At 51.8% G+C, this 70,522-nt stretch overlaps 3 protein-coding genes across 3 annotated transcripts; all 3 read left to right on the forward strand.

Moving 5' to 3' along the window:
• The first annotated feature begins 27,398 nt into the window (after positions 1 to 27,398).
• Positions 27,399 to 28,313, forward strand: LOC136116142 (olfactory receptor 14J1-like). Its single transcript, XM_065862352.2, has one exon. It carries the CDS (start codon positions 27,399 to 27,401, stop codon positions 28,311 to 28,313), a length of 915 nt encoding a protein of 304 aa, XP_065718424.2.
• A 7,781-nt stretch (positions 28,314 to 36,094) lies between these two features.
• LOC136116222 (olfactory receptor 14J1-like) lies at positions 36,095 to 37,045 on the forward strand. Its single transcript, XM_065862424.2, has one exon. The coding sequence runs from the start codon at positions 36,095 to 36,097 to the stop codon at positions 37,043 to 37,045; it is 951 nt and encodes a 316-aa protein (XP_065718496.2).
• Positions 37,046 to 62,302: 25,257 nt separating this feature from the next.
• LOC136116118 (olfactory receptor 14J1-like) lies at positions 62,303 to 65,669 on the forward strand. Its single transcript, XM_065862328.2, has 2 exons — positions 62,303 to 62,330; positions 64,786 to 65,669. The coding sequence occupies exons 1-2, from the start codon at positions 62,303 to 62,305 to the stop codon at positions 65,667 to 65,669; spliced, it is 912 nt and encodes a 303-aa protein (XP_065718400.2).
• Positions 65,670 to 70,522: the final 4,853 nt, after the last annotated feature.

A 70,522-nucleotide genomic window follows, 5' to 3' on the forward strand; every position in this document is an offset into this window, starting at 1 on the left:
CTCCTGGGAATCTCAGGTGCTGTGCACAGCGATACTTCTGTTCATGGAGCTGGTCAAGTGTCCAATCTCCTGTTCTCTAATGGTGTCTGAGTTTGCTCAGGTCACCCCTGACTTGAGCCCCATCCACTGCTGGGTGTTCTCCAGACTCCTGCCTTCAGGAACAAAGTCCCAGGAGACCTTGCTGGTGAAGATGGAGGCAAAGAAGCCATGAAGAACCTCAGTCCTGTCTGATTCTCCTTTTATGAAGTTCAGCAGCAGGCCCATGTTCCCCCTGTCTGTTCTTCTGCTGTAAGGAAGATGTATCAGTTCATCTTGCTGCCCTTGCACTCCCCTGCAGGTATCAAGTCCAGGGCAGCTTTGGCATCATCCCCACACATGTGGAACAGGTTTCTAAATTCCTCATTTGCAGCTTCCGCTGTTTCCACATCCTGTGTGCTGCCTTTGTGCCCTGGAGCTCCATCAGTTCAGACGGGTAGCCTCATTACATAAATGCTTCTTTTAGTGGGTACTTGGAGAAATCATTGTTGTGCTTGGAGCAGGCTTTTCTGTAAGGATTATCAGATATCCTGAGCTCCATCAACCTTCAGACCGACTTCCATTTCACCACCTCACCCACCATTCCCCAGTATGTGAAAGTCTTCTCCTCTGGAGCCCACCAGCCTGCGCTCTGCTGCTGTCCTTCCTCCCTCCCCTCTGCTGCCTGGGACCCCACTGTTACCAGGTCAAAACAGCCAAGGTGAACACTGATGTTCACATCCCTCATCAGCTCTTCCTTCTTGATCAGTACCAGATGGAGGTGAGTATCACCCCCTATTGGCCCACCAGGCAGACATGTTAGGAAGTTGGCCCAAGATCCTTTGGACTGTCGGCACCTGCAGCTTTGCCTGGCCAGTGACTGTCAGGGCACTTACAGTTCTCCATAGGAACCTGCTCATTGATTGGTGACTTCCTTGAATTGTTGACAGAAGATCATTTCCATTTCTCCTCCATGATCAAGTAGTTTGTAACATCTAACTGGGTTTCCATGGCAAAGGCTTGAAACTGGGGAGAGTGTGTGGGTGTGCTACAGTTGTCACCTCTCTGAGAAGACAACTGGAGTTTGACCAACGTCAGACAGAGACAATTTCAGCTGCTCCAAGATGGACCCACGCCTTGCCAAATCTGAGCCACTCAGTGATGCTGGCAGCACCTCTGGGATATTATATTTGAGAAAGGGTAAAAAACGCTGCACAACAGCAGGTGGGAGAGAGGAGGGAGGAAATGTGAGAGAAAAGCACTGCAGACACCAAGGTCATATCCCATAGGACCCAAGCAGGTCCCTCAGCAGGCCAAAGCTTGCTCTCCTGAAATCCTGCTCTTTGCCTTGTGATCATCTCCCAGGAGCCTCAGCTCCACTTTCCCATCCCTGACTGTTCCATCCTGACCAACTCTTTGTGGTTTGTAAGTGTGAAGTCCCACAGGGCACCTCACCCCACTGACTCCTCAGTCACCCATGTCAGGAAGATGTTGTCAATGAGCTCCAGCCCCTCCTGGATGGCTGGTACCTTGCAGATATTGGGATATCTCAGGTCTGCCGTGAGGACACTGCCCTGAAAACACGAGGTTTCTTTAATTTGTCTGAAGGAGGCCTCATCTAATTCCTCTTCCTCATCAGTGAGTCTGTAGCTGATGTCCAGTGACCACAACACTGCCCATGTTGTTCTGCCCTCTCATGGTGACTCCTCAACCTTCAGCTGACATGGTCTGTCCCCAGGCAGAGCTCCACACATTCCTGCTGCTCTCCAACATGAAGGGGATCTATCACTTTGACTCCAGAGTTCTGGCATTATGAGTACTGGACCCTCAAGCCCCCACTGTTTCTCCATGAGATGATATTTGTAATGTTCTGTAACTCCTCATGCTGTTATCTTGAGAGAGAAAACCTCATTAGGATAAACCACCTGACTGCAAACACTAACAGATGAGCAAATGGAGCTTCAGTCAAGGGACAATCCAGACCTTGAGAAAATCTGGTGTTCACCCATTCAGAAAGCTCGGAATTTTGACAAGATGAAGTGAACTGTTCTGTATTGCGGCAGGAGAACAACACGATCTGTCACGACAGACGAGGACCTGACATACTGAGCAGTGACCCTGAGGAGAAGGGCCTGGGCACTCCAAGGTCCCCACACCAGCCCGTGGTGCACGCTCACCATGAACAAGGCAGCTGCACACGGGGCTGCATGAGGAGGAGCGTGGGGACCCAGACACCTGGAGTTCTCATCCCATTCGGTTCAGCACTGGTGTGACCCCACACACACGGGGGTGTGCCAGTGTGCGGCTTCCCAGTTTGGAGAAGCAGGGGGGAACTGGAGAGTGCAGGGCTCTGCCAAGGCAAGTTCAGCACCTTGTGCACATGGTGTGGGATGCTGAGGGACCTGGGCTGCTTTGGCCCAGCAGCACTGGGGAGGCTGCAGCAGTGCAGGAGTAGCCTGAGAGTGCTTGAAGGGTGGTTTCAGAGATGGTGGAGGTTTCTTCCTAGTGGGAAAGAGCATGAGAAAGAAATAATGGCACAAAGAGCAGCTGGGGAGGTCCAGGTTGGACATGAGCAGGAAGGAATGTGACTGGAAGGGCAGTGCTGTGGTGGAGCAGGTCGGCAGAGGGAACCTGCATCAGCCCAAGGCTTTGTGCTTCAAGGAACAGCTGGGGAGGATGCAGAGATCTCAGCAAAGGAAGGAAGATGCTCAGACAAGAGCAAGGTGGGGCAGCAGGGGGGATGTCTGCAGCCTGCAGGGAAAGAGGTGCAGGGGATGCCACAGCACAGGACAGGCTGTGGTGGAGATGATCAAGGGATGTAAAGAGGCTGAAAGCCCCACCAGACATGAGCTCCTTCTCCCCTTGGCTATGGCTGTTGTCTGCACCTCTGATGCCTGTGAGGAGACACCTTGTCCTTCCAGCACAGGGGCCTCATGGCCTCCTTGTCCCCAGCCAAGAACCTGGGAGCTGTGGGACCATAGTCCTGCCCTTGGCCTTGCACAACCCCACATCACACTGTCCAGGAAGGGCCCTGGGCAACGTGGGAGGGACAGGATCAGACTTCCCAGGGCTGGGGGTCAGGGCTTGGCCCTTTGGTTAATGAAACACATCCAGGTTTACTCAGCATCTAAGAGAACTTCACCTTGCTTTTCTTGATCTGTTGTCACTGCATCTCGTTTTCTTCTCCAACCAGACCCTGGGGTCAGTTCCTCAGTAGTGTCCCTCAGTGGGACTCATTAACACTGCAAGAAACTTTGGAGTTTGAATCTGACTTCTTGAGAGGTTTCATCAGCTTCCCCTCAGTGTTTGAGGTCCATGGACTCAGCACCAAAGCCACCAGAGGGGTCATTAAAGTGCCTTGGGCTGCTCCTGTGCTGCTGAGCTGGGCTGGGCTCCTGGGACAGAGGGAGCTCCTGGCAAGCGGCAGCGCTGCAGAGAGACAGCTCTGCCCAGGAGCAGCTCCTCTGCACAGCGCAGCAGGGCTGAGGGCTCTGCCTGGGGATCTCAGGGAGACGAGCAAGGCAGAGAGAGATTAAAGGTGGTCAGGATTGGGAGGATGGCTGAGAGCTCACTGGAGGAGAAACCTTTGCAGCCCTTGCCATGGTAAGTCTCTGGGTGCAGGGCAATGCAGCTGTAGCTCCTGGAGGCATCTCCTAAAACTGGCACAGGCACAGCTGGTGGGATCTGTAAGGAGGGGGCTCTTGTCAGGCAATGTTGAACAGCTGTGAAGCCGGGTGAGCACCCAGGGGTGCCCAGGGCTGTCCTGCAGAGCAGGGTCCCTGCACCCCAGGGCTGTGCCGGGGCAGGGACTCTGCCGCCTGCCTGGGTCAGCGCTCAGCCTGCCCAGGGAGATCCCCTGGCAGAAGCTGTGGGGGAAGGAGCGACCCCCGGCAGGGCAGGCAGGGAGCTTGTGGGGTTGAAGGGTGCTGTGTGGGTCAGGGCTGCTCAGAGCTCCAGATCAACCCCACAGACATTGCAAAGGGTCCTTCCTAACAATAACATCAGGACAGGAATAGCTGCAAGGGAAGGAGTCTGTGCTTTCAGTTTTTCACTCCTGGTTGTCTGGGTGTGCAGTGGGAGATGGGGATTTATTTCTCTCTTTGGAGAAGACACTGAGACCCCAGTTCTCGTTAGGACTTGTCTGAGCTGCTCCTGAGCCCCTGCACACACAGAGCTGCCCCTGGGCAGTGCCAGGTGTGAGCAGGACAGAGCTGAGCACACAGCGGGTGGGACGGGGTCTGTGACACTGACAGGGAGCAGACCCAGGGACAGAGACACAGCTGCAGGCAGCACAGGCATGGACAGGGAAAGGGAGATGGAGCAGAAATGCTGGGGAGGCGGGATTCAGGACCCCACCTGCCATCCCCTGTAGTGCAGAGACGTTGCCCAGTGCAACCCCTGGTCTCCTCTCCTCCCCAGCAGAGCCTCTGCCCCAAAGCCATGGGGTCCAGGTCATGAGTCTCCACCTCAGCAGCTGGACCTCCAGGTGGAGGGTTCCTGGAACGTGGTACACAAAAAAGGTGCTAAAAATACTTGCTCTACAGTGTCATTATGTGAGTGGCAGCAGCACAGCCGGGTAAGGAGAAGGTTCCACGGCATGCCCATCAGCCTTTCTGTCCTTGCTTTATTTTCTGGTAGCACTGCAGTGTCCTTCCCTGTTTCTCCACCTGTTCCTGGAGCTCTTGCTCTCTGGGGTTGGGGTGGGAGTGTGGGTCAGTTTTTGTTCTGACACCAATTCAGTGAATTTTGCCTTACAGCTGTGTCCATGGAAACTGCATGCCCAACTGCATTTTAAACTGTGATGAACTGTTTTTCTCAGCTGGTAGAAAGAGAGAATGAGCTGAAACATCCCTCCATCGGTCACGGGGTTTTCCATGAGAAACAGCATGTTTATTTTCCTTAGAGAAGTCTCCTTTAGCTTGTCACTGTCCTTTCCTCCTTGCACAGGTCCTCATGCCCACAGGCAGCAAATGTCCAACAGCAGCTCCATCACCCAGTTCCTCCTCCTGCCGTTCACAGACACACGGGAGCTGCAGCTCTTGCACTTCTGGCTCTTCCTGGGCATCTACCTGGCTGCCCTCCTGGGCAATGGCCTCATCATCACCACCATAGCCTGGGACCAGCACCTCCACACCCCCATGTACTTCTTCCTGCTCAACCTCTCCCTCCTCGACCTGGACTCCATCTCTACCATTGTCCCCAAATCCATGGTCAACTCTCTGTGGGATACCAAGGTCATTTCCTATGCAGGATGTGCTGCACAGGTCTTCTTTTTTTGTTTCTTGTTTGGTGCAGAGTATTCTCTACTCACCGTCATGTCCTATGACCGCTACGTTGCCATCTGCAAACCCCTGCACTACGGGACCCTCCTGGGCAGCAGAGCTTGTGTCCACATGGCAGCAGCTGCCTGGGCCACTGGGTTTCTCTATTCCCTGCTGCACACGGCCAATACATTTTCATTGCCCCTGTGCAAGGGCAATGCCCTGGGCCAGTTCTTCTGTGAAATCCCTCAGATCCTCAAGCTCTCCTGCTCACACTCCTACCTCAGGGAACTTGGGCTTCTTATGGTTAGTCTTTTAGTAGCATTTGGGTGTTTTGTGTTCATTGTGGTGTCCTATGTGCAGATCTTCAGGGCCGTGCTGAGGATCCCCTCTGAGCAGGGACGGCACAAAGCCTTTTCCACCTGCCTCCCTCACCTGGCCGTGGTCTCCCTGTTTATCAGCACTGCCATGTTTGCCTACCTGAAGCCCCCCTCATTCTCCTCCCCATCCCTGGGTCTGGTGGTGTCTGTTCTGTACTCGGTGGTGCCTCCAGCAGTGAACCCCCCCATCTACAGCATGAGGAACCAGGAGCTCAAGGATGCCCTGTGGAAACTGATGACTGGATTATTTTGTGAAACAACAAATTGCCCATCTCCTTCTGCATAGTAGTTTTAATGTAACTAATTTTAGGCCTGGCCTGTCATCTCTATTTTTTGTTGTTGGTGGTGTTTCTGTTGTGATAATGTTGTCATCCCCTTGTAAATTCACTCTCTGCTGTTCTTATAACCACTGACTGTGCCCTTTGTGTATTTAAAGAAAGTAAAGAGCCCTGTAGTGACTTTTCTTCATGAGATCCTTTCACCAAGACCTGTTTGGAGCTGCAGGGACAGTTCCTGTGCATGGCAGGAGGGGAAAAGAGTCCAGCCTGGCAGCCCTGCCAGGGAGCACCAGCGCTTGTTCTTCCAGAGCTGTTCTGGTTCCACTCCCACACTCTCCTTCTTATCCCTTGTGTTGGTGCAAGGCCTGAGTGCTCTGGCAGCTTGGTCCCCGTCCTGCTGTGTGTCAGTGCTGTGAGTGCAGGCAGGGACAGGCAATGGGCACTGCTGTGACAGAGCTGGCCTCACAACAGCCTTTCCAGATAGAAAGGTGATCTCCTATGGGTAGGGCATGATGGTTTAGGTCTTCTTCCAAAGATTCTCTAAAGAATATGCATATGAAAGTGGCCATGGATGCAAACCCCAGTGTTCAGCTGATCAGTGTGTGTGTGCAGGGCTGGCACACAGCAGTGTCCTCTCACAGCCAGGCCTCCTGCCAGAGACCGCAGGACCAGCAGAGCAGGGGCTGCGCTGTGCCTCTGTGCACTGGACACCCCTCAGAAGGAGCCACAGGGCATCATCATGGACTGGCCCCTCACAACCACCATTTCCAGCCCTGCGCTCTCACCAAAGAGGCTGTTCTTCCCTCCATGGATGGACACTCAATGAGTGGTTCAGCAGTCCATGTTTGCTTTGGACAGATGACATGTGAGTATGCACATCATGTACGTGAGGTGACATGAACGTGAGTGAGCACAAACACCATCAACTACTCCTTTCCATTCTGTGAAGGCCTGTGGAACACACGAGGTCTTGAGCTCACTTCATATTGGGAGGAACAACCTATGGGAAATCACCTGAATGCAGCACTGGGTTGTGCTTCCTTTGACTGAGGTCCCCGTGTCCATTCCTCATGATGCGGGACATCTCAGATGAGTCCAGAGCAGGTGACACAGCACAGGGGTGAGGTGTCTCCCATCCTTTGGGAGTGGCAACAGGAAGCCAGAAGGACACTCTGACTCCTGCCTCTGTGTGTAAAAGGGACAGACTCTGACTCTGAGCATCCCTGGGTGCATAAGGAGCCCATGAAACCAGTGGACAGCTGACAGAACCCTGATATTTATGTCAAAAGTGCCATAGAAACCAGAATGGTTTTCAGGTCCTTAGAAAACACAGACCTCAAACCCATCTTCAAGAAGAGTAGGAGTAGGAACTGGGAGAATAACAGGCTGGTCACCCTATCTCCCTCCCTGGGAAGGGGATGGGACACGTCCTCCTGCAGCCGTTTCCAGGAATGTGAAGGACAAGGAAGGGACTGCTGAACCCAAATGGACAGGGGAAAGAAAGGCATGTTGTGTACAGGGTGTTTACAAGGCTCAGCCATGGTCTCCTTCTGGCCAGAGTGGTGCTGATGGGGCTCAAGAAGTGGATGCTGGGTGGGAAGTTGGCTGAACCATCAAGCCCAAATATCGTCAGTGGTACAAAGTCCTCCATGCAGCCAGTTACTGGTGTCATCTCTCAGTGACCAGCACTTGGGGAACACTGTTGAACATCTTTATTCTCCCCTCCTATGATGTAACGGAGTGAACTTTCAGTGCCTTTGAGGATGATGGAGTCCTTGAGCAACCTCACCTGGTTCACTCTGCCCTGGGCAGGAGAGTGAGACAAGATGAGTGAGACAAGGGTTCTCTGTAAACCTGAGTTATTCTGTGATTTGACAGAATTTTTGCCTTGGAGAGGTTTCTGGAGAGGGAATAAGTAGAATAATAATAATAAAAATAAATAAATAAATGAAAAATAAGGCTGTAGAGGAGATCTAGAAGGTGTTAACATAAAAACAGCAGTTCCAGTGAGGAGTGCTTTTCACTCACAGTGTTAGTGGGAAATATATTTGACAATTTTGAACAAGGTGAGGAAGCGAGATGGGTGTCTGCAGCCAGTGGGAAAGAGGGGCAGGTATAGGACTGAGTAGAACACGCTTCAGTCTTGGGAGGTCCTGGGTGCTAAGGAGGAGGATGGATGAGTGTGCTATCATGAGTTCAGTTGTGTTTCAGACACTCATAATCCAATCAGAATCCTGTGGCTGTGAAGGGGACAGTGAGGTCAGTTCTGTCTCTGGAGGTGACAGCCCAGCAGCAGGGACATGGCTGGAAAAGAACCTCTGCCTAGGTGCCCACAGGCCCTACCCAGGTGATGGGTAGGAGATGCCTCAGAGATGTGTTATCATGTCCATCCCACCTGAGAACATGACGGGACAGCAGCAGGAACACGGTCGTGTCTGTCAGAGAAGCTGAGCGGCCCGTAGCAGTCATGGGATTTAGAAAATCATGGTGAGGTCAGGTAAAAGACCACAAGAAGCCTAATGGGTTGGGTTCCCTGCATGAAGGGCAGTTTCTGAAGCGGCTGAGCTTTCCATGGTAGTTGGAAAAAGCAGAAGAGAGAAAAAAAAAACCGCAAAGTGCAATTTGGAAGGTGAGGATTGGATATGAGGAGTAAGAAATGTCAGTGGAAGGCCAGTGCTGTGGTGCAAGAGGTCACCCAGAGGGAGCTGGATCAGCCCATGGTTTGTGTTCCAAAGAGCAGCCAGTGAGGGTGCAGACACAGCAGTGAAGGTGCAGAAATGCTGGGGTGAGAGCAGGTGGGGAAGCGAGATGGGTGTCTGCAGCCTGCAGTGAAAGAGGGGCAGGGGTAGGACCGTGTAGAACAGCCTGTGGTGGAGATGGCAAAGGGCGCTGGCAAGGCTGGAAGGGACCCACAGAACTCAGGTCTCTGTCCCCTTGGTCATGGGAATTGTCTCTTCCACTGAGGCCCAGGAGAAGCCATGTTGTCCTCATGGTACTGGGGCCTTGTTGCCTCTTTGCAGCCCCATGGGGAAGCTGGAAGTTGTCCCAATGTTGTCCTTCCCTCGGCCTTGCACGCCCACATCCCACGGTCCCAGGAAGAGCTCTGAGCCGTGTGTGAGGGACAGGATCCCCCTTCCCATTGCCTGGAGGTCATGGCTTCTCCTTTCTGCTTCAGAAATCAATCCAAGGGGTTTCTCAGCATCAGAGCTGAAGAGAAGACTAAAAGGAGACCTCATGGTGGCTACAGCTTCCTCATGAGGGGAGAAGGAAGGGAAGGTACTGATCTCTTCTCTGTGGTGACCATTGACAGAACCCAAGGGAATGGAAGAAAGATGTGCCAGGGGAGGGTCAGTTGGACATGAGGAAAAGGTTCTTCACCCAGAGGTGCTGGACACTGAACTGGCTCCCAGGGAGGTGTCACGGCCCAATCTGACAGTGTTCAAGAAGAGACTGGACAATGTCCTCAGACACACGGTGTGACCTGTGGGGTGTCCTGTGCAGGGACAGGAGTTGGATTCGATTATCCTCGTGGGTCTTTCCAGCTGTGGACATTCTACAGTTTTTTGAAATACGAGGTCATATGTCCATGTTTTCAGTGTACAGATGAGTTGTAACCATACACATCATGTGCATGTCCAATGTGTGCACATGATGATATGAACCCAAGGGAGCACAAATGAACCTTGGGGTGCCATAAAGGTCAGTGGGACAGAGATGATGTTCAGGGGTCTCTTCCAACCTGCAGTATTGTAGGATTCCATGAATCTTTTCCTTGGAGAGCTCTATCAAGAGAGATATATAATGCCCCAGAGTAAATACAGCAGCTCCTCTGAGGAACGTTTCTGCACTCAAACCCTTGATAGGAAATCTATTGGATACATTTGATGAAAGCAGCTCAGTTCTATCACCTCACACACTGGACCACAAGGAGGGTGATGCCTGGGTATGATGCCATGTGGTCACTTGTGTCTCAGGAACTCATAGTCCAGTAGGAAGGCAATGGCTGTGCAGGGCACTGTGAGGTCACTTCTGCCTCTGCAGGGGATAGGCCAACAGCAGGAACATGGCTGGGAAAGGACTGTGAGGTCACACATACAAGATAAGCAATCGGGCCCAATCAGCGTGGCTTTGTGAAAGGCAGGTCCTGCTTGATCACCCTGATCTCCTTCTATGACAAGGTGACCGGCTGAGCAGATGAGGGAAAGTCTGTCGTGGGGAGTGAATCCGCCACACAGGCTGTGGGTGTCGTGTCCTTAGACTGCAGTAAAGCCTTTGACACCGTATCCCACAGCATCTCCTGGAGAAGCTGCAGCTCATGGCCTGGATGGTGCATCTGCGATGGGTAAAGAACTGGCTGGAAGGCATTTTGTCCCCCTGGAGCCATTTGTTCCCTTCCTGTTCATATGGGTATCCCATGAATGCATCACTACTCTCTACCCCAGTGTGGACAAGCACAAGGTCTTCTCCACCTGGACCTCTCAGCATGCCACTGTTTTCTACAGCACCTTCATCCTTGACTGTGGGATGCCCATAACAGCCCTCACAAGACAGTTTGACAAAGCCTTTTTTCAACACCATCCCCACATCCCTGCTCAATCCCCTCATCCACAGCTTGAAGGTGAAAAAGTTTGGGTACAAGTGGGGCACGGAGAAAAATGGTCAGGAAAGGTTTGAGGTGCACAGAGAGCTCATCAACATGTTGGCCTGCTGTACTCTCTGAACAAGCCCAGAAGACCTGGGCAGCATTTGCTGTGTCCCAGAAACTCACCTGGAGGGCTGGGATATGGAGAAAAGGTTTGGTCTGGGAAGGGACAGACAGGAGCTGGTGGAACTGGCTGGTGTGACCATGAGACATCTCTCAAAGATCTCAGAAAAGTCCTGGCTCTCAGGGAGGTTGCATGGTCCTCTGAGAAAGAAAATATCAAAAATGACCCTCAAGATCATTGAGTCCAACCATAACCTAAATCTGGCACTAAACCATGTCCCTAAGAGCCCCTAAGGTGTCTTTTAAACACCTTCAGTGATGGGGACTCCACAATCTCGCTGGGCAGTCTGTTCTGCTGCTTCAAAACCCTTTCCCTGAATAATTTTTTCCTAATATCCAATCTAAACCTCCCCGTGTGCAACTTGAGGCCATTTCCTCTTGTCCTATCACTTGTTATTTGGGAGAGGAAACGAACACCCACCATGATAAAACCTCCTTTCAGGCAGTTGTACACAGTGACAAGGTCTCCCCTCAGCCTCCTTTTCTCAAGGCTGAACAGCCCCAGCTCCCTCAACCGCTCCTCATAACACTGGTGCTCCAGACCCTTCACCAGCCTTGTCGCCCTCCCCTAAACTCTCTCCAGCACCTCAATGTCTTCCTTGTCATGAGGGGCCTAAAACTGACCCCAGGATTCAAGGTGCAGCCTCACCAGTGCCGAGTACAAAGGGATGATCACTCCTCTAGTCCTGCTAAAACTCGGATTGAATCAAGGCTTGAACACCTTGGTCTGACCCCGTTGGTGACAGGTTGGACTGCAGACTCCTGAGGTCCCTTCAACCTCAGTTCTCTTATGATCCCATTGTGATGTTGGGCTCTGTTTCTAACTGGAGCAGAGCAGACGATGATGGGGCAGGATCCACCTGTGCTGTAGGTGACCATCTAAACCAACATCGCAGCCAGTGAACCAGCCAACACCTCAGTGTGACTCGCTCTGGGCAAAGTGTGAGGAGTCCTGGGCAGGGAAGGTTGAGAGGGCATGGGGCGCTATGCAAGACACAAAATGATCTTGGCTTAATGATTGTAGGCCCATCAGATGTCAGCTAATGTCAATGAAAATTAAAGTAAGAAGAACTGAAGACAAAGATCCAAAGCAAAGGAAGGTGTCAACATACTTTTCTTTATTTTTCATTAGTGGGGGGGGTTTCTTTTCTTTGAAAAGGAAAGAGTTTTCCAGAACTGGGCATGGATTTAGGACACAAACGTCTTCAGCTCCAGAGACACAAACACCTGGTGCCAGTGTAGATGCCCTGGGAAGCCCTGCCCAGGCTCCACCTGCATTGCAAGGTGCTCTGGTCTCCCCAGGTCCTGTGTGATAGATGCCAATCCCAGGCCAGCACCTCAGGTACACTGGGGCCCCTAAACTGGCACTGGCTGTTAATGATGAGACAGCTGATGACTGATGTCTGCTTGGAAAGGCGCACCTTTGCGTTGTTGTTTTGTTTCTGCTTTGTTTTGTTGTTGTTGTTCCTGCTGTTTTGGTTTTGGTTTTGGTTGTTGTTTTGTTGGGTTTGGTTGTTTGTTTGTTTTTGCTTTGGTTTTGTGGGGTATTTGTTTCTCCTGTTTTTTTTTTTTCTTTGTTTGTTTGATTGGAGATTTTTGTTTAGTTATTTTTTTATTTGTTTGTTTGGGTTTTTGTTTGTTTGTTTATTTGTGTGGGTTTGAGTGTGGTTTGTTCTTTTAAACATATTAATTAAAAAAATTAAAGACCAAAAAGTGAATTATGGGGAAGTGTACTAAGGGTAGAAGAAGAAATATCGGTCTTCCCCTGTACTTCTATTACCAACACTCTATTTTTTCATCTCCCTCGTCATTCAGGAGTTCCCACCTCTCCTGATTCAATGTCCCTGTCAAAGGACAACTTTCCAGCAGACGGTCTGGACATTTGCCCTTCCCAGTGCTCTCAGGTTTCTCCTCCACTTGCTCTTTGGTCATTCAATTCCTCTCAACTGTCTGGTTCCTGCTTTGAGCTTCAGGGAGTTACAAACTTGCCCCCTTCTTCAGAGCTCTAATTAACATGGCAGTCAACACGTTCATTGTGTTTATTGCTATCCTTTCCTGTCTCTCTGTCTAGACCAGTTCTTGTGTGGATGTCCCTTGTGGATGGTGGACCTCATCAGATCCAGCTTACACACACAGCTGAGGAAAGTGTTTTACTGTTTATTAAACTGTGCAGTGTTTGCACAGGAGAGCAGGTGGAGCTGGTGCACAGGAGCTGCAGCATCTCCTGCAGAGCTCAGTGGAGAAGTCTGATGTGAGGAAAAGTGATGCAGTCTCTGGTGGCCAATGAGGGAACCGGCAGACTGGGGGTGGGGGGTGAGGAGCGAGGTTGTCCATACAGTGTCCAGCCCCAAGGGACTGTTCTCCTGCCTGTCCAGATGTCTTCGGGAGACCCTCTGGATCAATGTCCAGTGTAGAATGCTGCTGTCACTTCCTTTATACACTGAAAAATGACAGAAAACAGCCTTGAAAGAAAAAACCCTCCTTTATGAGATCTTCTTTGAAATCTTCATCAGCAATGTCCCATTGAAACCTCTCCAGTTACTTCTACAAGTCTGGAAGATTTGAAGAAAATTAGAGAAAGAAACATCGCTCGTTAGGTCTTTCTGTGTTTTAATGAGCCCCATGGCGTATTTGGTGCTGAGTCCATGAACCTCAGATACCAAGCACAGACTGAAGAATCTGCTCAAGAAGTCCAAGTCAGAAGCAAACTCCAAAGTACCTTGAAGCATTAATGGGCCCCACTGAGGGCTGTTACTGACAAAGCCTCCCTGGGGACTCGTTAGAGCAGATAATTGGAGGCTGTGATTGCATCAGTCAAAGGCAAAGTGCAGCAGCTCTGATGCTGAGAAAACCCTTGGTTTGTTTGATGAAGGACAATGGCCAAGCCTTGAGCCCCTGCCCCTAGGAAGGGAGATTCTGTCCCTCACCTGTGGCTCAGGGCTCCTCCTGGGGATGTGGGGAGTGCGATGCCCAGTGCAGGAGAATGGTGTGACACTCCCTGGGGGTGCAAGGAGGCAATGGGTGCCATGGCCATGACAACCATGTGTCTCCTCTTAGACCTCGGTGGCAGGAACATCAGGCATAGCCAAGGGGACAAAGACCTTGGCTCTTGCAGGGACATCCAGCCTTGCCAGCACCCTTGACCATGTCCACCACAGTCCATCCTACACTGCTCCAGGCCTGTGGCTGTTTCCACACAGGCTGCAGACACCCCATGTGCTTCCCCACCTTGTTCTCACCCCAGTGTGTCCCCACCTGTGCTGCTGTCTCTCCATCCTCACGAGCTGTTCCTTGGAACACAAAGTCATGGCTGATCCAGGGTCCTTCTGAACAGCACTGTGCTCAGAATGACATTTCTGTATCCTGAGCTCCACTCTGGACCTCCAGAGCTGCAGTTTCTGATGGTTTTCCTTTCTCATGTGGTTTTCCTCTACCAAAAAAAAAAAAAAGAAAGAAATTGCCATCATCTTGGAAAGTGATTTCAAGTTTTCTGAAGCTACTAGTGCCCTTTCTTGTCGTGATTTTACTACAACCACCAACTAAGACCATGAGAACTGCTCACATCCTGCTCCCAGTCCCCAAGTGGGATAAGGGAGAGAACTGAAAGGAAAGGGAGAAACATGTGGGTTTAGAAAAAAAATAATAATAAGACAATAAAAATAATACACTAATAATAATAATAATCTAAAATATACGTACTAAAACACACATAAAGTAGAACATATGATACTCAGTACAATCTCCCACATAACTCCGTTTGTGCTAAACTGACAGCCCAAAAGAAGAGAGCACCCTGGTCCTGAACAGCTGATCCAGGTAAGAGAAAGTAAAAGTGCAAACGACAGAGAGGCCCAAGGGCCAACTGAAAATCAGCAAAACACCATAAAACTGAACTAACACTGAACTCCCAATAGGATGGAACTTCCGAACAGAGCCAACTAAAGTAGACTGAAAACCAAAACTAACTGGCTGGAAAAGGCATCTCCAGCTTTATACTGAGCATGACGCTAGTGGTAGAGAATAGCTCATTGATTGACCTGGATGTTAATCAAGGTGCTGTCCTGTCAATGCCCCCTCCTACCAATTTGCACCTGCAGCTGCACTCCAAAGAAGTCCTTGGTTTCCCTGACAATAGTCCAGGTAAATTAAATAGAAATAGATTAATTAAATTAAGAAAATATACTCAGTGCTATCCCCCATGTAACTCCAGTCACACGGAACAGCCAGTCCTGCAGAAGGGAGCACCTTGTTCCTGAGCAGCCCATCCCAGCAAGAGAGAGCAAAAGGGCAACAGGTAGAAAGACCCAAAGGCCAACTGCAGAATGGTAGAACCGCAAAAGGCCGAACTGACATCGAACTCCTGACAGAATGAAACTTGTGAATGGAACAACCAAACCAGCTGGAAAACCCAGAGTAACGGATGTAACAAGCCCTAAAAGCCGGCTCCAGCTTTAGACTGAGCATGGCGCTAATCATAGGGAATATTTCATTGATCAGCCTGCATGTCAATCCAGGTGCTGTCCTGTCTGTGTCCCCTCCTGCCAATCTGCACCTGCAGCCAGATGGCCAAAGAAGTCCTTGGTTTCCCTGACAACAGCCAAGATATCAGTGAGTTCTGACATTCCTTTCAGAGCAAGTGCCAAACACTGTAAAGCTGCTAAAAGAAAACATTAACTGTAATCCAGGGAAGAATCAGCGTTATCTCATTGTTATGATAGTAAATCTAAACATAAGACTGTACTGGCTATGAAGGAGAGAGGTTCAAAATGCATGAAGAAAATTAACTTAATTTCAGTAAAAACAGCACATTTCCTCAGCCTCCCCTTCACCAGGCTGAAGAAGTTTGCGTCTCTCAACATCTCCACATGTGACCCAGACTTTCTCTGGCCACATGGCAGCTCCTCCCCTTTCCTCCAGAATGGGGAACCTCACACTGGGACACACCGCTCCAGATGTGACCACACCAGTGCTGAGTCAAGATGGGCAATAACTGCCCTTGACTGGGTGGCCACGCTCCTCCCAGTGCAGCCCAGTGTGCTCATGGGCATATTCCTGCTTAGCACCACTGAGAACTGGCTGAACATCCAGGCTAAGAGGGTGGTGACCAGTGGCACAAAGCCCAGCAGGAGGTACCATCAGGAGTACTGAAGGACACCATATCCCTACCCAACATCTCCTCCCCTCTTGGGTCCCCTGGAACCATCACAGTGATAATGGGAAGAGCACTGCCTGTATGGGGTGGAGGAGGTGGAGTCTGGAATGAGGGTCCTGGGGCAGTTTCTCCAGGTTGTTCATGCAGTAACAAGTTGGGCTGGATATTTGGAGAGAGGAACTCTTACTAAGGGCCTCCAAAGGGCATGGGGATGGTCTACGGTTTCCTGAATGGCTCCTTTTCTGGTGGAGATCACAGAGGCTGCCAGCCCTTTAGAGGACCCAGGACAGGCCTTGTCCTTCCTCTGGTCACAGCTGGACCCCAGTTCTCCAGCTCAGACCCAGCTCAGGAGCCTTGTCTAGGCGTGACTTTTGGGGTAAGGTTGACAAGAGGGGTGCATAAGTTTGTCTTCACGACATGTGATGAGCACCAGGACTGAAGTACCAGAGGAAAATGATGTGGCTTCTGGGTGAATACTTTCTTCAGTGCAAGACCTGACACAGGGTCCCAGACTTGCTTTCCATGCCACCCTTCACGAGGGATGATGCACTAAGAGATGGCAAGTGGGGGACACCAATCCTTCTCCAGCTACTTCCCAGGCCCGGTGAAGCACCAGGACAGCAAGGACTTCTGGCCCTGCACCCTAAGATCTGGGTATATTCTTGGGGCAGCTGAACACCAGCATTTTTCTCTCCAAGGCCATTTCCAGCCCAGGTCAGCTCCTGTCTGACCTCCCCCATCCCTCCTCTGATCTGCTCTGGTGCTCCTGGCCCCTTCCCTGTGCTCCCCACAGGGCCCCAAACTGGCAGTGATGCTCTGCAGAACAGGTTGGTTGCAGAACCATGGGGTGACTGCAGACTGGTTGTGCTGCTCAGTGAGGGACACAGATGCAGCTGGATGGGCTGCACTGTCACTGAGCTCTTTCCCAGGGATCTAAAGCTCTGGAATGGGTACAGAGCATTTCTTGGGACTCATTGGATTTTCCACTCATTTCTGTTCAGCAATCCTTTCCTTGTCCTTCAAGTGCCTAGAGATTGGTGCAGGAAGACGTGGCACATCTTCTGCCATTCCCTTGGTTTCTCTCACTGTCATAGAGAGAAGAGCTCAGCCCTGCCCCTCCTGCTCCCCTGCTGAGGAACCTGCAGCCCCATGAGCTCTGCCCTCAGTCTCCTCTGCTCCAGCTAAGCAAACCCAGAGACTTCAGCCACTCCTCATACGGCTTCCCCACCAAACCCTTCACCAAATTTGCAGCCTCTTCTGGACACTCTCCAGTAGCTTTATATCCTGAGGTCAGCCCAGCGCAGAGCAGAGCGGGACAATCCACCCCCCCCTGCCCGGCTGCCCTGCCCGGCTGGCTGTGCTGTGCTGGATGCACCAGGACACAGTTCCCTCTTGGTTCCAAGGACACTGGTAGCTCTTGTTCAATTTCCTGTCGACCAGAACTCCCAGATCCCTCTCTGCAGAGCTGCTCTCCAGCATCTCGTCCCCCAGCCTGTATGTACCGTAGGGACAAAGTACCTCTCTGAACTGGGGTGACAGATCTGGGCTAGAGTGATTAGTCCATGATGATTAGGGCAGATTTGATGGGGTGACCAGTGCACAGGGCACAGCCCAGCCCCTGCTCTGCTGGTCCTGCAGGTCTCTGGCAGGAGGCCTGGCTGTGAGAGGACACTGCTGTGTGCCAGCCCTGCACACACACACTGATCAGCTGAACAATGGTGTTTCATCTGTGGGTAACTTTCTTGGGCATGTTCTTGGGAGAAGAACCTAGGGAGAAGAACTTTCAGGCCCTACCCATAGGAGATCACTTTTCTTTATAGAAGTACTGTTACAGAGGCCAGCTCTGTCACAGCAGTGCCCATTGGCTGTCCCTGCCTGCGCTCACAGCACTGACACACAGCAGGACGGTGACCAAGCTGCCAGAGCACTCAGGCCTTGCACGAACACAAGTGATGAGCAGGAGAGTGTGGGAGTGGAACCAGAACATCTCTGGAAGACCAAGCACTGGTGCTCCCTGGCAGGGCTGCCATGCTGGACTCTTTTCCCTTCCACCCATGCGCATGGGAACTATCACTGCAGCTCCAGAAAGGTCTTGGAGAAAGAATGTCAGTGAAAATTATTGGTGAAGGATCCTTTATTTTGCTTAAACACAGAGAACATGATTCCACATTGACACAGACACTCACTGAGAAAAGAAAAGCAGGCAGTGAATTACAAAGGGAATAAAAACATTATCATAAAAAAAAACAAACTCACAAGTAGAGACAAAAAATACTGCACACAGGATGAACCTGCAATGAGAATGTCTTCTTATGTAGAAGACAGACAGTTTATAGATTCAGAAGAAATCCAGTTGTCAGTTTCCACACGGCATCCTTGAGCTCCTGGTTCCTCATGCTTTAGATGAGGGGGTTCACTGCCGGAGGCACCACCGAGTACAGAACAGACACCACCAGATCCAGGGATGGGGAGGAGATGGACGGGGGCTTCAGGTGGGCAAACATGCCAGTGCTGACGTACAGGGAGACCACGACCAGGTGAGGGAGGCAGGTGGAAAAGGCTTTGTGGCGTCCCTGCTCAGAGGGGATCCTCAGCACGGCCCTGAAGATCTGCACATAGGACACCACGATGAACACAAAACACCCAAATCCTAACCAGACACTAACCACAAGAAGCCCAGTTTCCCTGACGTAGGAGTGTGAGCAGGAGAGCTTGAGGATCTGGGGGATTTCACAGAAGAACTGGCCCAGGGCATTGCCCTTGCACAGTGGCAGTGAAAATGTATTGGCCGTGTTCAGCAGAGCATTGACAAACCCAGTGGCCCAGGCAGCTGCTGCCATGTGGACACAAGCTCTGCTGCCCAGGAGGGTCCCGTAGTGCAGGGGTTTGCAGATGGCAACGTAGCGGTCATAGGACATGATGGTGAGAAGATAAAATTCTGCTGAAGCTAAAAAGAAAAACAGGAAGAGTTGTGCAGCACATCCTGCATAGGAAATGACCCTGGTATCCCACAGAGAGTTGGCCATGGACTTGGGGACAGTGGTGGTGATGCAGCCCAGGTCCAGGAGGGCGAGGTTGAGCAGGAAGAAGTACATGGGGGTGTGGAGGTGCTGGTCCCAGGCTATGGTGGTGATGATGAGGCCATTGCCCAGGAGGGCAGCCAGGTAGATGCCCAGGAAGAGCCAGAAGTGCAAGAGCTGCAGCTCCCGTGTGTCTGTGAACGGCAGGAGGAGGAACTGGGTGATGGAGCTGCTGTTGGACATTTGCTGCCTGTGGGCATGAGGACCTGTGCAAGGAGGAAAAGACAGTGAGGATTTAGGGGAGATTTCTCTGACCAAAATCAAAGCCATTTCTCACACACCCTCCCTGGTTCCACACCCCTTGTCCTTTTCCAGACCTTTCTCCAGTTCTATGGCTGAGCCCTGGCTGGTGCTGGCTGGAGGTGCCGTGAGGAGCAGGGCCTGTGCCCGCTGGCTGCCGAGGAGTCAGCCCTGCTCTGCAGCAGGGGGTCATGGTAATGGGGGGCAGGGGACAGTCCTGGGGTTCAGCATTGCCATATGGAGCCATGACATCTCACCCTTTCCTAAGATCTCAGCACCCCACATTTAGCCCAAGACAGACATGGCTCATTTCTCAAACCAAACAGCATTTTCAATGATGTAACCTCTATGTGTTTCTCAGATAACACTAAGGTGCTATAGCACACGTTTGCATCCTGATGTGGAGCTTACAGCTTAGAAGGAAAACTCAAAGACATAGCAAAATGTCCTAATAATGTGATTTGATTCAGGGAGACTCAGCTCATTACCCTGCCCCAGACTGCATTGCCCACACCCCACAGGTCAGAGCAAAGCTGGGACACGTGTTCCCATGGACACAGCTGGAGGAAAGGACCCACAAGATCAGGCTGTGACTCTGCAGCTGAAACTGCCATCCCCAGAGAGCCTGACGGCAAGAACAAGATCCCAACAGCAGTGACCCAGAGCAGGGGAGCAAGAAGGACAATGCGGTGAGGGTGGGTGTGAGAGAGGCCAGGGCAGAGGCAGCCGGGCACTCAGACAGCGTCACCCTTCCCCAGCTGTGCAGCCACCTCCCAGACACCAACATTGCCGGGCAGCTGCTCTCAGCCCCTGTGCTCTGCAGAGGAACTGGAGCTCTGGCTGCACAGGAGCTGCTTCATGCCTTGGAGCCCCCGGCCCTGAGGGCAGAGGCTTTGCTGGGTGGGAGAGGAGCCAAGGAGGCCGCTCAGAGGATAAATCTGCACTGCAGGGGATCATACAGAGGTTTCTGAATTCTCTCTACAGCAGCATTATCTTTACAGTAATACCTGCATAGATCTTCTCTTTGAAACCTCCAATTGGAAGCGCTCTGCAGTGAGCTGGAGTTGTGAGGAGCCCTGACCCACAGAGAACCCAGCAGCAGAAGGACCCTGCCCTGCCCTGCTGGGGGTCGCTCCTTCCCCCCACAGCGTCTCCTCTCAGTGTTGTTGGGATCTCCCTGGGCAGGCTGAGCGCTGACCCTGGCAGGCGGCAGAGTCCGTGCCCTGGCACAGCCCTGGGGTGCAGGGACCCTGCTCTGCAGGACAGCCCTGGGCACCCCTGCCTGCACATTTACATCTACACCCCACAGCCACCCTTGGGAGAACGCAGCATTCACGTCTTGTCACTCTGGCAGTGCAGAAGTCAACCCCTGCTCTGCAGCTCATCCTCTCCTCTGCATCAGAGAATCTCTCAGAGCTGTACTTACATCTCTCGTAGGCTCTGCAATGTGACAGCTTTCTGAGATCCTGCCAAGATTTACAGATACAATGCTCTGCAACCACATGCTTAATATCCTAGAAGATTTCATTTCCAGTGATCTCTCAGCATCCTCCCACCCCAGACTGCATTTCCCTCTCTCTGCCTGGTTCCTCTGCCCTCGGTGCTGCAGGCAGAGCCCTCAGCCCTGCTGCGTGTGCAGAGGAGCTGCTCCTGGGCAGAGCTATCTCTCTGCAGCGCTGCCGCTGGCCATGAGCTCCCTCTGAACCAGGAGCCCAGCCCAGCTCAGCAGCACGAGAGCAGCCCATGATGTCCCTTTCTCTGTCCCCTCTGGGCTCCCTCCAGGTGTCCCTGGGTCTCCAGGGACACATCCTTTGAAACAACCTCAAGTAATAAGTGATGTTGATTCTCTCACCTCTGCAGCAACACTTCTTTCCAGCATTGTGTTCTTTGTATTAAACAATAAATTGGTATGAGAATCATCTTTTATTTTCCCATCATTAGGCAGGACACCAGGAATGTTACAGTAAATTATTTGATTTCTCCAAGCTGAGGGAGGAATATCTTCAGTTGAAGGAATGTACGCATTTTGTTCTGGTTTTATACTTCCAGGTCTAGAGAGACATTCATCAGTCTTTGACCATCTCATGTCTGTGCTCTGAAGCAAAGCCTTTGCACACATGGGCTCTTGGACACTTGGTACCAGGTTTCTTGTGGCAGGTCAGAGCTGCGCTGGTGCCACAGCTGGGGTGGTTCAGCCCAGATGTGAGGCAATGTCCTCAGCCAGGGACCTGACTGGGGAGCTGGAGCTGTCAGTGCTGCAGACAGAGCTGTGACACGGGTGGAATGAACTGCCAGGCAGGGTGGCAGAAGTGAGTTCATCTGGTCTGCAAGGACAGCAGCCTCCAAGCACAGAAACAGTCCAGACCAGAACTCAGTCCAGACCTCTAAGGCAATCAAGGGCCCCATAATGAACTGTTACTACTGCAGGAACAGTTGAAGGAGAAACAAATACACCATCTGCCCACTGACGAATTTAATAAGGGAAAGAATTTCTGTGTCTCTTGTCCTCCATCTTCTTCAGCAAGGTATCCCAGGCCTCTGTGACTTGAGACAGGAATCTGGAGAACAACCAGCAGTGGATGAGGATCGAGTCAGGTCTCACTGGAACTAACACAATCCTTTCCAGTCTATGGGACAGCAGGGGCAGCATCCCAGGAGCTGAGACAGCAGGACGATGTCACAGGGAGACCACTCTCCACCATCTTGGAAAGCTCGTGGAGACTGAGGGGACTCCCTGAGCACTGGCAGCTCTCACACAGTGTGTGCACTTTTCAAAATGGCCAATGGGTGAGCAGGGGAACTAAGGGCTGTGCCCCAGAACATGTCCACTGGGACCCCATTTCTGGGTGTCTGGAAGAGAAGGTGACGGGGTTTACCCAGGGCAGGTTGTGCTTGTCCATTCTCTTTGCTTTCTGTGAGGAAAGGACAGAGTTGTGGACGTGGGGAGAACATTGATGGTCTGTTACCTGAAAGTCAGCAAGGCATTCAGCATCATCCCCCACAATATTCTTGTGCCCAAGGCAGTATATTATGGTCTGTGTTAGTGTGTAACAAGAAAGGAAAAAACAATCTGGATGTTTGGGCTTGAAAAGTTGCTATAGACAGTGAGAAACTTCCCAGTCATGAGGACAGTCAAGCACTGGAAGCTGTGTCCTGCACTGGTTGTTTCCTTCACACCTGTGTCAGTGATGGCCCTTCATGGGGTCCCAAACACCCTCAGAATCTTGTGTTTTGCTTCTGCCTTTCACTTCATTAGGGGTTTGTTCATTGTTTCAATAGCTGCAGTTCAGGATCATGGCAGCAGAGGGCTCATTAACATTGAAAATGCTCTTGCAAGCCTCTGGAGCATTGATCTGGAGCATTTACTGATGAGGACAAAACAATATGTCTGTAAAGTCAGTACCTGATGCACCACTTGAGACAGGAGACAGGACAGGACAACTCAAGAGGAATCACAATCCTCTGGACCAAGAGGTGGTTGTACCTGGGAATTTCAGGTGCTGTGCACAGTGACAATTGTGTTCAGGGAGCTGGTCAAGTGACCCATCTCCTGTTCTGTAGTGGTGTCTGAGTTTGCTCAAGTCACCCCTGACTTGAGCCCCATCCACTGCTGGATGTTCTCCAGACTCCTGCCTTCAGGAACCAAGTCCCAGGAGACTTTTCTGGTGAAGATGGAGGCAAAGAAGCCATGGAGAACCTCAGTCCTGTCTGATTCTACTCGTATGAAATTCAGCAGCAGGCCCATGATCGCCCTGTCTATTCTTTTTTTTTTTTTGTAAGGAAGCAGTGTCAGCTCACTTGCTGCCCTCAGCCTCCCCTTTAGGAATCTAGTCCAGGGCAGTTCTGGAATCATCACTGCATCCATGGCCAAGGTTTCTGAATTCCTGCTTTGCAGCTTCCCCTGATTCTACCTCCTGTGTGCTGCCTTTGCCTACTGGCCTTCCTCCCTCCTCTCTGGTGCCCAGGACCCCACTACTTCCTGGTCACGACAGCCAAGGTGGACACTCATGTTCACATCCCTCACCAGCTCTTCCTTCTTTGTCAGTACCAGATCCAGGTGAGCATCACCCTTGTTGCCCACCAGGCAGGCATGTTAATAAGTTGGCCCAAGATCCTTTGAACTGTTGGCACCTGCAGCTTTGCCTGGCCAGTGAATATCAGGCAACTACAGCTCCCCATAGGAACCTTTTTATTGACTGGAGACATTCTAAGGCTGCTGACAGAAGATCTTTTCCGTTTCTTCTTCATGATAAAGTAGTTTGTAACATCTAATGGATTTACGTGGTAAAGTCTTGGAAATGGGGGTGAGTGTGGATGTGCTACAGTTGTCACCTCTCTGAGAAGACAACAGGTGTTCGACTGACATCAGACAGAGCCCATTTCAGCTGCTCCAAGATGGACCCACGCCTTGCCACATCTGAGCCACTCAGTGATGTTGGCAGCACCTCTGTGATGTTTTATTTGAGAAGGGGTAAAAAACGCTGCACAACAGCAGGTGGGAGAGAGGAGGGAGGAGATGTGAGAGAAAAGCACTGCAGACACCAAGGTCATATCCCATAGGACCCAAGCAGGTCTCTCAGCAGGCCAAAGCTTGCTCTCCTGAAATCCTGCTCTTGGCCTTGTGATCATCTCCCAGGAGCCTCAGCTCCACTTTCCCATCCCTGACTGTTCCATCCTGACCAACTCTTTCTGGTTTTAAGTGTGAAGTCCCACAGGGCATCTCACCTCACTGACTCCTCAGTCACCCGTGTCAGGAAGATGTTGTCAATGAGCTCCAACCCCTCCTGGATGGCTGGTACCTTGCAGATATTGGGATATCTCAGGTCTGTCACGAGGACACCGCCCTGACAACACCAAGCTTCTTTCATTCGTCTGAAGGAGGCCTCATCTAATTCCTCTTTCTCATCAGTGAGTCTGCAGCTGATGTCCAGCGACTACAACATTGCCCATGTTGTTCTGCCCTCTCATCGTGACTCCTCAAACTTCAGCTGCCATTGTCTGTCCCCAGGCAGAGCTCCACGCATTCCTGCTGCTCTCCAACATTAAGGGGATCTATCACTTTGACTCCAGACTTCTGGCATGATGAGTACTGGACCCTAAAGCCCCCACTGTTTCTCCATGAGATGATATTTGTAATGTTCTATAACTCCTCATGGTGTTATCTTGAGAGAGAAAACCTCATTGGGATAAACCACCTGACTGCAAACACTAACAGATGAGCAAATGGAGTTTCAGTCAAGGGACAATCCAGACCTTGAGAAAATCTGGTGTTCACCCATTCAGAAAGCTCTGAATTTTGACAAGATGAAGTGACCTGTTTTGTACTGGGGCAGGAGAACAACACGATCTGTCAGGACAGACGAGGACTTGACATACTGAGCAGTGACCCTGAGGAGAAAGGCCTGGGCACTCTAAGGTCCCCACACCAGCCCGTGGTGCATGCTCACCATGAACAAGGCAGCTGCACACGGGGCTGCATGAGGAGGAGCGTGGGGACCCAGACACCTGGAGTTCTCATCCCATTCGGTTCAGCACTGGTGTGACCCCACACACACGGGGGTGTGCCAGTGTGCGGCTTCCCAGTTTGGAGAAGCAGGGAGGAACTGGAGAGTGCAGGGCTCTACCAAGGCAGGTTCAGCACCTTGTGCAATGGTGTGGGATGCTGAGGGACCTGGGCTGCTTTGGCCCAGCAGCGCTGGGGAGGCTGCAGCAGTGCAGGAGTAGCCTGAGAGTGCTTGAAGGGTGGTTTCAGAGGTGGTGGAGGTTTTCTAAATAGTGGGAAAGAGCATGAGAAAGAAATAATGTCACAAAGTGCAGCTGGGGAGGTCCAGGCTGGACACGAGCAGCAAGGAATGTGACTGGAAGGGCAGTGCTGTGGTGGAGCAGGTCAGCAGAGGGAGTCTGCATCAGCCCAAGGATTTGTGCTTCAAGGAGCAGCTGGGGACGATGCAGAGATCTCAGCAAAGGAAGGAAGATGCTCAGACAAGAGCAAGGTGGGGCAGCAGGGGGGATGTCTGCAGCCTGCAGGGAAAGAGGTGCAGGGGATGCCACAGCACAGGACAGGCTGTGGTGGAGATGATCAAGGGATGTAAAGAGGCTGAAAGCCCCCAGCAGACATGAGCTCCTTCTCCCCTTGGCTATGGCTGTTGTCTGCACCTCTGATGCCTGTGAGGAGACACCTTGTCCTTCCAGCACAAGGGCCTCATGGCCTCCTTGTCCCCAGCCAGGAACCTGGGAGCTGTGGGACCATAGTCCTGCCCTTGGTCCTGCACAGCCCCACATCACACTGTCCAGGAAGGGCCCTGGGCAACGTGGGAGGGACAGGATCTGCCTTCCCAGGACCGCGGGTCAGGGCTTGACCCTTTGGTTAATGAAACACATGCAGTTTACTCATCATCAGAGCCACCTTTACATTGCTTTTCCTGAACTGTCATAACTTCATCCAGTTTTCTTCTCTAACCAACCCTGGGGATGGTTTCTCAGTTTTGTCCCTCAGTGGGACCCATCAACATAACAAGAAACTTTGGAGTTTGCATCTGAGTTTGACTTTTTGAGAAGTTTCTTCAGCTTCCTCCAGGGCCTGAGGTCATGGACTCAGCACCAAACCCACCAGAGGGGTCATTAAAGCGCCTTGGGCTGCTCCTGTGCTGCTGAGCTGGGCTGGGCTCCTGGGACAGAGGGAGCTCCTGGCAAGCGGCAGCGCTGCAGAGAGACAGCTCTGCCCAGGAGCAGCTCCTCTGCACAGCGCAGCAGGGCTGAGGGCTCTGCCTGGGGATCTCAGGGAGACGAGCAAGGCAGAGAGAGATTAAAGGTGGTCAGGTTTGGGAGGATGACTGAGAGCTCACTGGAGGAGAAACCTTTGCAGCCCTTGCCATGGTAAGTCTCTGGGTGCAGGGCAATGCAGCTGTAGCTCCTGGAGGCATCTCCTAAAACTGGCACAGGCACAGCTTATGGGATCTGCAAGGAGGGGGCTCTTGTCTGGCAATGTTGAACAGCTGTGAAGCCGGGTGAGCACCCAGGGGTGCCCAGGGTTGTCCTGCAGAGCAGGGTCCCTGCATCCCAGGGCTGTGCCGGGGCAGGGACTGTGCCGCCTGCCTGGGTCAGCGCTCAGCCTGCCCGGGGCAATCCCATGGCAGCAGCGACCCCTGGCAGGGCAGGCAGGGAGCTTGTGGGGTTGAAGGGTGCTGTGTGGGTCAGGGCTGCCAGAGCTCCAGATCAGCCCTACAGACATTGCAAAGGGTCCTTCTGAACAACAACATCAAGGCAGCAAAAGCTGCAAGGGAAGGAGTCTGTGCTTTCAGTTTTCCACTCTTGGTTGTCTGGGTGTGCAGTGGGAGATGGGGATTTCTTTCTCTCTTTGGAGAAGACACAGAGACTCGAGTTCTCCTTAGGACTTGTCTGAGCTGCTCCTGAGCCCCTGCACACACAGAGCTGCCCCTGGGCAGTACCAGGAGGTGTGAGCAGGACAGAGCTGAGCATATAGCAGTGGGACGGGGTCTGTGACACTGACAGGGAGCAGATCCAGGGACAGAGACACAACTAGAGGCAACACAGACATGGACAGGGAGAGGGAGATGGAGCAGAAATGCTGGGGAGGCGGGATTCAGGACCCCCCCTGCCATCCCCTGCAGTGCAGAGACCTTTCCCAATGCAACCCCTGGTCTCCTCTCCTCCACAGCAGAGCCTCTGCCCCAAAGCCACGGGGTCCATGTCACGAATCTCCACCTCAGCAGCTGCTCCTCCAGGTGAAGGGTTCCTGGAACATGGTACACAAAACATTCTGAAGGTACTTGCTCTACAGTGTCATTATGTGAGTGGAAGCAGCAGCACAGCCGGGTAAGGAGAAGGTTCCACAGCATGCCCGTCTGCCTTTTTGTTATTGCTTTAATTTCCAGGAACACTTCAGTGTCCTTCCCTGTTTCTCCACCTCTCCCTGGTGCTCTTGCTGTATGGGATTGGCGTGGGAGTGTGGTTCCATTCTTGTTCTGACACCAACACTGGAGGTCTTGCCCCAGAGATGATTCATGGAAACCAGGTGCCTAAGCTGTATTTTAAGTTGTGATGAAACATGTTTCTCATTTTGTAGAAACAAAATAAACTGACATATCCCTCTTTCAGGGAGGAGGTTTTAATGAGAAACAGCATGTTTATTTTGCTCAGAGAAGTCTCCCCTAATTTGTCACTGTCTTTTTCTCCTATGGCAGGTCCCCATGTTCACAGACAGCAAATGTCCAACAGCAGCTCAGTCACCCAGTTCCTCCTCCTGCCGTTCACAGACACACGGGAGCTGCAGCTCTTGCACTTCTGGCTCTTCCTGGGCATCTACCTGGCTGCCCTCCTGGGCAACGGCCTCATCATCATCACCATAGCCTGGGACCAGCACCTCCACACCCCCATGTACTTCTTCCTGTTCAACCTCTCCCTCCTTGACCTGGGCTCCATCTCCACCACTGTCCCCAAATCCATGGCCAACTCTCTTTGGGATACCGGGGTCATTTCCTATGCAGGGTGTGCTACACAACTCTTTCTGTTTGTCTTTTTAGCTTCAGCAGAATTTTGTCTTCTGACTATCATGTCCTACGACCGCTACGTTGCCATCTGCAAACCCCTGCACTATGGGACCCTCCTGGGCAGCAGAGCTTGTGTCCACATGGCAGCAGCTGCCTGGGCCACTGGGTTTCTCTATTCCCTGGTGCACACGGCCAATACGTTTTCACTGCCACTGTGCAAGGGCAATGCCCTGGACCAGTTTTTCTGTGAGATCCCCCAGATCCTCAAGCTCTCCTGCTCACACTCCTACCTCAGGGAAATTGGGCTTCTTGCGGTTTGTATATTAGTAATATTGGGGTGTTTTGTGTTCATTGTGGTGTCCTATGTGCAGATCTTCAGGGCCGTGCTGAGGATCCCCTCTGAGCAGGGACGGCACAAAGCCTTTTCCACCTGCCTCCCTCACCTGGCCGTGGTCTCCCTGTTCCTCAGCACTGGCGTGTTTGCCTACCTGAAGCCCCCCTCCGTCTCCTCCCCACCCCTGGATCTGGTGGTGTCTGTTCTGTACTCAGTGGTGCCTGAAGCAGTGAACCCCCTCATCTACAGCATGAGGAACCAGGAACTCAAGGATGCCCTTAGGAAACTCATTTCCTAGAGTTTTTTGAAGCAATAAACTGGCCATCATCTTCTATATAGGAGTTTTAATGTAGCTAATTACAGGCCCAGCCTGTCAACTGGATTGTCTGGTGTTATTGGTTGTTTTCTTATTGTGATAATGTTGTCATTCCCTTTCTAATTGGCTTTTCTTTTATAACTGTTGGCTTTTTAAATGAGCAGCAGTGCTCTTCTTGTCTCTAAGCAGAATAAAGGGCTGTTTAGTGACTTGTTTTTCACTATATCTATCCTGCAAGGGCTTTTTAGAGCTGCAGAGATAGTTCCTGTGGGTGGGTGGAGGGGAAAAGAGCTCTCGTATGGGAGCACTGCCAGGGAGCACCAGTGCTTGGTCTTCCAGAGCTGTTCTGGTTCCACTCCCACACTCTCCTTCTCATCCCTTGTGTTGGTGCAAGGCCTGATTGCTCTTGCAGCTTGGTCCCCGTCCTGCTTTGTGTCACTCCTGTCAGCACAGGCAGGGACAGGCAATGGGCACTTGTATCACAGAACTGGCCTCAGTAACAGTACTTCCACAAGGAAAAGTGATCTTCTTTGGGCAGTGCATGATGGTTTCTATCTTCTTGCAATGTTTCTCTCAAGCTTATTCCTACAAAAGTGTCCCATAGATGAAACTCCATTGTACATCTGAACAGTGTGTGTGTGCAGGGCTGGCACACAGCAGTGTCCTCTCACAGCCAGGCCTCCTGCCAGAGACCTGCAGGACCAGCAGAGCAGGGTCTGGACTGTGCCCCTGTGCACTGGACACCCCTCAGAAGGTGCCTCTGGTCAATCACCATCGACTGACCCTTCACAACCACCATTTCAAGCACTGACCTCTCACCCCAGCTCAGAGTTCTTTGCCCCTCCATGCAATTACACTGAATGAGTAGATCAGAGGTTCATGTTTGCCTTGTACAGATGAGATGTGAGCATGCACATCATGTACGTGAGTTGACATGAACTTGAGTCAGCAAAAACACCATCAGCTATTTCTTGTGGTTCCATGAAGACCTGTGTGACAGACAGTTTGTTGAGGTGACATCATGTTGGGACTAGCATCCCATAAGGAACCATCAGAAAGCAGCACTGGGATGTGTTTCCGTGAACGAATTTCCCAATCAGAACCTGCAAAGAACACTGTCCTTGCAGCGCAGACACTCTGGAGCCTGCACAATTAGTTGAGTCTTCTTTTAACATCTGCTCAAGACTGTTACATCAAGTGTCCTTTAGCTGAACTTTGCTCCTTATACGCTCCTTATAATACTAAAATACACATCTGTAGGATGGGAGCCCCAGGCTCAGTCTGGGACCCTTCCTCAACAACCAAGCATGGTGATAAAATGATTATGTAACCAACATACCAATGTGTAAAGATTTGGCTCTTTAGGACTGCTGGGAGGGTCTGAATGTAGGGATAAGATTTTGGATATAATAGATCTGGAGGCTGGTGAAGGAAAGAATTGGAGACACTGGCTACAGGTGGTGAGGGCCATGGGGAGGTGGCTCTGATGCCATGTCAGCTCCTGATGTTTGTTCATCACCAGAATGGCTGAGCCCTGACCCCTGGGACCTGGTAGATCTTTCTCAAATGTTTTTCAAGGCTTTGCCTATGGACAGTGTGTTTTGTATTTTGGGTGTGGGTTTTATGTGAACTGCTGTTGCTTTACCTGCAAGGCTCTGGTTTTCTGTGGAGTTGGAAATGCCTGTGAGTTCCTCACCACTCATCCAGCTTCTTTCATACACCTGGCAATGGTCACCAATCACCTCAATGTCCCAGTCCCAAACTTGCTTGAATCCTCTATTTGGATCCATACCCATCACTCCAGGAGGTTCATGCATCCACCAGGCTCATGGGTGATTCCTGAGGACCATCCAAGTGTGGGCAGTGTGAGAGAGGAGCAGAGCAGGGTCAGCTCATGGGCCATGACTGAGCACAAACACCCCAGCAGCAGCCATTCCCCATCTCCCAGGCACAGCCAAGCTCACAGCATGCAAATGTCACTGCCATACATGAGTAGCCCAAGAGAGGCCTTTCTTCCTTCCATATTCCCAGGAAAATCTTTCTCCCATTCCTCCTCCACCTGCAGACATCAACTGCTTTCCATTTCTGGGCTCAGACATGGCTGGAAGGGTTCGCTGAAGCCATCAGCCATCTCATTGCTTCTCCCTGACATGCCCTGACCGTCTCCCACACCTACACATGGCCAATCACGGCTGCTCAGGGCCTTCCGCTCTTCAGAAGAAGCCTTGAGCTTCTTGGTTCTTCCTGGTGCTTGTTATAAACTTCCTCGCTCTTTCCAGAGTTCATGATGAGCTTTCTTGTCCATAACAGCTCCTTTATGACCGTGTCTTACTAAATGGTTGTCTCTTTATGATCATTTGTGCAGAAAGGGCAGTCACGTGACAGCACCCAATATCTCAAACTTGATGCTGAGTAAAATGCCGTAAAGACCTGATGAGTTCCCCCTGTGTCTGTGTCTCTCCTGGAAGGAGTCTGTCCCGAGAAGGGGATCCAGCTCCTGTCACTCTCTGCAGAGGCACATGAGCAGTGTCCATGCACCTGGGGACACAAAGGGTGACGTTTGCCAGACCACCCTTCATCTGAACCACTTAGATGTGTGCTTGTGGATGAGGTTTGAAGCCTTATAGTGCCAATACCTGTTTAATTGTTATTGCGAGAGGGGCTTCCACAGATGCACGGTTCTATTTTACAGATATTTAAATATAAGCATATTAAACTTTTTTTTTTTTTGTTTAAAAACTGACATTCCTAGGCAAATTACACAAACACTTGAAGGATTATTGATGCTTTTTAACATGATTATCCACAGAAGGCCACCAGTTTTGCATCTCAGGAACTGGGATGCCAGAGTTCAAAGGCAGGATGGTTTGGGCTCTATGCTGGGATCTGGAAACTGAAACGTGCTCCCATCTCCCAACCCCCTGCCCTCCTCAGTGATGTGTGAGACATTCTGTCAGCGAGGGCTGAACTCACAGTCATGACCAGTATCTTATGGCCAACTGCAGCCAATGGTGTCCTGCCAGCTCAGGACTGGAGCTTCCATTGCTGGAGGTATTTAGAAGAATTGGAGATGTGGCACTGAGGGATATGGTTTAGTGGTGATCTTGGCACTGTTTGATTTACAGTTGGACTCCATGTTCTTAAGGGTCTTTTCCAGCCTCAATTATTCTATGATTCTATGATTTGGGTTGGAACCATTTCAATTCCATCACCTCCAGCTTCCCTCAGAGGCTGCTGTTGTGTGGCACAACTGTCCTGGCTCTCCAGGCAGGTTGGGCATTGGTTTGGTGCCTGCATTGGCAGTTTTCCCCTTCCTGGGGTAAAAGGCTGTTGAGGAGAGACAGTTGTAGAGGTTTGGGTCACAGGGGTTTGGAGCAATCCTTTCAAAATCTGAGCAGGCTGAGCTTTGGTACAAAGGCACAAAGGAAGCCAGAATCTTTATGTGGTGTGCACTGACACACACTGTCACCTGCATTTCCAGTCTCTGCAGTCCCAGCTGTGCAGCAGAGTCTGGAGTTCTGAGCTCCCTTCATCTGCCCTGTGTGACACGTGGAAAATGGAACTACCCCAGTCAAATGGCTGGTTTTGATTATCTTCACAGCCTGAAGCACCACACGGGTCAGCAGACAAGCCAGGATACCCAAAATATCCTCAAATACCCTTCACTTACAGCTTGGGTGTTTGTTGGCATCTCAGCAGACATGGCATTCGGATTCCTGGGTTCAAGGAGCTGGTCAAGTGCCTTTTCAACATTTCTGTAATGATGGCTTTGCTGCCTGGCTGATGTGCAGACTCTGTACATGGATGCTGACACCTCTTGAACAACCTGCTCTGAAAGGATGAACAAGGTGGGCATGAGGACAGCAAAAAAGAAGAACCTGGGTGGGGGTAAAGGAAAAGGGATGTACAAGTTGTGGTCGGGGCGGTTTGGGGGCACTTGGAAAGCAGCCCTGGACCTTCTCTGAATTATTCCTGTGGTCAGGGAGAACCTGAAAGCTGTCTCTAAATTGAAAACATGAAGGGGATGAAAGGACATTGACATTCAGGCTGGATGGGACCTCAGCAGGTTTCTTGACCAACCTCCTCCTCAAAGCAGGGTCAGACCAGATTACTCAGGGCTTGATCCAAACACATCTTGGTCACTTTCTGGGGTAGAGTGGATGCACACACCTGGGAAACAGCTTCCAGTGCTTGACTGTCCTCAGGAATGGAAAGTTTCTCACTGTCTATAGCAACTTTTCAAGCCGTAGCATCCAGATTGCTTTTTCCTCTCTTGTTACACACTAACACAGACCATAATATACTGCCTTGGGCACAAGAATGTTGAGGGGGATGATGCTGAATTCCTTGCTGACTTCCAGGTAACAGACCATCAATGTTCTTCCCACGTCCACAACCCTGTCCTTTCCTCACAGAAAGCAAAGAGGATGGACAGACACGACCTGCCCTGGGTAGACCCCGTCACCTTCTCTTCCAGACACCCAGAAATGGGGTCCCAGTGGACATGTTCTGGGGCACAGCCCTTAGTTCCCCTGCTCACCCATTGGCCATTCTGAAAAGTGCACACACTGTGTGAGAGCTGCCAGTGCTCAGGGAGTCCCCCCAGTCTCCACGAGCTTTCCAAGATGGTGGAGAGTGGTCTCCCTGTGACATCGTCCTGCTGTCTCAGCTCCTGGGATGCTGCCCCTGCTGTCCCATAGACTGGAAAGGATTGTGTTAGTTCCAGTGACCCCTGACTTGATCCCCATCCACTGCTGGTTGTTCTGCCTCCAGTCACAGAGAACTGGGAGACCTTGGTAGTGAAGAGGGAAGACAAGACACACTGAGAATATCACTTCTCTCCCTTCTTAAATTAATCAATGGCCACACAGGGTCTTTGTTTCTCTTTTAACTGTTCCTGCAGTAGTAACAGTTCTTGAATCGCCTTACAGGTCTGGACTGAGTTCTGATCTAGGCTGTTCTGTGCTTGGAGGCTGCTGTCCTTGCAGACCAGATGAACTCACTTCTGCCACCCTGCCTGGCAGTTCATTCCACCCGTGTCACAGCTCTTTCTGCAGCACTGACAGCTCCAGCTCCCCAGTCAGGTCCCTGGCTGAGGACATTGCCTCACATCTGGGCTGAACCACCCCAGCTGTGGCACCAGCCCAGCTCTGACCTGCCACAAGAAACCTGGTACCAAGTGTCCAAGAGCCCATGTGTGCAAAGGCTTTGCCTCAGAGCACAGACATGACATGGTCAAAGATTGATGAATGTCTCTCTAGGCCTACGAGTATAAAACCAGAATAAAATGCCTAAAGTCATTCAACTGAAGATATTCCTCCTTTAGCTTTGAGGAATTAGATACTTTGCTGTGAGATTCCTTATGTCCTGTCTAATGATGGGACAAGAAAATATGATTCTCACAGTGATTTATTTTTAAAAACTAAATATACAGTGCTGTAAAGAAGTGTCTCTGAAGAGGAGAGAGAATCAACATCACTGATTACTTCAACTTTGAAGTTGTGCCCCTGGAGCCCCAGGGGCATGTGGAGGGAGCCCAGAGGGGACAGAGAAAGGGACATGAGGGGCTGCTCCTGTGCTGCTGAGCTGGGCTGGGCTCCTGGGACAGAGGGAGCTCCTGGCAAGCGGCAGCACTGCAGAGAGACAGCTCTGCCCAGGAGCAGCTCCTCTGCACAGCGCAGCAGGGCTGAGGGCTCTGCCTGCAGCACCGAGGGGACAGGAGCCAGGCAGAGAGAGGGGAAAGGCAATGTAGGTGGTTCGTTGCTGAGGGCTCATTGAGAGACAAATCTTCACAGTCCTTACACGGTGAGTGTCTGGCTGTAGGACAATGCAGCTGCATTTCCTGGAGGGAGACCCTAAAGATGATACATCCCACAATTTACAGCACCTGTCAAGTCTCTCTCACAGTATCTCTGTTGTAGAGAAGAACACACTCCAGAGCAGGGCTTCCCTGCGGCATCATCAATGGGAAAGGGCATCATGGCACCTTCTGCTGAGGGTGACTGCAGGGGGAGCACCCAGGGGTTCCCAGGGCTGTCCTGCAGAGCAGGGTCCCTGCACCCCAGGGCTGTGCCGGGGCAGGGACTCTGCCACCTGCCAGGGTCAGTGCTCAGCCTGCCTGGGGAGATTCCAACAACAAGGAGGGGAGAAGATGTGAGTGGAAGGATCAAACCCTATTAGGGCAGAAAAGATGCTTCTGCTGTGGAGAGGGTGCTGTGTGGGTCAGAGTTGCTCACAGCTCCAGATCACTCCCAGGATTTTTCCAAGGGGATGCCTCAAGGACAAGATCAGTGCAAGGATTACCAGACAGATAAGGAGCTTTCCTGAGCCTGTCTTTTCAGTTTCCTCTCTCAAGGGGTGTGGGGTGCAGGAAAGGAGAAAATGAAAATGAGCCCTCCTGCTTAAACAAGTCACTGAGACTCCTGAACTGCAACTCTGAGTGATCAGTACATCTGCCAGAAGGCTCATAACATCCCTTCACCACCCCTCTGCCTGTGCACAGCACCTGCATCACCTTGGTTGGACCCCTCAGCCTAGTCTGAAGTGTCCTGTTTTCCAGCCTGCAAACAGGAAGATGCCCCCAGGCAGTGCCCTGTGAACAGGCAGGACCTGTAGTGCCAGGGGGAGGGCAGAGAGGGTGGGATGGGGTCTGTGAGCACTGACAGGGAAGAGACATGGACAGGGAAACACCTCCCAGGGGGAGAATCTCCGGGCAGCAGGGGAATGATCTGAAATGAGAGGAAACTGAACCCAGAATTGTTATGGGAGGGAGAACAGAGGAAAGACCCTGTGATCCCCTGCAGTGCTGATCCCTCCTGTGAGCAGCCCCCTGGCCTCCTGTCCCACCCAGCAAAGCCTTTGCCCTCAGGGCCGGGGGCTCCAAGGCATGAAGCAGCTCCTGTGCAGCCAGAGCTCCAGTTCCTCTGCAGAGCACAGGGGCTGAGAGCAGCTGCCCGGCAATGTTGGTGTCTGGGAGGTGGCTGCACAGCTGGGAAGGGTGACGCTGTCTGAGTGCCCGGCTGCCTCTGCCCTGGCCTCTCTCACACCCACCCTCACCGCATCATCCTTCTTACTCCCCTGCTCTGGGTCACTGCTCTTGGGATCTTGTTCTTGCTGTCAGGCTCTCTGGGGATGGCAGTTTCAGCTGCAGAGTCACAGCCTGATCTTGTGGGTTCTTTCCTGCAGCTGTGTCCATGGGAACAGTTGTCCCAGCTTTGCTCTGACCTGTGGGGTGTGGGCAATGCAGCCTGTGGGGCTGGGGAATGAGCTGAGTCTCCCTGAATCAAATGCCATCATTAGGACCCTTGTGTGTTTCGCTGAGGTTTCCTTCCAGAAGTGAGGTTCCATCCAGGATGGAAACCTGTCCTACAGCATCTGTGTGTTATCTGAAAGCCCCTCAGAGAAATGCAGAGATGCTGCAACCAAGAAAATGCTTTTTAGGAAAGGATGAGACTTGTTTTGGTTCCATCCGACAAAGCTGAACCCCAGTACTGTCCCCTGCCCCCCGTTCCCATGTCCCCTGCTGCAGAGCAGGGCTGACTCCTCGACAGCCAGCGGGTACAGGCCCTGCTCCTCATAGCACCTCCAGACAGCACCACCCAGGGCTCAGACACAGAGTTGGAGGAAGGTCTGGGAAAGGACAAGGGGGTGTAGATGAGGGGGAGGGTGTATGAGAAATAGCTTTGATTTTGCTCAGAGAAGTCTCCCCTAACTTGTCACTGGCTTTTCTTCTTTGGTCAGTGTCCTATGTCGAGAGGCAGCAAATGTCCAACAGCAGTTCCTCCCAGTTCCTCCTCCTGCCGTTCGCAGACACACGGGAGCTGCAGCTCTTGCACTTCTGTCTCTTCCTGGGCATCTACCTGGCTGCCCTCCTGGGCAACGGCCTCATCATCACCACCATAGCCTGGGACCAGCACCTCCACACCCCCATGTACTTCTTCCTGCTCAACCTCGCCCTCCTGGACCTTGGCTTCATCTCCACCACTGTCCCCAAGTCCATGGCCATTTCCCTCTGCGACACCAGGGCCATCTCCTACACAGGATGTGCTGCACAGGTCTTTTTTTTCTTTTTCTATGCTACAGGAGAATGTTCTCTTCTCACCATCATGTCCTATGACCGCTACGTTGCCATCTGCAAACCCCTGCACTACGGGACCCTCCTGGGCAGCAGAGCTTGTGTCCACAGGGCAGCAGCTGCCTGGGCCACTGGGTTTCTCAATGCTCTGCTGCACACGGCCAATACATTTTCACTGCCACTGTGCAAGGGCAATGCCCTGGACCAGTTCTTCTGTGAAATCCCCCAGATCCTCAAGCTCTCCTGGTCACGCTCCTACCTCAAGGAAGTCAGGCTTCTTGTGCTTAGTATATCAGTAGTATTTGGGTGTTTTGTGTTCATTGTGGTGTCCTATGTGCAGATCTTCAGGGCCGTGCTGAGGATCCCCTCTGAGCAGGGACGGCACAAAGCCTTTTCCACCTGCCTCCCTCACCTGGCCGTGGTCTCCCTGTATGTCAGCACTGGCATATTCACCTACCTGAAGCCCCCCTCTATCTCTTCCCCATCCCTGGATCTGGTGGTGTCTGTTCTGTACTCGGTGGTGCCTCCAGCCGTGAACCCCCTCATCTACAGCATGAGGAACCAGGAGATCAAGGATGTCCTGTGCAAACTGATGACTGATATTTTCCTGAAGCAAGTCTTCTCGTCAGCTTCTGCATAGCAGTTATAGAACAATTCATTGTATTACATCTTCTCTTTTTGTGTGGTTTGTTTGTTTCTTTGTTTGTGCTTTGTTTTTCTACTTTAATTTTGCCTTTTTTTTTTTTTTTGTGATGGTGGTTTAGTTTTAGTCACTAGAATATTGTCATCCCCTTTGTAATTCACTCTCTTATGTGCCTTTCTGTCTGACTGGATTTTTAAATAAAGAGTTGGTTTTATGTGTTTAACCATAACAACGGCCACCACAAATATTTGGGAATATTTCCTGAAATCCTTACTCCAAGGTACTTTTGGAGCTGCAGGGACAGTTTGTGCGTTTGTACGGAAGGAAATGAAGTCCAGGTACAGCAGTGTCACTGGGGAGCACCGTCTCTGGATCTTCAGGTGCTGTTTTTTTTTTACTTCCACAGTTTCCTTCCCACCCCTTGTGTTGGTTCAAGGCTTGAGTGCTCTGGCAGCTTGGTCACCATCCTGCTGTGTGTGAGACCTGTAACCGCAGGGAAGGACAGGCAATGGGCACTGCTGTGACAGAGCTGGCATGCATAATGAAGGGTGATCTCCTCAGGGCAGTGCCTGTATGTTTATGTGTTTTTACAGAGTTTCTCTCAAGAAAAGCCCAAGAAATTTGCGCACAGATGCAAACCCCATTGTACAGCTGAGCAGTGTGTGTGTGCAGGGCTGGCACACAGCAGTGTCCCCTCACAGCCAGGCCTCCTGCCAGAGACCTGCAGGACCAGCAGAGCAGGGTACGACTGGTGCCCGTGTGCACTGGACACCCCTTTGGAAGGAGCCTCAGGTCAATCATCATGCACTGGCCCCTCAGGACTACCATTTCTAACCCTGGCCTCCCACCTTAGCTCAGAGAGGTTGTTCTTCTTTCCATGAAGATACATTGAATGAATAGGTCTGAAGTCCATGTTGCACTGTACAGGTGAGTTGTAAACATGCACATCATGTATGTGAGGTGAGATGAACCCAAGCGAGCACAAATGCCATCAGCTGTTCCTTGGGGGTACCATGAAGGCCTGCTTCTTTGAACTGGGATCTTCTTACTTGAACCAAGGTCCATGTGTCCATTCCTCATGATGTGGGAAATCTGAGGTGAGTACAGAGTATGTGACACACCAAAGGGATGAGATACTTCCCATCGTTTGAGTGTCGTACCAGGAGGCCAGAGGGACACTGTGACTCCTGCCTCTGTGTGAAAAAGGGACAGACTCAGTCTCTGAACATCCCTGGGTGCATAAGGAGTCCAGGAGGGCAGCTCAGATGCGGATGCTTGATGGAACCCTGATATTTTTGTTTGTGACTCGAGGAACAAACCCCGTTGGATCAATGAGATTCATCTCAGCTGCCTTGGACAGGATCATTGCAAGTGCTCCAGTCTGCTACGTCACCCTTAGCCATGATTCCGGATTGTGCTCTCAAATGTGTCATAGAAACCAGAATGATTCTGGGGTCTTCAGAAAATGCAGACCCATCTTGAAGTAGAGCAGGAATAGGAACTGGGAGAATTACAGGCTGGCCACCCTACGTCCCGCCCTGGGAAGGGGATGGGACATGTGGTCCTGAAGCCATTTCCAGGAATGTGAAGGACAAGGAAGGGACTGCTGAACCCAAATGGACAGGGGAAAGAAAGGCATGTTGTGTACAGGGTGTTTGCAAAGCTCAGCCATGGTCTCCTTCTGGCCAGAGTGGTGCTGATGGGGCTCAAGAAGTGGATGCTGGGTGGGATGTTGGCTGGGTGGGAAGCTGGCACAAATATCATCAGTGGTACAAAGTCCTCCATGCAGCCAGTTTCTGGTGTCATCTCTCAGTGATCAGCACTTGGGGAACACTGTTGAACATCTTTATTCTCCCCTTCTATGATATGTCATAGAAGATGACACAGAGCATGAGAAATCACCCAAAAGGAGCAGGAGATCAGTCCATCTCCTTGTGTTTCAAGGAACAGAGCATGAGAGTGGAGACACATCAGTCAATGTATGGAAATACCGGGGTGAGAGCAAGGGGAGGAAGCAAGATGGGTGTTTACAGCCCGCAGGGAAACAGAAGCAGCTGTGGGACAGTGTAGGACAACCTGTGGTGGAGATGGCAAAGGGCACTGGCAAGGCTGGATGTCACCAAGAGGACCCAAGTCTTTGTCCCCTTGGCTATGGCCATCGCCTCTGCCACCAAGGCCTGTGAGAAGACATGTTGTCCTGCGGCACTGGGGCACCTCATGGCCTCCTTGCACACCCCCAGGAAGGCTGGGAGCTGTCACACCATTGTCCTTCACTCAGCACCACACAGCCCACATCCCCCTGGCCCAGGAAGAGCCCTGAGCAATGTGTGAGCGACAGGATCTGCCTTCCCAGGGGCTGGGGGTCAGGCCTTGGCCTCTGTGCTTCACCCAACAAAACCAGGGTTTTCTCAGCACCTCAGCTGCCTGCACATTTCCCTTTGTTTATCTGCCACCACGGCCTCCAATCCTCTGCTCTAACGAGTCCCTGGGGAGGCTTTGCTGGTTCTTGCCCTCAGTGGAACTCATTAATACTTCAAGGTACTTAGTACTTTTTTCTTCTGACTTTGTCTCTTTGTGTAATTTCCTTTTAGCTTGTACAGTTAATTTAAGAGTTTTCCTAGTCTAGTTACAGAGAATGATTTCAAAAGCTTGTAATAAAATTATTTTTCTTTTTTAGTAAAGTGTATAGTTTATTATTTTTCAGTGTGGAGAAGAGGTGATTGCAGCATTGATGCTGATCTAGGGTCTCTCCTATGTTCTAGAGTCTTCTCCTGCAGCCTCACCTGGAGCACTGTTTGCAGGGCTGGGTGCCACAGTATTAAAAAGATATTACGTGCTAGAGAATGTCCAGAAGAGGCTATGAACTTATTGCAGGGTTTGAAGGGGAAGCCGTATGAGAAGTGGCTGAAGTCACTTCTTTTTTTCAGCCTGGAGAAAACTGAGTTGAGCTCATCATGGTCTACAGCTTCCTCACAAGGGGAGGAGGAAGGGCAGGCATTGAACTCTTGTCTTTAGTGACCAGTGACAGGACCCGAGGGAATGGCAGAAGGTGATCTGGGAGAGGTTTAGGTTGGACATGAGGAAAAGGTTCTTCACCCAGAGGTGCTGGACACTGAACAGGCTCCCCAGGGAGGTGTCACGGCCCCAACCTGACAGTGTTCAAGAAGAGACTGGACAACGTCCTCAGACACACGGGGTGACCTGTGGGGTGTCCTGTGCAGGGACAGGAGTTGGACTCGATGAGGGTGGTCAGCAGAATTGCTACTTTGGCCTTCCGAAAGGCAGACTTTGATCTGTTCAGAAGGCTGGTTGGCAGAGTCCCTTGGGAGGCAGTCCAGAAAGAGAACGGAGTCCAGGAAGGGTGTTCTCTCTTCAGGAAGGTGATCTCAGAGGTGCAGGAGCGGCTGTGCCCTTGTGCCAGAAGGCGAGCTCTCAGGGAGGAAGTTCTGGCCCGGCTGAAGAGAGCTGTGGCTGGAACTTGGGAATAAAAGGAGAATGTATAACTTTTGGAAGAACTGGCAGGAGACTCAAGGGGACTACAGGGATGCTTTAGCTGGACCCAAAGAGTTGTGTTGAATGAAGTCAAATCCAGTTGGTGACCGATTATGAGTGGTGTCCTCAGGGCTCAGTATTGGGGTCAGTTGTGTTTAATCTCTTTATCAATGGTCTGGATGAGAGGATCGAGTGCACCCTCAGTAAGTTTGCAAATGACACAAAATTGGGTGGGAGTGTTGATCTGCTGGACGGTAGGAAGGCTCTGTAGAGGGATCCGACTGGCTGGAGGGTTGGGCTGAGGCCACTTGTATGAGGTTCAACAAGGCCAAGTGCCGCATCCTGCACTTGGGTCAGAACAACCACAGGCAACGCTACAGTCTCAGGGAGAGTGATTGGAAAGCTGCCTGGAAGGGAGGGACCTGGGGTGTTGATTGACAGCAGCTGAACATTAGCCAGTGTGTGCCCAGGTGGCCACCAGCCTCCTGGTTTCTTTCAGGAATAGTGTTGCCAGCAGGACTAGAGGAGTGATCATTCCCTCGTACTCGACACTGGTGAGGTCGCACCTTAAATGACAAGGAAGACATCGACATGCAGGAGAGAGATCAGAGGAGGGTGACAACACTGGTAGAGGGACTGGAGCACAAGTGTGATGGGGAGCAGTTGAGGGACCTTGGGGGATTGAGTCTGGAGAAAAGAAGGCTGAGGAGAGACCTTATCACTCTCTACAGCTATATGAAAGGAGGTTGGAGCATGGAGGGTGTTGGTCTCTTCTGCCAAGTACCAAGTGACAGGACAAGAGGAAATGGCCTCAGGTTGTGCCAGGGGAGGTTCAGATTGGATAGTGGGAAACTTTTCTTCACCGAGAGGTTTTGAAGCAATGGAACAGACTGCTCAGAGAGGTGGTGGAGTCACCATCACTGAAGGTGTCTAAAAGACAGATAGATGAGGCTCTTAGGGACATGGTTTAATGCCAGATGTAGGTTATGGTTGGACTCAACGATCTTGAGGATCTCTTCCAACCACAATTATTCTATGATTCTATGATAAGTCATTTTTGATATTTTCTTTCTCAGAGGACCATGCATCCTCCCTGAGAGCCAGGACTTTTCTGAGGTGTTGGAGAGATGTCTCACGGTCACACCAGCCAGTTCCACCAGCACCTGTCTGTCCCTTCCCGCACCAAAAGTTTTCTCTATATTTCAACCTTCCAGGCGAGTTTCTGGGACACAGCAAATGCTGTCCAGGTCCTCTGGGCCTGTTCAGAAGAGAGCAGCAGGCCAGCATGTTGATGGGCTCTCTGTGCACCTCAAAGCTTTCCTGACCATTTTTCTCAATGCCTCACTTGTACTCAACCTTTCTGGTCCTTAAGCTGTGGATGAGGGGATTGAGCAGGGATGTGGGGATGGTGTAGAAAAAAACCTGTGTCAAACTGTCTTGTGAGGGCTGTTCTGGGCATCCCACAGTCAAGGATGAGAGTGCTGTAGAAAACAGTGGCACTGGTGAGGTTAGAGGAGCTGGTGGACAAGGTCTTGTGCCTGTCTACACTGGGATAGAGAGCAGTGATGCACTCATGCGATGCCCATGTGAACACGGAGAGGACAAATGGCTCTAAAATGCAAACAGTACATGCGAGAGGAAATAATCCTAACACATCTGTGAGCAGAGGTGGTGCCGTCATCAGTCACAAAACTGGGCAGCAGGTGGGTCTGGGTGGTGGAGCTGTATTGGGTCTCCAGGGAGGTCACACTGACCTCGGTTCAAGGAAGCACATCCCAGTGTTGCATTCAGGTGGTTTCTTGATGAAGTCACTTTCAACATGAAGTAACATTGATACACCACCCCACAGGCCTCCATGGCCCCCACACAAATAGCTGATGGCATTTGTGCTCATTTGGGTTCATTTCTCCCCACACAGGATGTGGATGCTCACATGTCCCCTCAGTGCACACCTGGACTTCTGACCTAGTCATCTGCTGTCCTTCCATGGGGGGAAGAACAAGCTCTCTGAGCTGTGGTGAGAGGACAGTGATCAAAATGGTGGCTGCAAGAGGCAACAGCCCCAAGCTGGCACCTGGCAGCATGACAGACTGTTTGCATGTCTCTCTTGCACACACACTGTGTCCTGCTCTTCTCCTGGGACATCCCATCTCCCACAAAGCCTTTGCCCAAGGAGAGTACACCTGCACTGGCCTGGCTGCCATTCCTGCCCCCTGTCCCCACGCTCCCCACAGCCCCGAGATGGAGGTTTTGCTCTGTAGATCAAGTGGGCTGTGGTGCCCGGGCTGTGGTGACTCTGCGGGGCCACACTGGTCAGGCTGGGAGGCAGGCCCAGCTGATGGTGGTCACTGCCACTAACAACCTCCCACACAAACTCTTGGGTGGCCATGGAGGGTGCTCAGAGGGACCCTGCCTTATTCACCATCTGTGTGGGTGCTGGCCACCAACAAGCAACACCTGAACAACCAGTCTGAAGTCCCTCGAAAGCCACACTGGGACCCTGATCCCACCACACTGAGTTCACAGAGGAAAAAGCAAAGCAACGAGCATCTTCAGAGTCTCTTCCTTAGGCATGTTCTTTAAAACAGCTCTGGAAGAAGATCTAAACCTTCAGGCACTGTACTAAGGAGATGCCCTTGCTGATGGAGATGCTGTTCTGAGGCCAGCTCTGTGACACAAGTGACCACTGCCTGTCCTGGTCACAGCACTGACACACAGCAAGACGGTGACCAAGCCTTGGGAGCGCTCAGGCCTTGCACCAACACAAGGGCTGAGAAGGAGAGTGTGGGAGTGGAAAGAGAAGGATTCTGGAAAGAACAAGGCTGGTGCTGCCTGGCAGAGCTGCTCTGCTGGGACTGTTTGCTCCATCTTTCCACACAGAAGAAAGATCTCAGACAAACATTTCAATGCAGGGTCATTTATTTTGATTAAATACACAGAGAGCAAGACTTCTCGTTTACAAGGTCTATGACTTGAACTATAAATGTGGACAGAGAATTAGAAGTGGGATGATTAATGACATCTATTTGTGAGCAATATTATCATAGTTTAAAAAGCAAACCAATCAATCCTGCCTGCAGCACTGAGGGCACAGGAGTCAGGCACAGAGAGGGGAAAGGCAATGTAGGTGGCTGCTTGCTGAGGGCTCATTGAGAGACAAATCTTCACAGTCCTTACATGGTAAGTCTCTGGCTGTTGGACAATACTGCTGCATTTCCTGGAGAGAGACCCAAAGATGATACATCCCACAATTTACAGGATCTGTCAGGTCTCTCTCACAGTATCTCTGCTGTAGAGAAGAACACACTCCAGAGCAGGGCTTCCCTGCGGCATCATCAATGGGAAAGGGCATCATGGCACCTTCTGCTGAGGGTGACTGCAGGGGGAGCTCCCAGGGGTGCCCAGGGCTGTCCTGCAGAGCAGGGTCCCTGCACCCCAGGGCTGTGCCGGGGCAGGGACTCTGCCACCTGCCAGGGTCAGTGCTCAGCCTGCCCGGGGAGATCCCAACAATACTGAGGGGAGAAGATGTCACATGAAGGAGCAAACGCTATAGGGCAGGAAATGTGTTTCTGCTGTGGAGAGGGTGCTGTGTGGGTCAGGGCTGCTCACAGCTCGAGATCACCCCAAGATTTTTCAAAGGGGATGCCTCAAGGACAAGATCAGTGCAAGGATTACCAGACAGAAATGGAGCTTTCCTGAGCCTCTCTTTTCAGTTTCCTATCCCAAGGGGTGGGGGTGCAGGAAACGATAAAGTAAAAATGAGCTCTCATGCTTAGACAAGTCACTGAGACTCCTGAACTGCAACTCTGAGTGATCAGTACATCTGCCAGAAGGCTCATAACATCCCTTCACCACCCCTCTGCCTCTGCACAGCACCTGCATCACCTTTGCCGGACCCGTCAGCCTAGTCTGACCTGTCCTGTTTTCCAGCCTGCAAACAGGAAGATGCCCCCAGGCAGTGCCCTGTGAACAGGCAGGATCTGTAGGGCCGGGGGGAGGGCACAGAGGGTGGGATGGGGTCTGTGAGCACTGACAGGGAAGAGACATGGACAGGGAAACACCTCCCAGGGGGAGAATGATCAGAAATGAGAGGAAATTAGGCCTGGAATTCTATGGGAGGGAGAACAGAGAAAAGTGCCTGTGATCCCCTGCAGTGCAGATCCCTCCTGTGAGCAGCCCCCTGGCCTCCTGTCCCCCCCAGCAAAGCCTCTGCCCTCAGGGCCGGGGACTCCAAGGCATGAAGCAGCTCCTGTGCAGCCAGAGCTCCAGTTCCTCTGCAGAGCACAGGGGCTGAGAGCAGCTGCCCGGCAATGTTGGTGTCTGGGAGGTGGCTGCACAGCTGGGAAGGGTGACGCTGTCTGAGTGCCCAGCTGCCTCTGCCCTGGCCTCTCTCACACCCACCCTCACCGCATTGTCCTTCTTGCTCCCCTGCTCTGGGTCACTGCTGTTGGGATCTTGTTCTTGCTGTCAGGCTCTATGGGGATGGCAGTTTCAGCTGCAGAGTCACAGCCTGACCTTGTGGGTCCTTTCCTGCAGCTGTGTCCATGGGAACACGTGTCCAGCTTTGCTTTGCCCTGTGGGGCTGTGGGCAATGCAGTCTGTGGGGCTGGGGAATGAGCTGAGTCTCCCTGAATCAAACGCTATCATTAGGACTCTTGATTGTCTCCTTAAGGTTTTGTTCCAAGCTGTGAGCTTCCATCCAGGATGCAAACCTGTCCAACAGCATCTGTGTGTTATCTGAATCCCCATGTAGAAGCACAGAAATTAAGCAACAGAGAAAATGTTGTTTGGTTTGTGAAAAAAAGTCGTGTGTGTCCTGGGCTGAATGTGGGGTGCTGAGACCTTAGGAAAGGGTGAGACATGGCATGGTCTGAGGTGGATCCCTGTACTCTAAGCAGTGCCTGGTGGCTTTTCAGGGTAACATGGGAGTGTGATCAGTCTCCATCTCAGAAAGGTGCCAGCCCAGGGCAGCTGGAGCAGGACAGAGGGACAGAGCAGCTGCCCTCACTCTGCACTGACCCACAGGCATCCTCTGGTCTCACAGGACTCGCTCTGTTCTCCCTGAGTGCAGCAGAAATGCTGAGGGTTTCTGACACCCAAGAACACTCTCCAGGGTGGGAGGGGAGAAGGAGCTGTAGAAACACCAGACCTGACCAACTCAGTTTCTCAGGCCTGGGGACACAGATGCTGACAGTCCCTTCTGCACCAGGAGCGGTTCCATCTGACACAGCTGAACCCCAGGACTGGCCCCTGCCCACCCAATCACACAGGGTCAGGCTGACTCCTCAAGAGCCCCTGGGCAGAGACCCTGCTCTTCATTGCACACTCATCAAGCACCGACGAGGGCTCCAGCCAGGACGTTCTCCTGGGAAAATAGAAGTGTCTCTTTGTGGGAGGGTCTGTGGGAAATGGCTTTGGTTTCGCCCAGAGAAGTCTCATCTAAACCATCACTGTCTTTTCCTCCTTGCACAGGTCCTCATGCCCAGAGACAGCAAATGTCCAACAGCAGCTCCATCACCCAGTTCCTCCTCCTGCCGTTCACAGACACATGGGAGCTGCAGCTCTTGCACTTCTGGCTCTTCCTGGCCATCTACCTGGCTGCCCACCTGGGCAATGGCCTCATCATCACCACCATAGCCTGGGACCAGCACCTCCACACCCCCATGTACTTCTTCCTGCTCAACCTCGCCCTCCTCGACCTGGGCTGCATCTGCACCACTGTCCCCAAATCCATGGCCATTTCCCTCTTGGATACCAGGGCCATCTCCTACACAGGATGTGCTGCACAGGTCTTTTTTTTCATGTTCTGTGCTACAGCAGAATATTCTCTTCTCACCATCATGTCCTACGACCGCTACGTTGCCATCTGCAAACCCCTGCACTACGGGACCCTCCTGGGCAGCAGAGCTTGTGTCCACATGGCAGCAGCTGCCTGGGCCACTGGGTTTCTCAGTGCTCTGCTGCACACGGCCAATACATTTTCACTGCCACTGTGCAAGGGCAATGCCCTGAACCAGTTCTTCTGTGAAATCCCCCAGATCCTCAAGCTCTCCTGCTCACACTCCTACCTCAGGCAACTTGGGCTTATTGTGGTTGGTGTCTGTTTAGCATTTGGGTGTTTTGTGTTCATCGTGGTGTCCTATGTGCAGATCCTCAGGGCCATGCTGAGGATCCCCTCTGAGCAGGGACGGCACAAAGCCTTTTCCACCTGCCTCCCTCACCTGGCTGTGGTCTCCCTGTTTGTCAGCACTGGCATGTTTGCCCACCTGAAACCCCCCTCCATCTCCTCCCCATCCCTGGATCTGGTGGTGTCTGTTCTGTACTCGGTGGTGCCTCCAGCAGTGAACCCCCTCATCTACAGCATGAGGAACCAGGAGCTCAACGACGCCCTGCAGAAACATATGACCGGATTTCTTATGAAGCTATAAACTGTATCTATCTTCTTCTACGTAAGAGTTATAGTCTAACTCATTGCAGGTTCATCCTGTCTGCAGTACTTTTTTTCTCTAGTTGTGTTTTTTTTTTTTATTGTGATAATGTTTTAAGTCCCTTTGAAATTCACTGCCTGCTCTTCTCACTGAGTGACTGTGACAATGAGGAATGGTGCTCTCTGTGTATAAGCAAAATAAAGGGCCCTTCAGGAAATATTTTTCTGGTGACATCCTAACTCCAAGGCCTTTTTGGAGCTGCAGGGACAGTTCCTGTGTGTCTGGATGGAGAGGAAAAGAGTCCAGTATGGCAGCACTGCCAGGGAGCACCAGCACTGCGTGCTCTGGCACCTTTGTCACCATCCTGCTGTGTATCACTTGTGATTGCAAGCAGGGACAGGCGATGGGGATTGTGTGGCAGAGCTGGCCTCAGAACAGCCTTTCCAGAAAGAAAGGCTTAGGTCTTCATTCAAACTTTTCTTAGAACCTCCTGCAGTGTCCTCTCACAGCCAGGCCTCCTGCCAGAGACCTGCAGGACCAGCAGAGCAGGGGCTGGGCTGTGCACTGGACACCCAACGCAATCTGCCCCAATCATCATGGACTAATCCCTCACAATGTCCATTTCCATCACTGGCCTCTCACCCCAGCTCAGAGCGGTTCTTTGTCCCTCCATGGAAAGACACTGAGTGAGTTGGTAAGAAGAAGAATGTTTGTGTTCTACAGATGAGATGTGTGCATGCACATCTTTGCCATCATCCCTACATCCATGTTATAAATGTCTTCTTCTGCAGCTTCCCCTGCTTCTACCTCCTGTGTGCTGCCTTTTTGCCCTGGAGCTCCATCAGTTCAGACAAGCACCCTCAATGAGATAAATGCTTCTGTTCATGGGTGCTTGGAGAGAAAATTCTTTGCTTGGAGCAGGCTGCCCTGTAAGGCTGATCAGATTTCCTGAGCTCCTTCACCCTTCAGACCTACTTTCTACATACAGACCTACTTCCTTCTTTGCCCACCATCCCCCAGTATGTCAAAGTCTTCTCCTCTGGAGCCCACCAGCCTGTGCTCTGCTGCTGGCCTTCCTCCCTCCCCTCCGGGGTCTGGGACCCCACTGTTTCCTGCTCACGACAGCCAAGGTGGACACTCATGTTCACATCCCTCACCAGGTCTTCCTTCTTCATCAGTACCAGATCCAGGTGAACATCACCCTCATTGGCCCACCAGGCAGATATGTTAAGAAGTTGGCCCAAGATCCTTTGAACTGCTGGCACCTGCAGCTTTGCCTGGCCAGGTAATGTCAGGGCGATTACAGTTCCCCATAGGAACCTGCTAATTTACTGGAGACATCCTAAGGTTGCTGACAGAAGATTTTTTCCATTTCTTCTCCATGATAGAGTAGTTTGTAACATCTAACTGGATTTACATGGCGAAGTCTTGGAACTGGGGGTGAGTGTGTCTGTGTTACAGTTGTCACCTCTCTGAGAAGACAACAGGTGTTCGACTGACATCAGACAGATCCAATTTCAGCTGGCACCAAGATGGACCCACTTCTGCCAAATCTGAGCCACTCAGTGATGCTGGCAGCACCTCTGGGATATTGTATTTGAGAAAGGGTAAAAAACACTGCACAACAGCAGGTGGGAGAGAGGAGGGAGGAGATGTGAGAGAAAAGCACTGCAGACACCAAGGTCATATCCCATAGGACCCAAGCAGGTCCCTCAGCAGGCCAAAGCTTGCTCTCCTGAAATCCTGCTCTTGGCCTTGTTATCATCTCCCAGGAGCCTCAGCTCTACTTTCCCATCCCTGACTGTTCCATCCTGACCAACTCTTTCTGGTTTGTAAGTGTGAAGTCCCACAGGGCACCTCACCCCACTGACTCCTCAGTCACCCATGGCAGGAAGATGTTGTCAAAGAGCTCCAACCCCTCCTGGATGGCTGGTACCTTGTAGATATTGGGATATCTCAGGTCTGACACAAGGACACTGCCCTGGAAACATGAGGCTTCTTTCATTTGTCTGAAGGAGGCCTCATCTAATTCCTCTTCCTGATCAGGGATCCTGTAGCTGATGTCCAGTCACCACAACACTGCCCATGTTGTTCTGCCCTGTCATTCAGACTCCTCAAACTTCAGCTGGCATTGTCTGCCCCCAGGCAGAACTTCAGGCATCTGCTATTTACCCATCAGAAAACTCTGAATTTTGACAAGATGAAAAGACCAGTGCTGTATCGGGGCAGGAGAATAAACCCGTCCATGAGGACAGAGCAGGACCTGATACACTGAGCAGTGACCCTGAGGAGAAGGGCCTGGGCACTCCAAGGTCCCCACACCAGCCCGTGGTGCATGCTCACCATGAACAAGGCAGCTGAACACGGGGCTGCATGAGGAGGAGCGTGGGGACCCAGACACCCGGAGTTCTCATCCCATTCGGTTCAGCACTGGTATGACCCCACACACACGGGGGTGTGCCAGTGTGCGGCTTCCCAGTTTGGAGAAGCAGGGAGGAACTGGAGAGTGCAGGGCTCTACCAAGGCAGGTTCAGCACCTTGTGCACATGGTGTGGGATGCTGAGGGACCTGGGCTGCTTTGGCCCAGCAGCACTGGGGAGGTTGCAGCAGTGCAGGAGTAGCCTGAGAGTGCTTGAAGGGTGGTTTCAGAGATGGTGGAGGTTTTCTGCATAGTGGGAAAGAGTTTGAGAAATAAATAATGGCCCGAAGTGCAGCTGGGGAGGTCCAGGCTGGACATGAGCAGCAAGGAATGTGACTGGAAGGGCAGTGCTGTGGTGGAGCAAGACAGCAGAGGGAGTCTGCATCAGCCCAAGGCTTTGTGCTTCAAGGAACAGCTGGGGAGGATGCAGAGATCTCAGCAAAGGAAGAAAGATGCTCAGACAAGAGCAAGGTGGGGCAGCAGGGGGGATGTCTGCAGCCTGCAGGGAAAGAGGTGCAGGGGATGCCACAGCACAGGACAGGCTGTGGTGGAGATGATCAAGGGATGTAAAGAGGCTGAAAGCCCCCACCAGACATGAGCTCCTTCTCCCCTTGGCTATGGTTGTTGTTTCCACCTCTGATGCCTGTGAGGAGACACCTTGTCCTTCCAGCATAGGGGCCTCATGGCCTCCTTGTCCCCAGCCAGGACCCTGGGAGGTGTGGGACCATAGTCCTGCCCTTGGCCTTGCACAGCCCCACATCACACTGTCCCAGGAAGGGCCCTGGGCAACGTGGGATGGACAGGATCTGCCTTCCCAGGGCTGGGGGTCAGGGCTTGGCCCTTTGGTTAATGAAACACATCCAGGTTTACTCAGCATCAGAGAGACCTTTACTTTGCTTTTCCTGAGCTGTCATCTCTGCCTCCATTTTTCTGTTTTAACCAGACTCTATGGATGGTTTCTCAGTTGTGCCCCTCAGTGGGACCCATTAACATTGCAAGAAACTTTGGAGTTTGATTCTGACTTTCACTTCTTAGAGAAGTTACATCAACTCCACCTCAGGGTCTGAGGTCCATGGGCACAGCACCAAAGCCACCAGGGGGGTCATTAAAGTGCCTTGGGCTGCTCCTGTGCTGCTGAGCTGGGCTGGGCTCCTGGGACAGAGGGAGCTCCTGGCAAGCGGCAGCGCTGCAGAGAGACAGCTCTGCCCAGGAGCAGCTCCTCTGCACAGCGCAGCAGGGCTGAGGGATCTGCCTGGGGATCTCAGGGAGACGAGCAAGGCAGAGAGAGATTAAAGGTCGTCAGGATTGGGAGGATGACTGAGAGCTCACTGGAGGAGAAACCTTTGCAGCCCTTGCCATGGTAAGTCTCTGGGTGCAGGGCAATGCAGCTGTAGCTCCTGGAGGCATCTCCTAAAAGTGGCACAGGCACAGCTGGTGGGATCTGTAAGGAGGGGGCTCTTGTCGGGCAGTGTTGAACAGCTGTGAAGCCCGGTGAGCACCCAGGGGTGCCCAGGGCTGTACTGCAGAGCAGGGTCCCTGCATCCCAGGGTTATGCCAGGACAGGGACTCTGCCGCCTGCCAGGGTCAGCGCTCTGCCTGCCCAGGGAGATCCCAACAATACTGAGGAGAGAAAATGTGGGTGAAAGGAGTAAACTCTATAGGGCAGGAAATGCTTTTCTGCTGTGGTGCTGTGTGGGTCAGGGCTGCTCACAGATCGAGAACAACCCCAGCATTTTTCCAAGGGGATGACTCAAGGAGAAGATCAATGCAAGGATTACCAGACAGATAAGGAACTTTACTGAGCCTGTCTTTTCATTTTCCTCTATCAAGGCATGGGTGGTGCAGGAAAACATAAAATGAAAATCAGCTCTCATGCTTAAACAAGTCACTGAGACTCCTGAACTGCAACTCTGAGTGATCAGTACATCTGCCAGAAGGCTCATAACATCCCTTCACCACCCCTCTGCCTGTGCACAGCACCTGCATCACCTTGGCTGGACCCATCAGCCTAGTCTGACCTGTCCTGTTTTCCAGCCTGCAAACAGGAAGATGCCCCCAGGCAGTGCCCTGTGAACAGGCAGGATCTGTAGGGACAGGAGGAGGGCACAGAGGGTGGGATGGGGTCTGTGAGCACTGACAGGGAAGAGACATGGACAGGGAAACACCTCCCAGGGGAGAATCTCCAGGCAGCAGGGAAATGATCAGAAATGAGAGGAAACTAAACCCGGAATTGTTATGGGAGGGAGAACAGAAAAAAGTCCCTGTGACCCCCTGCAGTGCAGATCCCTCCTGTGAGCAGCCCCCTGGCCTCCTGTCCCACCCAGCAAAGCCTCTGCCCTCAGGGCCGGGGGCTCCAAGGCATGAAGCAGCTCCTGTGCAGCCAGAGCTCCAGTTCCTCTGCAGAGCACAGGGGCTGAGAGCAGCTGCCCGGCAATGTTGGTGTCTGGGAGGTGGCTGCACAGCTGGGGAAGGGTGACGCTGTCTGAGTGCCCGGCTGCCTCTGCCCTGGCCTCTCTCACACCCACCCTCACTGCATTGTCCTTCTTGCTCCCCTGCTCTGGGTCACTGCTGTTGGGATCTTGTTCTTGCTCTCAGGCTCTCTGGGGATGGCAATTTCAGCTGCAGATTCACAGCCTGATCTTGTGGGTCCTTTCCTGCAGGTGTGTCCGTTGGAACAGGTGTCCCAGCTTTGCTCTGATCTGTGGGGCTGTGGGCAATGCAGTCTGTGGGGCTGGGAATGAGCTGAGTCTCCCTTAATCAAATGCCATCATTAGGACACTTGGATATCTCCTGAGGGTTTCCTTCCAAGCTCTGAACTACCCTCCCAGATGTAAACCTGTCCTACAGCATCTGTGTGTTATCTGAAAGTCCCATGGAGAAATTCAGAGATGCTGTGACAGGTAAAACTGCTGTTCGGTTTGTGAAACAAGCTGTGTGTGTCCTGGACTAAACGTGGGGTGCTGAGACCTTAGGAAAGGCTATGACATGTCCTGGTTCTATATGACAAAGCTGAACCCCAGGACTGTCCCCTACCCCCCGTTCCCATGCCCCCTGCTGCAGAGCAGGGCCGACTACTCAGCAGCCAGTGGGCACAGGCCCTGCTCCTCACGGCACCTCCAGCCAGCACCACCCAGGGCTCAGACACGGAGATGGAGGAAGGTCTGGAAAAGAACAAGGGGGTGTGGAACAGTAGGAGTCTATGTAATGGCTTTGATATTACTGAGACAAATCTCCCCTATTTTGTCACTGTCTTTACTTCTTGTGACAGTGCCCTATGTCCAGTGTGTAAATGTCCAACAGCAGCTCCATCACCCAGTTCCTCCTCCTGCCGTTCACAGACACACGGGAGCTGCAGCTTTTGCACTTCTGGCTCTTCCTGGGCATCTACCTGGCTGCCCTCCTGTGCAACAGCCTCATCATCACCACCATAGCCTGGGACCAGCACCTCCACACCCTCATGTACTTCTTCCTCCTCAGCCTCCCCCTCCTCGACCTGGGCTCCATCTCCACTACTGTACCCAAGTCCATGGCCAATTCCCTCTGGGACACCAGGGCCATCTCCTACAGAGGATGTGCTGCCCAGTTCTTTTTTCTCTTGTTCTGTGCTGCAGCAGATTTTTTTCTCCTCACTGTCATGTGCTACGACCACTACGTTGCCATCTGCAAACCCCTGCACTACGGGACCCTCCTGGGCAGCAGAGCTTGTGTCCACATGGCAGCAGCTGCCTGGGCCACTGGGTTTCTCCATGCTCTGCTGCACACGGCCAATACATTTTCACTGCCACTGTGCAAGGGCAATGCCCTGGGCCAGTTCTTTTGTGAAATACCCCAGATCCTCAAGCTCTCCTGCTCAAACACCTACCTCAGGGAGGCTGGGCTTCTCATGTTTAGTGCTTTTTTTTTGAGGGATGTTTTGTGTTCGTTGTGGTGTCCTATGTGCAGATCTTCAGGGCCGTGCTGAGGATCCCCTCTGAGCAGGGACGGCACAAAGCCTTTTCCACCTGCCTCCCTCACCTGGCCGTGGTCTCCCTGTTTGTCAGCGCTGACATATTGGCCCACCTGAAACCCCCCTCCATCTCATCCCCCATTCTGGATTTGCTGGTGTCTGTTCTATACTCGCTGATACCTCCAACATTGAACCCCCTCATCTACAGCATGAGGAACAAGGAGCTCAAGGATGCCCTGAGGAAACTAATGGCAGGATGCATTTCAAAAATAATAAAGTGTTCAGCATCCTCTCTTTAATGGATAACAGTTTTAATGGAACTTATTAGAGGCCCGGACCTCTGTGTGTGTGTGGTGGTGGTGGTGGTTATATTTTCATAAATCCTTTTATTTTTGTCAACCACTTTCTAACTCACTGTCTGCTTTTCCGTTTCAACCCACTGGCTGTATGAATATGGAGCCATGCTCTCTGTGTACTTAAACAAAATAAAGGGCTTTGCAGTCATGTTTTTCTCTGATATTCTTCCTCCAAGGCTTTTCTGGAGCTGCAGGGACAGTTACTGTGTGTAGGAGAAGGGCAAAAAATGTCCAGCATGGCAGCACTGCCAGGGAGCACCAGCGCTTGTTCTTCCAGAGCTGTTCTGGTTCCACTCCCACACTCTCCTTCTCATCCCTTGTGTTGGTGCAAGGCCTGAGTGCTCTAGCAGCTTGGTCCCCGTCCTGCTGTGTGTCAGTGCTGTGAGCGCAGGCAGGGACAGGCAATGGGCACTGCTGTGACAGAGCTGGCCTTTGTAAAAGTACTTCTATAAAGACAGGTCATCTTCCTAGGCCAGTGTCAGAAGACTTAGGTCTTCCTGAAGTTTCTGTCAAGAACATGCCCAAGAAAGTGGCCACAGATGAGACACGAGTGTACATCTGAACAGTGTGTGTATGCAGGGCTGGTACAGCAGTGTCCTCTCACAGCCAGGCCTCCTGCCAGAGACCTGCAGGACCAGCAGAGCAGGGGCTGGGCTGTGCCCCTGTGCACTGGACACCCCATGGAAGGAGCCTCAGGTCAATCATCATAGACTGGCCACTCACAACCACCATTTCCAGCCCTGACCTCTCACCCAGAGAATCTGTTCTTCCCTCCATGTATGGACACTGAATGAGTATTCAACAGTCTGTGTTTGCTTTGTACAGATGAGATCCGATCATGCACATCATATACGTGAGGTGACATGAACACAAGTGACCACAAACACTATCAACTATTCCTTGGGGTTCCATGAAGACCTGTGGCACACACAAGGTCCTGTGGTCACTTCATTTTGGAAGTAACACCCCATGGGAAATCACCTGAATGCAGCACTGGGTTGTGCTTCCTTAACTGAGCTCCCCGGGTCCATTCCTCATGATGTGGGACATCTGAGTTCAGTGCAGAGCAGGGTGACACACCACAGCGCTGAGGTGCCTCCTGTCCCTTTGGGAGTGGCAACAGGAGGCCAGAGGGACACTGTGACTCCTGCCTCTGTGTGTAAAAGGGACAGACTCTATCTCTGAGCACCCCTGGGGGCATAAGGAGTCCTCAGACCAGTTCAGACATGGATGCCTGACAGAACGCTGGCATTTCTGTGTGTGACTCCAGGAACAAACCTCAGTGGCCCAGTGAGATTCATCTCAGCTGCCCTGGACAGGCTCATTGCAAATGCTCCAGTCTGTTCTGTCACCCTTGCCTGTGATTCTGGATTGTGCTCTCAAAAGTGACAAAGCGGTAAGAGGGGTTCTGAGGCCTTTGGAAAAGGCAGATATTGAACCCATCTGCGTGAAAAGCACGAAGGAGAATTAATGGCTGGTCAACCTGCCACCATACCCGGAATTTTGCAGGGTCACAGACATGGTGTTCCATGGTGTCCTAGTAGCCAGATCAGGGAACTCTGGGCTGGAGAAATGGAAGCTGGGTGGGAAGTTGGCTGGACAATCAAGCCAAATGTCATCAGTGGTACAAAGCCCTCCATGCAGCCAGTGACTGGTGTCATCTCTTCGTGACCAGCACTTGGACCAACACTGTTACACATCTTTATTCTCCCCTGTATGATGTCACGAGTGCACTTTCAGCTCCTCTGTGGATGATGCACAGTTGTGAGGAACCCTTGAACAACCTCACCTGGTTCACCCTGCCTGGAGCAGGACAGTGAGACAAGTGAGACAAGGGCTCTCTTCAAACCTGAAGTTATTCTGTGATTCAATGAATCTTTCCCCTGGAGAGGATTTTGAAGACAAAATAGGCAGAGGAAGAATAAAAAGAATAAAAGACAGAAAAGGAGTTCAAAAAGTTGTCAACAGAAATACAGCAGTTCCTCTGAGGAGAGTTTTTCCACTCAAATCTCCGTAGGGAATATATTTGACAAATTTGATAAAACAAGCATACTTTTATCTGATCATGTCCTGGGCCATAAAAAAGGTGATGGATAGTTATGGTATTATGAGTTCAGTTGTGTCTCAGACACTCACAATCCAGTCAGAATCATGTGGCTGTGAAGGGGACAGTGAGGTCAGTTCTGCCTCTGGAGGTGAGAGCCCAGCAGCAGGGACGTGGCTGGGAAAGAACCTCTGCCAAGGTACCCACAGGCCTTACACAGGAGGATGCCTTGGAGACGAGTTGTCATGTCCAGCCCACCTGAGAACATGACGGGACAGCAGCAGGGACATGGTGGTGTCTGTCAGAGAAGCTGAAAGGCCAGCAGAAGTCCTGGGATTTAGGAGATCATGGTGAGGCTACTTCTCTCTGGTCAAGAGCAAGACCACAAGAAGACTAACAGATTGGGATGGCTGCTTGATGGGCAGTTTATGAGGTGGTAAACGTTTCCCAAGTAGTAGGAAAAAACAACAGAGAAAAAAAAAAAAATCCACCAAATGTGATTGGAAAGTGAAGACTGGATATGAGGAGGAAGAAATGTCAGTGGAAGGGCAGTGCTGTGGTGCAAGAGGTCACCCAGAGGGAGCTGGATCAGCCCATGGTTTGTGTTCCAAGAGCAGCCAGTGAGGGTGCAGACGCATCAGTGAAGGTGCAGAAATGCTGGGGTGAGAGCAGGTAGGGAAGCGAGATGGGTGTCTGCAGCCTGCAGGGAAAGAGGGGCAGGGGTAGGACCGTGTAGAACAGCCTGTGGTGGAGATGGCAAAGGGCGCTGGCAAGGCTGGAAGGGACCCGCAGAACCCAGGTCTCTGTCCCCTTGGCCATGGCAGTTGTCTCTGCCACTGAGGCCCAGGAGAAGCCATGTTGTCCTCATGGCACTGGGGCCTCTCTGCCTCCTTGCAGCCCCTTGGGGAAGCTGGAAGTTGTTGTCCCAGTGTTGTCCTTCCCTGGGCCTTGCACACCCACATCCCACGGTCCCAGGAAAAGCCCTGAGCTGTATGTGAGGAACAGGATCCCCCTTCCCATTGCCTGGAGGTCATGGCTTCCCCTTTCTGATTTAGAAAGCAAACCAAGGGGTTTCTCAGCCTCAGAGCTGAAGAAAAGACTAAAAGGAGACCTCATGATGGCTACAGCTTCCTCACAAGGGGAGAAGGAAGGGTAGGTACTTTGGTGGCAAGTGACAGAACCCGAGTGAATGGCAGAAGATGTGCCATGGGAGGTTCAGGTTGGACATGAGGAAAAGGTTCTTCACCCAGAGGTGCTGGACACTGAACAGGCTCCCAGGGAGGTGTCACGTCCCCACCCTGACAGTGTTCAAGAAGAGACTGGACAATGTCTTCAGACACACGATGTGACCCGTGGGATGTCCTGCTCAAGGATAGGAGTTGGACTCGATTATCCTCATGGGTCCCTTCCAACTGAGGACAGTCTATGAAATACTAGGTCACAAGTCCATGTTATCATTGTGCAGTTGAGATGTAACCATACACATCATGTGCATGTCCACTGTGTGCATGTGGTGAGATGAACCCAAGGGAGCACAAATGCCATCAGATATTCCCTGGGGTGCCATAAAGGTCAGTGGGACAGGGATGGCGTTCAGGGGTATCTTCCAAACTGTGGTACTGTAGGATTCCACAAATCTTTTCCTTGGAGAGCTCTTTCACATCAGAATAGAGAGAGGAAGGAGAAAAAAATGAGGCAGAAGAAGAGGTGTAAAATGCCCCAGTGTAAATACAGCAGCTCCTCTGAGGAACGTTTCTCCACTCAAACCCTTGATAGGAAATCTATTGGATACATTTGATGAAGGCAGCTCAGTTTGATCTGCTCACACACTGGAGCACAAGGAGGGTGATGGCTGGGTACGATGCCATGTGGTCACTTGTGTCTCAGGAACTCATAGTCCAGTAGGAAGCCAATGGCTGTGGAGGGCACTGTGAGGTCACTTCTGCCTCTGCAGGGGATAGGCCAACAGCAGGAACATGGCTGGGAAAGGACTGTGAGGTCACACACACCAGACGAGCAATCGGGCCCAATCAGCATGGCTTTGTGAAAGGCAGGTCCTGCTTGACCACCCTGATCTCCTTCTATGACAAGATGACCGGCTGAGCAGATGAGGGAAAGTCTGTGGTGGGGAGTGAATCCGCCACACAGGCTGTGGGTGTTGTGTCCTTAGGCTGCAGTAAAGCCTTTGACACTGTATCCCACAGCATCTCCTGGAGAAGCTGCAGCTCATGGCCTGGATGGTGTAGCTGTGATGGGTAAAGAACTGGCTGGAGGGCTGGGCCCAAAGAGTTGTGGTGAATGGAGCCAAACCGAGTTGGTGGCCGGTCAGGAGTCGTATCCGCAGGACTCAGTATCGGGGACAGTTCTGTTTAATCTCTTTATCAATGATCTGGATGAGTTGATCAAGGGCAATCTCAGTAGGTTTGTAGATGACACCAAGTTGGGTTGGAATGTTAATCTACTGGAGGTTGGGAAGGCCATACAGAGGGATCCTGGCTGACTGAGGCCAGTTGTCTGAGTTTCTATGAGGCCAAGTGCTGGGTCAGGCAGATGGGTCATAACAACCTCCTGGAACAGTACAGGCTTGGAGAAGAGCGGCTGGAAAGCTGCTGTCAGAAAAAGACGTGGGGGTGTTGATTGACAGAGCCTCTTCTGAAGAGCAGGAGGCCTGAGCAGCGGTGATTGGACATGTGTAGGTGTGGGAGAGGGTCAGGGCTGACCCTGCTCTGCTCTGTTCCTCTCTCACACTGCCCACGCTTGGATGGACCTCAGATATCATCCATGAACCTGGTGGATGCATGAACCTCCTGGAGTGATGGGTATGGATCCAAATAGAGGATTCAAGCAAGTGTGGGACTGGGACATTAAGCAGATTGGTGACCATTGCCAGGTGTATGAAAGAAGGTGGATGAGTTGTGAGGAACTCACAGACATTTCCAACTCTACAGAAAACCGAGCCTTGCAGTTAAAGCAACAGCACTTTACATAAAACCTATCCTCAAAACACAAAACACTCACACTGACCACAGGAAAAGCCTGGAAAGCTATGTGAGAATAATTTACCAGGCTCCGGCTCAGCCATTCTGGTAATAAAATCATCAAGGGCTCACATGGCATCAGAGCCACCTCCACATGGCCCTCACCACCTGTAACCAGTGTCACCAAGTCTTTCCTTCACCAGCCTCCAGGGACAGGGACCTGCACTGGTTGTTTCCTTCACAGCTGTGTCAGTGATGGCCCTTCATGGGGTCCCAAACACCCTCAGAATCTTGTGTTTTGCTTCTGCTTTCACTTCATGAGAGGTTTGTTCATTGTTTCAGTAGCTGCAGTTCAGGATCATGGCAGCAGAGGGCTCATTAGCACTGAAAATCCTCTTACAAGCCAAGGCTCTGTGCAGCATTTTCTTAAAGGCTTTGAGTCTGGTGTGGATGATTAGGGAGATTTCAGGAATAGCCAAGCAGAGAGCATTTCCACAAGAAACAGCAATAAAGCCAAATTTCTTCTGTTTTCTTCACTGCTCGCCCTTCCCTCCCTTTCCAGAACAGGTGGCATCGACAGCCTCCTGTTCATATTGATGTGGAGCGTCTCAGGATAAGACTGAATGTATTGGAAAAGTGGGTGCCTAAAACACCATGTGAGTGAGGAGATAGGCCAGGACACCTCAAGAGGAATCACACAACTCTGGACCAATACTTGGAAGTTCTTGGGAATCTCAGGTGCCACAGCACAGCGATACTTGTGGTCAGGGAGCTGGTCAAGTGACCCATCTCCTGTTCTGTAATGGTGTCTGAGTTTGCTCAGGTCACCCCTGACTTGAGCCCCATCTACTGCTGGGTGTTCTCCAGACTCCTGCCTTCAGGAACAGAGTCCCAGGAGACCTTGGTGGTGAAGATGGAGGCAAAGAAGCCATGAAGAACCTCAGTCCTGTCTGATTCTATTCTTAAGAAGTGCAGCAGCAGGCCCACAATCGCCCTCTCTATTTAACTGCAAATGAAGCTATATCAGGTCATCTTCCTGCCCTCAGCCTCCCCTGCAGGTATCAAGTCCAGGGCAGCTTTGGCATCATCCTCACATCCATGGACAAGGTTTCTAAATTCCTCCTTTGCAGCTTCCCCTGCTTCCACCTCCTGTGTGCTGCCTTTTTGCTCTGGAGCTCCAACAGTTCAAATGGGCAGCCTCACGAGATAAATGCTTCTTTTCATGGGAACTCAGATCATTCTTGTGCTTGGAGCAGGCTGTACTGTAAGGCTGATCAGATTTCCTGAGCTCCTTCACACTTCAGACCTACTTCTGTGTCCCCACCTCTATTGGCCACTGTCCCCCGGTATGTGAAAGTCTGGAGCCCACCAGCCTGAGCTCTGCTGCTGGCCTTCCTCCCTCCCCTCTGGTGCCTGGGACCCCACTGTTTCCTGGTCGCAACAGCCAAGGTGGACACTGATGTTCACATCTCTCACCAGCTCTTCTTTGTTTCCCACTTCCAGATCCAGGTGCGAATCACCTTTGTTGCTCACCAAGCAGACATGTTAAGAAGTTGTCACAAGATCCTCTGGACTGTTGGCACCTGCCACTTTGCCAGGCCAGTGAATGTCAGGGCAATTACAGTTCCCCATAGGAAACTGCTCATTGACTGGTGACTTCTTCAGGTTGCTGACAGAAGATCTTTTCCATGATCCAGTAGTTTGCAAAACCCAACGCGCTGTCACCCTGTACTGGGTTTACATGGCAAAGTCTTGGAACTGGGGGTGAGTGTGGTTGTGCTACAGTTGTCACCTCTCTGAGAAGACAACAGGTGTTCGACTGACATCAGACAGCTGATTTCAGCTGGCTCCAAATGGACCCACTCCTGCCAAATCTGAGCCACTCAGTGATGCTGGCAGCACCTCTGGGATATTGTATTTGAGAAAGGGTAAAAAACGCTGCACAACAGCAGGTGGGAGAGAGGAGGGAGGAGATGTGAGAGAAAAGCACTGCAGACACCAAGGTCATATCCCATAGGACCCAAGCAGATCCCTCAGCAGGCCAAAGCTTGCTCTCCTGAAATCCTGCTCTTTGCCTTGTTATCATCTCCTAGGAGCCTCAGCTTCACTTTCAGATCCCTGACTGTTCCATCCTGACCAACTCTTCCTGGTTTGTAAGTGTGAAGTCCCACAGGGCACTTCACCTCACTGACTCCTCAGTCACCCATGTCAGGAAGATGTTGTCAATGAGCTCCAGCCCCTCCTGGATGGCTGGTTCCTTGCAGATATTGGGATATCTCAGGTCTGCCACGAGGACACCGCCCTGGAAACATGAGGTTTCTTTCATCTGTCTGAAGGAGGCCTCATCTCATTGCTCTGCCTGATCAGTGAGTCTGTAGCTGATGTCCAGTCACCACAACATTGCCCATGTTGTTCTGCCATCTCTTGCTGACTCCTCAACCTTCAGCTGACATTGTCTGTCCCCAGGCAGAGCTCCACACATTCCTGCTGCTTTTCCACATGAAGAAAAACTACCCCTTTGAATCCAGACCTCTGGTATTATAAGTACCAGACCCCCAATAGCCCACACTTTCTCCAGGAGATGGTGTTTGTAGTGCCCTGCAGCTCCTTATCCTGCTGTCTTGGGAGAGACACCCTAATCAGGTTAAACCATCTGCATGAAAACATCAATAGCTGAGCAAATGGAGCTTCAGTCCAGGGAGAGCCGCAACTTTGAGAAAATCTGGTGTTCACTCAGGTTCAGGTTTGATAAGTGGAAGTGACCAGTTCTATCCAGGGGCAGGAGAACAAACCCATCCATAAGGACAGAGCAGGACCTGACACACTGATCAGTGACCCTGAGGAGAAGGGCCTGGGCACTCCAAGGTCCCCACACCAGCCCGTGGTGCACGCTCACCATGAACAAGGCAGCTGAACACGGGGCTGCATGAGGAGGAGCGTGCAGACCCAGACACCTGGAGTTCTCATCCCATTCGCTTCAGCACTGGTGTGACCCCACACACACGGGGGTGTGCCGGTGTGCGGCTTCCCAGTTTGGAGAAGCAGGGAGGAACTGGAGAGTGCAGGGCTCTGCCAAGGCAGGTTCAGGACCTTGTGCACATGGTGTGTGAGATGCTGAGGGACCTGGGCTGCTTTGGCCCAGCAGCGCTGGGGAAGCTGCAGCAGTGCAGGAGTAGCCTGAGAGTGCTTGAAGGGTGGTTTCAGAGGTGGTGGAGGTTTTCTAAATAGTGGGAAAGAGCGTGAGAAAGGAATAATGGCACAAAGTGCAGTTGGGGAGGTCCAGGCTGGACATGAGCAGGAAGGAATGTGACTGGAAGGGCAGTGCTGTGGTGGAGCAGGTCAGCAGAGGGAGACTGCATCAGCCCAAGGCTTTGTGCTTCAAGGAACAGCTGGGGAGGATGCACAGATCTCAGCAAAGGAAGGAAGATGCTCAGACAAGAGCAAGGTGGGGCAGCAGGGGGGATGTCTGCAGCCTGCAGGGAAAGAGGTGCAGGGGATGCCACAGCACAGGACAGGCTGTCCTGGAGATGATCAAGGGATGTAAAGAGGCTGAAAGCCCCCACCAGGCATGAGCTCCTTCTCCCCTTGGCTATGGCTGTCCTCTCCACCACTGATCCCTGTGAGGAGACACCTTGTCCTTCCAGCACAGGGGCCTCATGGCCTCCTTGTCCCCAGCCAGGACCCTGGGAGGTGTGGGACCATAGTCCTGCCCTTGGCCTTGCACAGCCCCACATCACACTGTCCCAGGAAGGGCCCTGGGCAATGTGGGAGGGACAGGATCTGACTCCCCAAGGCTGGGGGTCAAGGCTTGGCCCTTTCGTTAATGAAACACATCCAGGTTTACTCAGCATCAGAGAGACCTTTACTTTGCTTTTCCTGAGCTGTCATCTCTGCCTCCATTTTTCTGTTCTAACCAGACCTTGAGGGTGGTTTCTCAGTTGTGCCCCTCAGTGGGACCCATTAGCATTACAAGAAACTTTGGAGTTTGAATCTGAGTTTGACTTCTTGAGAAGTTGCATCAACTCCACGTCAGGGTCTGAGGTCCATGGACTCAGCACCAAACCCATCAGAGGGGTCATTAAAGTGCCTTGGGCTGCTCCTGTGCTGCTGAGCTGGGCTGGGCTCCTGGGACACAGGGAGCTCCTGGCAAGCGGCAGCGCTGCAGAGAGACAGCTCTGCCCAGGAGCAGCTCCTCTGCACAGCGCAGCAGGGCTGAGGGCTCTGCCTGGGGATCTCAGGGAGACGAGCAAGGCAGAGAGAGATTAAAGGTCGTCAGGACTGGGAGGATGACTGAGAGCTCACTGGAGAAGAAACCTTTGCAGCCCTTGCCATGGTAAGTCTCTGGGTGCAGGGCAATGCAGCTGTAGCTCCTGGAGGCATCTCCTAAAACTGGCACAGGCACAGCTGGTGGGATCTGTAAGGACGGGGATATTGTCAGGGAATCTTGAACAGTTGTGAAGCCAGGTGAGCACCCAGGGGTGCCCAGTGCTGTCCTGCAGAGCAGGGTCCCTGCACCCCAGGGCTGTGCCGGGGCAGGGACTCTGCCGCCTGCCAGGGTCAGTGCTCAGCCTGCCCGGGGAGATCCCCATGGTGCTGAAGGGAGAAACTCTGCCTGAAAGGAACAACCCCAGCATTGCAGGGTCCTTCTGCTGTACTGGGTCAGAGCTGCTCAGAGCTCCACATCACTGCAGGACATTCCCAGGGGACTTTTAAAAAAGTGCAGCAAGGCAGTGATTACCTGAATGGGAAGGATCCTGATAATTTAGTCATTTACTCTGGGTTGATGGGGTGGGCGCTGGGGCATAGAAACTAATTTCTTGGTTCAGAATGAGGCCCTGAAATTCAAGATCCATTTCTCTTAAAGGTGAATAAACCTGGGAATATCAGAACAAAACACACCCTGGGTTATAGACAGCATCAGGGTGAGTTTTCCAGGCTCATCAAGGCTGGTCTGTTGTTCCCATCAGAGCTGCCCACACAGAGCTGCCCCTGGGCAGTGCCCGGCTGCTGGGAGGGGTCTGCAGCGCAGAGCTGAGCACACAGCGGGTGGGATGGGGTCTGTGACACTGACAGGAGGAGACATGGGGACACAGACACAGCTGCAGGCAGGGACAGCTCCAGGCAGCAGAGCAGGGGGTGCTCAGCAGCTCTTTTGATCCTTCTCTGCAGATGATGCTGGGTGTTGTCTGCTGGGCAATGATCCGACGGTCCCTTGAGCACATCCGATCTTCAGGAGCCCTGACTCTGCTCTGCTGAGCCTTTCCTTGGGGTCCGCACTCTCCTCTCAGAGTCCTTTGCTTCTCTCAGTGAGGGGTCGTGTCCTGCTCTCTCCATCACGTCTCCACCTCTGGGCTGGGGCAGGGAAGAGTCTGCAGATGTGCCCTTTCAAACAGTGCTCGCCCACTTCTATATGACTCCAGTTGTTTGGCTTTTTCAGAGAGTTATTTGTGTGTGAATTCATCTTCAAAGCAGCACCAGCAAAATCTCTCAAGTGATGGGTAAAAAAACTGAAAGACACTGCTACTCTCCTGACTCTGTTCTAAGCCATAGGAAGCTGAGCCCTATCACCTGTCCTGCCACACAACTCTCCTCATTTTGGTCATGAAAATGAAGACTTTCTCCCTTCCCATATGTGATGGTGGAAAATAAAAACCACAGACAATATTATTATGAAGACATGTTAAGGCTTCCTTCTGCAGCCCACGTTCTTAGAGACATGAGTGCAGATACTGAACTTTTTCACCAATGGTGGTTTACACCTGACACTGCTTGTGAATGCTGGATCTGTCACAAACCAGCTCCCGTGTCCCCGCTGGAGCAGAGCAAAGCTGGCTGCTTGGCAGCACACGGGCAGAAGTCCTGCTGCTCACAGCACACTCAGCCAGCACAAACCAGAAGATAGAAATGCATTTCAAATGGAGTGATTACTATGAATAGATGTAGTGGACTTTTCAGAAGAGTCTTCCTGCATTTTAATTTGTCATTTCGTTTTTTAGACCAGTACCTCCATGTCAGGAAGGAGCAAATGTCCAACAGCAGCTCCATCACCCAGTTCCTCCTCCTGCCGTTCACAGACACACCGGAGCTGCAGCTCTTGCACTTCTGGCTCTTCCTGGGCATCTACCTGGCTGCCCTCCTGGGCAACGGCCTCATCATCACCACCATAGCCTGGGACCAGCACCTCCACACCCCCATGTACTTCTTCCTGCTCAACCTCGCCCTCCTCGACCTGGGCTCCATCTCCACCATTGTCCCCAAATCCTTGGTCAACTCTCTGTGGGATACCAGGGTCATTTCCTATGCAGGATGTGCTGCACAACTCTTTCTTTTTTTCTTTTTAGCTTCAGCAGAATTTTACCTTCTCACTGTCATGTCCTACGACCGCTACGTTGCCATCTGCAAACCCCTGCACTACGGGACCCTCCTGGGCAGCAGAGCTTGTGTCCACATGGCAGCAGCTGCCTGGGCCACTGGGTTTCTCTATGCTCTGCTGCACACGGCCAATACATTTTCACTGCCCCTGTGCAAGGGCAATGCCCTGGCCCAGGTCTTCTGTGAAATCCCCCAGATCCTCAAGCTCTCCTGCTCGTGCACCTACATCAGGGAACTTGGGATTCTTGTGGTCAGTTGCTGTTTAGCTTTTATGTGCTTCGTTTTCATCATGGTGTCCTACGTGCAGATCTTCAGGGCCGTGCTGAGGATCCCCTCTGAGCAGGGACGGCACAAAGCCTTTTCCACCTGCCTCCCTCACCTGGCCGTGGTCTCCTTGTTTGTCAGCACTGGCATATTTGCTCACCTGAAGCCCCCCTCTGTCTCCTCCCCATCCCTGGATCTGGTGGTGTCTGTTCTGTACTCAGTGTTACCTCCAGCAGTCAACCCCCTCATCTACAGCATGAGGAACCAGGAGCTCAAGGATGCCCTGTGCAAACTCATATATAAGTGTTTTCTGGAGCAATAAACTGCCCCTCTGCTTCTGCATAGGAGTTTTAAAGAAACTTATTACAGGCTTAGCCTGTCATCTGGATTTTCTGTTTTGGTGTGTTGGTTTTGTATTGTTATAATGTTTTCATCCCCTTTCCAATTCTCTGTCTGCTTTTCTTTTATAACCACTGGCTGTATAAATGAGGAGCCGTGCTCTCCTTTTGTTTAAACAAAATAAAGGTTCTTATAGTGACTTGTTTTTCACTGTATCCCCCCTGCAGGGCTATTTTGGAGCTGCAGGGACAGTTCCTGTGTGCGTGGGTAGAAGGGAAAAGAGTCCAGCATGGCAGCACTGCCACAGAGCACCAGTGCTTGGTCTTCCAGAGCTGTTCTGGTTCCACTCCCACACTCTCCTTCTCATCACTTGTGTTGGTGCAAGGCCTGAGTGCTCTGGCAGCTTGGTCCCCGTCCTGCTGTGTGTCAGTGCTGTGAGCGCAGGCAGGGACAGGCAATGAGCACTGCTCTGACAGAGCTGGGCTCACAACAGCCTTTCCAGATAGAAAGGTGATCTCCTCAGGGCAGGGCCTGAAGGTTTAGGTCTTCTTATAAACCTTCTCTCAAGAACATGTCCACAAAAGTGGCCACAGATGCAAACCCCAGGGCACAGCTGAACAGTGTGTGTGTGCAGGGCTGGCACACAGCAGTGTCCTCTCACAGCCAGGCCTCCTGCCAGAGATGTGGATGTTGTGATGGGTGGGAAGTTGGCTGGATGACCAAGCCCAAAGATCATCAGTGGTACAAAGTCCTGTGTTTAGTCGGTTTCTAGTGGCATCCCTCAGTGATGAGTACTGGGGCCAACACTGTTTAATGTCTTTATTCTGCCCCTTCATCGTGTCATGGAGCACAGTTTCAGCTCCTTTGTGGATGATGCAAAACTGGGCAGAGGCCTAGAACAACCTCACCTGGTTTACCCTGCCTTGAGCAGGAGAGTGAGACAAGATGATGTTCAGGGCTCTCTTCAAACCTGAGTTATTCTAGGATTCAATGAATCTTTACCTTGGAGAGGTGTTTGAAGACAGAAGATGTAGTCCTTACCAGTTAAAAGAATGAATCCTGCCTGCAGTTGCTAACCTAAAATATGTAATACTAAAATACACATCCTCAGGATGGGAGACTGGGGTCAGCCCGGGACCCTTTCTCAAAAAGCATGTGTAGTGATAAAATGATTATGTAACCCATATGCCAATGTGTAAACACTTGGCTCTTTAGGGCTGCCCTTACAGAACGCTTCTCCACTCAGGTTTTTTGTAGGAAATAAATTTAATCAATTTGATAAAACAAGCCTAGCTTTATCTAGTCAGGTCCTGGCCCATGAGGAGGGTGACGGATGGCTATGGGATTATGAGGTCACTTGTGTCTCACAGACTCAAATTGATTTCAAAGACTATGGCTGTGAAGGGGACTGTGATGTGAGTTCTGTCTGGGGAGGTGACAGCCCAGCAGCAGGAATAGAGCTGGGAAGGTATCTCTGCCTAAGCACCCACAGGCCCTACCTAGGAAGAGGTCTTGGAAACGGGTTGTCACGTCTCTTCCACTTGAGAACACGAAGGGACAGCAGCAGGGACATGGTCGTGTCTGTCAGAGAAGTTGAAACGCCAACAGCAGCCATGGGGTTCAGAAGATCATGATGAGGTTACATCTCACCTGTCAGGTAAAAGATCACAAGAAATGCTGGGCTGAGAGCAGGTGGGGAAGCGAGATGGGTGTCTGCAGCCTGCAGGGAAAGAGGGGCAGGGGTAGGACCGTGTAGAACAGCCTGTGATGGAGATGGCAAAGGGCGCTGGCAAGGCTGGAAGGGACCCACAGAACCCAGGTCCTTGTCCCCTTGGCCTTGGCAGTTGTCTCTGTCACTGAGGCCTTTGAGAAAACGTTGTCCTCATGGCACTGGGGCCTCGGTGCCTCCTTGCAGCCCCATGGGGAAGCTGGAAGTTGTTGTCCCAGTGTTGTCCTTCCCTGGGCCTTGCACGCCCACATCCCACGGTCCCAGGAAGAGCCCTGAGCCGTGTGTGAGGGACAGGATCCCCCTTCCCATTGCCTGGAGGTCATGGCTTCTCCTTTCTGCTTCAGAAAGCAAACCAAGGGGTTTCTCAGCATCAGAGATGAAGAAAAGACTAAAAGGAGACCTCATGGTGGCTACAGCTTCCTCACAAGGGGAGAAGGAAGGGAAAGTACTGATCTCTTCTCTTTAGTGACCAGTGGCAGAACCCCAGTGGTGAGATGAACCCAAATGAGCACAAATGCTGTCAGCTATTCCTTCGGGTGCCATGAAGGGCAGTGGGACAGAGATGGTGTTCAGGGGTCTCTTCCAGCGTGTGTTACTGTAGGATTCCATGAATCTTTTCCCTGGAGAGCTCTTTCAAGTCAGAATAGACAGAGGAAAGAGAAAAAAAAGAGGCAGAAGCAGAGGTATAAATGGCCCAGTGTAAATACAGCAGCTCCTCTGAGGAACGTTTCTCCACTCAAACCCTTGATAGGAAATCTATTGGATAAATTTGATGAAAGCAGCTCAGTTTTATCTGCTCACACACTGGACCACAAGGAGGGTGATGGCTGGGTACGATGCCATGTGGTCACTTGTGTCTCAGGAACTCATGGTCCAGCAGGAAGCCAATGGCTGTGCAGGGCACTGTGAGGTCACTTCTGCCTCTGCAGGGGATAGGCCAACAGCAGGAACATGGCTGGGAAAGGACTGTGAGGTCACACATACCAGACGAGCAATCGGGCCCAATCAGTGTGGTTTTGCGAAAGGCAGGTCCTGCTTGACCACCCTGATCTCCCTCTATGACAAGGTGACCGGCTGAGCAGATGAGGGAAAGTCTGTCGTGGGGAGTGAATCCGCCACACAGGCTGTGGGTGTTGTGTCCTTAGACTGCAGTAAAGCCTTTGACACCGTATCCCACAGCATCTCCGGGAGAAGCTGCAGCTCATGGCCTGGATGGTGTATCTGCGATGGGTATAGAACTGGCTGGGGGGCCGGGCCCAAAGAGTTGTGGGGAATGGAGCCAAATCCAGTTGGTGGCCGGTCACGAGTGGTGTCCCCAGGGCTCAGTATTGGAGTTAATTTTGTTTAATCCTTTTATCAGTGATCTGTATGAGGGGATCGAGTGCAACCTCAGTAAGTTTGCAGATGACACCAAGTTGAGCGGGAGTGTTGATCTGCTGGAGTGTGGGAAGGCTCTACAGAGGGATCTGGAGCTGCTGGTTCATTAGGCTGAGGCCATTTGTCTGAGGTTTAACACAGCCATGTGCCAGTTCCTGTACTGGGGTCATAACAACCCACTGCAACACTACAGGCTGGGGGAAGAGTGGCTCGAAAGCTGCCTAGCGGAAAAAGACCTGGGGGTGTTGATCGAATATGACTGAACATGAGCCAGCGTGTGCCCAGGTGACCAAAAAGGCCAATGGCCTCCTGGCTTACATCAAGAATAGTGTAGTAACCAGAACCACGGCAGCGATCATCCCCCTGTACTCGACGATGGTGCGGCCACAACTCGAATCCTTGGTTCAGCTTTGGCCCATCACTGTAGGAAAGACCTTGAGGTGCTGGAGTGAGTGCAGGGGAGAGGGACAAGGCTGTTCAGGGTCTGGAGCACAAGTCTGCTGAGGAGCAGCTCTGGTACCCTGGGTTGTTATAGCCTGGAGAAAAGGAGACTGAGGGGAGGCATTTCTGATCTCTACAACTATCTGAAAAGAGGTTGTAGCATGGAGGGTGTTTTTTTTCTCCTGTGTAGCAAGTGACAGGATGAGAGGAAATGGCTTCAGCTTCTGCCAGAGAAGGTTCAGAATTGATATTAGGAAACATTTCTTCATGGAAAGGATTGTGAAGCAGTGGAACAGGCTGCCCAGGGATGTGGTTGAGTCACCATTCTTTGTTCCTTAGCACAGCTTCTAGGACGATCTGCTCCATGATCTTCCCAGGCACAGGTAAGAGGCTGACAGGTCAGTAGTTTTCGGGGTCCTCCTTTCTACAGCAGAGAAACACTGACACACGGAGCAGCTTGGAACGTGGAGACTGGACACGAGGAGGAAGAAATGTCACCCAAAGGGCAGTGCTGTGGTACGAGAAATCATCGAGAAGGAGCATGAGATCAGTCCATGTCCTTGTGTTTCAAGGAACAGAGGATGAGAGTGGAGACACATCAGTCAACGTATGGAAATATCAGGGTGAGAGCAAGAGGAGGAAGCGAGATGGGTGTCTACAGCCTGCAGGGAAACAGAAGCAGCTGTGGGACAGTGTAGGACAACCTGTGGTGGAGATGGCAAAGGGCACTGGCAAGGCTAGATGTCACCAAGAGAACCCAAGTCTTTGTCCCCTTGGCTATGGCCATGGCCTCTGCCACCAAGGCCTGTGAGGAGACATGTTGTCCTGCGGCACTGGGGCACCTCATGGCCTCCTTGCACACCCCCAGTAGGGCTGGGATCTGTCACACCATTGTCCTTCACTCAGCATTACACAGCCCACATCCCCCTGGCCCAGGAAGAGCCCTGAGCAATGTGTGAGGGACAGGATCTGCCTTCCCAGGGGCTGGGGGTCAGGCCTTGGCCTCTCTGCTTCATCCAACAAAACCAGGGTTTTCTCAGCACCTCAGCTGCCTGCACATTTCCCTTTGTTTATCTGCCACCATGGCCTCCAATTCTCTGCTCTAACGAGTCCCTGGGGAGGCTTTGCTGGTACTTGCCCTCAGTGGAACTCATTAATACTTCAAGGTACTTAGTATTTTTTCTTCTGGCTTTGACTTCTGGAAAGGTTTGTGCAATCTCCTCTCAGCACCTGAGTAATGTTCAAGGACTGAGCACCAAATGCACCATGGGGCTCATTACAGAGAAGAA

The sequence above is a fragment of the Patagioenas fasciata genome, chromosome 7 (genome assembly GCF_037038585.1).
Source record: "Patagioenas fasciata isolate bPatFas1 chromosome 7, bPatFas1.hap1, whole genome shotgun sequence".
In the NCBI taxonomy this organism is placed as follows: Eukaryota; Metazoa; Chordata; class Aves; order Columbiformes; family Columbidae; genus Patagioenas; species Patagioenas fasciata.

What these genes read in the sequence shown, in the direction of transcription:
- LOC136116142 (XM_065862352.2), top strand. Translation starts at nt 27,399, where the DNA reads ATGTCCAACAGCAGCTCAGTCACCCAGTTCCTCCTCCTGCCGTTCACA.
- LOC136116222 (XM_065862424.2), top strand. Translation starts at nt 36,095, where the DNA reads ATGTCCAACAGCAGTTCCTCCCAGTTCCTCCTCCTGCCGTTCGCAGAC.
- LOC136116118 (XM_065862328.2), top strand. Translation starts at nt 62,303, where the DNA reads ATGGCTGTCCTCTCCACCACTGATCCCT. An exon ending in CCTCTCCACCACTGATCCCT is followed by an intron (nt 62,331 to 64,785) that starts GTGAGGAGACAC and finishes TGCCGTTCACAG; the next exon opens with ACACACCGGAGCTGCAGCTC.